The 72,089-nt window shown below is 47.8% G+C and overlaps 1 protein-coding gene across 1 annotated transcript; it reads right to left on the bottom strand.

Moving 5' to 3' along the window:
• Positions 1 to 19,056: 19,056 nt before the first annotated feature.
• LOC123764635 (neurogenin-1) lies at positions 19,057 to 63,324 on the bottom strand. The gene is made up of 3 exons (XM_045752608.2): positions 63,157 to 63,324; positions 52,485 to 52,734; positions 19,057 to 20,785 (listed from the first exon to the last, which is right to left on the bottom strand). The coding sequence occupies exons 1-3, from the start codon at positions 63,294 to 63,296 to the stop codon at positions 20,471 to 20,473; spliced, it is 705 nt and encodes a 234-aa protein (XP_045608564.2). The 5' UTR covers positions 63,297 to 63,324; the 3' UTR covers positions 19,057 to 20,470.
• Positions 63,325 to 72,089: the final 8,765 nt, after the last annotated feature.

Here is a 72,089-nt window from a genome sequence, read left to right as displayed (position 1 = left end):
ACAAGACCCGAAGGAGGGTAAGGGACTTGGAGCACTCAACACGGAGGTAAGAGATATGGGGAGACCAAGACAAACGAGTGTCAAGGAATAACCCCAAAAGCTTCGCGGAATCTTTGTATTCAAGGGGATGACCATAAAGTGACAAAGAGGGACGAAGAACAACCCGTTTCCGCGTAAAAGTCATGGCACAAGTCTTAGAAGTAGAGAACTTGAAGCCATGACCTGTGGCCCAAGACGACACGGCATCAATCTCAAGTTGAAGCCGGCGTTGAAGGAGAGGCGAATCATCACCCTGACAACAAAGGGTAAGATCATCGACATAGAGAGCGGAGAAGACACCAGAAGGAAGAGAGGAAAGAAGACCATTGAGGGCAACCAGAAAAAGAGTAGTGCTCAGAACACTACCCTGGGGCACACCTTCGTATTGCTGAAAAGAGGGAGAGAGAGCGGTACCAAGGCGCACCCGAAAGGAACGACGAGAGAGGAAGCTGCGGAGAAAGAGAGGGAGATGACCACGAAGGCCAAAAGAATGAAGTTGAGATAGGATATGATAACGCCAAGTGGTGTCGTAAGCCTTTTCTAGGTCAAAAAGGACGGCAACAACGGAGGTCTTCGCAGCAAAAGCAGTACGTATATAGACCTCCAAGTTCACCAGGACATCTGTCGTGCTGCGGCACTTGCGGAAACCAAATTGAGAAGGGGAGAGGTGGTGATGGTGTTCCAGGAACCACATCAGACGAACGTTAACCATACGTTCAAAGAGTTTGCAGACACAACTTGTGAGAGCAATAGGGCGAAAGTCCTTAGGGGAAGTACCCAGAGACCCCGGTTTGCGAACAGGGAGGACAACGGCATCGAGCCAGTCCTCAGGGACTGACGACGACTCCCAGATCCGATTATACAGACTCAGTAAATACTGAGACGTGCTCGGAGGGAGATGGCGAAGCATCTCATAATGAATACCATCGGAGCCCGCCGCCGTAGAACCGCAGAGGGCCAGGGCAGAACGAAGTTCAGAGAGAGAGAAGGGATCATTATAGGGAAGCTGAAGATGAGTGCAGAAATCTAAAGGACGAGACTCAAGGACAGGTTTACGAAGAAGGAAAGATTGGGGAAGATGAAGACCAGAGCTAACAGAAGAAAAGTGGGAACCCAGTTCGGAAGCGACCTGCAACGGGTCCGCCACAAGAGTATCATGGAGGTGAAGGACCGGTGAAACATCGGGAACGAACTTACCCGCTATCTCGCGGATACGCTTCCAGATCTGGGCCAGAGGGGTTTCGGACGTAATTGTCGAGACATAAGATGCCCAACATTCACGTTTAGCCGTACGGATGGCCCTACGGGCCACCGCACTCGCTTTCCGAAAGAAAAGAAAAGAATCGGTCGTCTGCCTACGGCGGTGCTTCTTCCAGGCTGCACGCTTACAGCGGACAGCCCGAGCACAGTCCGCATTCCACCAGGGAACGCACTTCCGTGGACCCCGAGAGGAAGAGCGAGGAATAGAGCGGAGGGCAGCGTCGAAGACAGTGTCATGAAAAAGGAGGAGAGCGCGAGAGAGGGGCAGAAGGGAGAGGTCAGAGAGAGTAGCACTGAGGGAAAATAGGGTCCAGTCCGCCTTAGCAAACTGCCACCTAGGGAAAGAGAGGGAAGGGCGAAAAGAGAAAAAGGAAACAAGGATGGGGAAATGATCACTTCCATGGAGGTCATCAAGAACCTGCCATGTGAAATCTAAGTAAAGAGAAGAAGAGCAGAGAGAAAGATCAAGACAAGAAAGGGTACGAGTTCTAGAGTCCAAATGAGTGGGCTCACCAGAATTCAGAAGAGACAGGGAAGAAGAGAGGAGAAACGGCTCAAGGAGGCGACCCCGGGTATTCGTCAGAACGTCACCCCAAAGAGAATGACGACAATTGAAGTCACCCAGCAGGAGCACAGGCTCCGGCAAGGAGTCTAGGAGGTGTTTCAAATCAGGAAGAGAGAGCGGGACACTCGGGGGGAGATAAATGGAACAAACTGTGCACCATTTCCCCACAAAGATACGAGCAGCAGAACAATGGAGAGGCGAAGGAAAAAGTAAAGGAACAAAGGGAACATCAGCCCGAATCAAGAGAGCAGAAGAATTAGAAGCCCCAGCAATGGCTGGGGGGGGGGGAGAGAAAGGAATAGCCACGAAAACGACCAGGACGAGCACCAAGCATCGGCTCCTGGAGACAGACACAAAGGGGCGAAAACCGCGAAACCAGAAGTTGGAGTTCAAGGAAATTGGCGTAATAACCTCGAACGTTCCATTGAAGAATGGACAACGACGAGAAGAGAAAGGACAAAAACAGAGAACAAGGAAGAAACAAAGGCGAAAGACCAACAGAGCACGTTAAAGAATATCAGGGTCGGGATCAGGGTCAGCAAAGTCAGGGTTAGGGGGCATGGGTAAACTGAGCAAAGACGGAGGGAAGGAAACGGGAGAACAGATCAGAGGTGGGCGGGCAGGGTCCGGAGGAGGAGGAGGAGGAGGAGGAGGAGGAGGAGGAGGAGGAGGAGGAGACAACGGAGAGGAGCAGTCAAGGACAGCAGCAGGAAGAGGGGGAGTAGAAAGAGAGGAGCGCACCCCAGCAAGAGCAGCAACCGAAAGGGAAGCAGGGGCCAAAGAAACCTCCATAGCGGGAACAGGGGGCGCAAGCACTGAAACGGGAGTGGAAGGAGCAACAGAGCCAGAAGGAGGAGCTGAGGAAGAAAGCGAAGCCTTCTTACCCGCCGGGGAAGAGGAAGGAGAGGAGCCAGGCTTACGCTTCTGACTTAAAGAGACCGGTGTCCCAGCAACTACGTACCGGGCAACGGATTCCAGTGTCTCAACAGGAGAAGCCGAACGAGAGCACACACGACGGCCGTTAGGAGAGCGATGGACATCCGCCCGCACCGACAGGCGGCGGGGAGAGCCGATAGATGGAGGAAGAGGATGGGAAGGAGGATCGGAGGGGGACGAGGAAGGAGACACAGAAGACACGACAGACCGGGTAGAAGGAAGGGGAACCCCAGACAGAGGACCAGGAGGAGGATCCTTCGGGAGAGAACCCAAAGGGACAGAGGAGGGGGCAGTGGGCGCATCAGGGTCCAAGGCCTGGAAACGGTTGTGAGTCTGAGGAAGGCGGGAAGGACGAGGAGAGGAAGAGCGCAACACGCGAGCATAAGAGATATTAGCATAAGGCAGGAGCCGGCGAACCTGGCGCCTCGCCTCAGGAAAAGATAAACGCTCCCGGTGCTTCAAGTTGAGGACGGCTGCCTCAAGCTTGTAATGGACACACGCACGGGAGAAGGTAGGAAGGGCCTCACCGCAGTTGAGGCAACGAGCCTGGGGAGAAGCGCACTCCGACTTAGAGTGACCTTCGCCACCACACAAAGGACAGAGAGAGACAGTCCCGGAGCAGCGGAGGGCACCATGCCCAAACCTCCAGCACTTGTTGCAGAGCCGAGGAGAAGGAATGTACTCCTGGACAGAGCACCTGGCACCAGCAAGAATGACAGAGGGTGGAAGGGTCCTACCATCAAAGGTAATCTTCACAACCCGGAGGGGTTGACGGCGACTACCACGAGGGGGACGAGTAAACGTGTCCACCTGGAGAATAGAATGGCCCTGGGCAGCGAGGATATGTCGAATATCGTCGTGGCAGTCGCGTAGGTCCCGAACACCGGTCGCAACATGGGGCGGGAGCAAAATAGTGCCAACACTGGCATTCAACTGAACGTTCTTCGAGACCCGAACGGGGGTCTCGCCAAGGCAGGATAAGGCAGCCAAGCGGGAAGCAGCATCCTGAGAAGGAGCAGCAACGACACGCGTACCGAGACGAGTGGGGTTAAAAGTAATGGAGGCATCCACGGAATCAATGAGATGTCGATGAAGGGAGAAATCGTCAGGAGGCGCAGAATCAAGAGGGAGGAGATCAAAATATTTGGCCCACGAAGCGGGACCAAACAAGGCTTGATAGGTAGCAGAACTGGAAGGAATCGAGCGAGGGCGGCCGTGACGAGAACGGCGGTGAGAACCCCCAGAGAGAGAGGGGTTAAAAGGCGCAGTAGTTACAACTAGAGAAGGAGCCGCGCCAGGGGACGAGGTAGTCACCACTGGGGGCTTGGGGCTCGACCCAACCACAGAGGAGGGAGGGGAGCCAGGGGAAGGAGTCAGAGAGGCCAAAGGAGGAGCAAGGTCGGGGCCCAATGCAGCGGAGGCTACAGAGCCCGGTCTCCCAATACGGACCGACTCAGGGGGCTTGGTCGCCCACCCCACGAGCCTGAAAAGGTAAGCCAGAAGCAGCCGAAACAGGGGTTATCATCTTGACGAAATTACGAATTCACTCACGAATGTGCCCCCACACCCACCATGGAGCCACAATTAGAGGCAGGACACCCAACAAGAAGCTATCGCCGATCTTGTCGGGGCCTCCTAGGGGTGCGTCGTGAGTATACGCCCCACAAACGCCACCTTAAGAAACCGACAGTCCGTCGAGATCGGGTTCAGTGACGAAGTGGGGATTGACAATAAAAGGTTCCCCTCGCTCTCGACGTCGGGTACTGCAGTTCTACGGGTGCAAGAGTATGCCTCCTCAAGCACCCGGGCGTCAAAGTAGAAGAAGTCCAAGGGAAGAACCAGAACGAGCAAAAGGTCGGCAGGAAACGGCAAGCAGATAGGAGAAGAGGGGGGAGAAAAACGAAACAGAAGGAAAAGGAAAAGATGCCCAGCAGAATTGGAGAGGACGGCAGCAGGAGCACAAGGCTAGAAAAGGACAGAGGACTGTCCCAAGGAGCATCACACTCCGGCAGCCGCCCACTAAGCCCCCAGACGGCGACAACGAGCTGAGCGGGGAGGGGGTATAGACCAGCAAACGAGCCTTTTTTAAATGACGACATTGGGAAGTAGATAACGGTCGTTTCATTTTGACCAATCAGGGAGCGTATCTAAAATGACGTCATAAATGAGGTGTCGCGAATCAGAAAGGTTTGAATTCTGTGAGTTTTTGGCTCCTCATATATATTATTTATATATATATATATATATATATATATATATATATATATATATATATATATATATATATATATATATATATATATATATATATATATATATATGAGTAAATACAGTTACATAAGAACAGCTGACGAGATTAGTCAGTGTTCGAGCCTCTTTGAAAGGATTTCATTGGTAACGGCTGACTGATGAAATTAATGTTGACCAATCAGGGAGGCTCTCATGGAGGAGCTACTTCCGGGCAAGTAATGGTAACCAATCAACGGGCCTCTCTGCAATGACCTCATGTAAGGCAAGTGGTGACGCAAGTGGCGCATGGAAGAGCGAGTGACAGGCGACTGATAACATAATGAGAAGCGAGTGACAAGTGAATGATGGGGTGAGTGACAGGTGAGTAAGTAATTATCAAAAGAAGGCACCAAACCGGGAAGGCTATGTAGCACCATCAAATGCTCAGAATAATCAGAGGGCGCTAAATATCACCAAGGATGCCAATACGAGAACAAAAACGCATAAGGCGAACGATATCAAAAGTATCCGAGTCACCAAGAATTCTATCGAGGGACAGGTGACCGCGAGGGGCGGTCGGAAAGCAAGACACACGCTCGTCCTGGAAGTCAGGACATTCAAGAAGGACATGCACGACCGTAAGGGGGACAATGCAACTAGGACAATAAGGAGCAGGGCGGCGCTCCATCAAGTGACCATGGGTTAAGTGAGTATGGCCAATACGCAACCTCGCCAGAGCTGTTTCCCACCGCCGGTTACGGTGGAAGGAGCACGGCCACGAGGAAACACAACATTTAAGAGTACGTAGCTTGTTACCAGTAACAGACAACCAAGAAGCCTGCCAACGGGTAAGGACTGAGGAATGGATAATCGGGTAAAAGTCAGAATACGGAATGCCTTTACGAGAGATGGGACAAGAGCGGACAGCTTCCTTAGCGGCAGCATCCGCACGCTCATTTAAAGACACACCAATATGGCTGGGAACCCAACAAAACTCAACCGACTTAAATTTACTGTGAACGAGAAACAGCCAATGCTGGATCTCGACAACTACTGGATGAACCAGATTAAAGGACCCGAGAGCCATGAGGGCACTACGAGAGTCAACAACAACCACAAAGGAAGACTGACAACGAGAAAGCAGGAGACGAAGAGCATAGAGAATAGCATAAAGTTCCGCTGTAAAGATGCTAGTCTCCGGAGGCAAGCGACACACATAAGTGCAATCAGGAAAAACAACAGAGTAGCCAACACCGTCCGCTGACTTAGACCCATCGGTGAAGACAGAAACGGAGCGGGAGTGAGAAGAAAAGTGCTCGAGGAAAAGGCGTTTTAGAACCGTAGGAGGGGTAAAACCTTTAGTGATACGGGTCAAGGAAGTACAAAACCGCGGAAGAGGGACCCTCCACGGCGGCAAAGAAGGAACAACATGAGGAGAAACATCAGAAATACGAACGGAGAAAGAATCCTGTAGGCGAGATAACCGGACAGAAAGAGGGAGGTGGTGAAGAGGAACAGGAACCGCAGGAGGGGTAAAAGTTAAAGCACGACAGAGGCGAGAGGAAGGATGTTGCAAGGACCGCGCAAGATAGCGAAGACAGTAGCGATCACGGCGGTCCTGGAGAGACAGGAAGCCAGTGTCAACATACAAGCTAAGGATGGGAGTCGAACGAAAGGCACCAGAACTGAGGTGCAACCCAGTATGGTGCAAAGCATCAAGACGGCGAAGAGTAGAAGGAGAAGCAGACGAGTAAGCAGGGCAACCATAATCGAGCTTAGACAGGACGAGAGAGGAATGTAAAGCAAGGAGAGTGCGCCTATCTGCCCCCCAAGAAGTATGGGACAAGACCCGAAGGAGGGTAAGGGCCTTAGAGCACCCAACACGGAGGTAAGAGATATGGGGAGACCAAGACAAACGAGTGTCAAGGAATAACCCCAAAAGCTTTGCGGAATCTTTGTACTCAAGGGGATGACCATAAAGTGAGAAGGAGGGACGAAGAACGACCCGTTTCCGAGTGAAAGACATGGCACAAGACTTAGAAGTAGAGAACTTGAAGCCATGATCGGTGGCCTAAGACGACACGGCATCAATCGCCGTGAAGGAAAAGAGGAAAGAAGACCATTGAGGGCAACCAGAAAATGAGTAGTGCTCAGAACACTACCCTGGGGCACACCTTCGTATTGCTGAAAATAGGCAGAGAGAGCGGTACCAAGGCGCACCCGAAAGGAACGACGAGAGAGGAAGCTGCAGAGAAAGAGAGGGAGATTACCACGAAGGCCAAAAGAATGAAGCTGGAATAGAATATGATATCGTCAAGTGGTGTCGTAAGCCTTTTCCAGGTCAAAAAGGACGGCAACAATGGAGGTCCTCACAGCGAAAGCAGTACGAATATAGACCTCCAAGTTCACCAGGACATCTGTCGTGCTGCGGCACTTGCGGAAACCAAATTGAGAAGGAGAGAGGTGGTGATGGTGTTCCAGGAACCACATCAGACGAACGTTAACCATACGTTCAAAGAATTTGCAGACAAGACTCGTGAAGGCAATAGGGTGAAAGTCCTTAGGAAAAGTTCCCAGAGACCCTGGTTTGCGAACAGGGAGAACAACCGCATCGAGCCAGTCCTCAGGGACTGACGACGACTCCCAGATCCGATTATACAGACTCAATAAATACCGAGATGTGCACGGAGGGATATGGCGAAGCATCTCATAATGAACGCCATCGGAGCCCGCCGCCGTAGAACCGCAGAGGGCCAGGGCAGAACGAAGTTCAGAGAGAGAGAAGGGATCATTATAGGAAAGTCGAAGACGAGTGCAGAAATCTAAAGGATGAGACTCAAAGACAGGTTTACGAAGAAGGAAAGATTGGGGATGATAAAGACCAGAGATAACAGAAGAAAAGTGGGAACCCAGTTCAGTAGCGACCTGCAACGGTTCCGCCACAAAAGTACCACGGAGGTGAAGGACCGGTGAAACATTGGGAATGAACTTACCCGCTATCTTGCAAATACGCTTCCAGATCTGTGGCAGGGGAGTTTCGGACGTAATTGTGGAGACATAAGATGCCCAACATTCACGTTTAACCGTACGGATGGCCCTATGGGCCACCGCACTCGCTTTCCGAAAGAAAAGAAAAGAATCGGCCGTCTGCCGACGTCGGTGCCTCTTCCAGGCTGCACGCTTACAGCGGACAGCCCGAGCACAGTCTGCAGTCCACCAGGGAACGCACTTCCGTGGACCCCGAGAGGAAGAGCGAGGAATAGAGCAGAGGGCAGCGTTGAAGACAGTGTCATGAAAAAGGAGGAGAGCGCGATGGAGAGGTTGAAGGGAGAGGTCAGAGAGAGCAGCACTGAGGGTAAATAGGTTCCAGTCCGCTTTAGCAAACTGCCACCTAGGGAAGGAGAGGGAAGGGCGAAAAGAGAAAAAGGAAACAAGGATGGGGAAATGGTCACTGCCATGGAGGTCATCAAGAACCTGCCACGTGAAATCTAAGTAAAAAGAAAAAGAGCAAAGAGAAAGATCAAGAGAGGAAAGGGTGCGAGTCCGAGAGTCCAAATGAGTGGGCTCACCAGAATTCAGAAGAGACAGGGAAGAAGAGAGGATAAACGGCTCAAGAAGGCGACCTCGGGTATTCGTCAGAACATCACCCCAAAGAGAATGACGACAATTGAAATCACCCAACAGGAGCACAGGCTCCGGGCAAGGAGTTCAGGAGGCGTTTTAGATCAGGAAAAGAAAGCAGGACACTCGGGGGGAAATAAATGGAACAAACTGTGTACCATTTCCCCACAAAGATACGAACAGCAGAACAATGGAGAGGCGAAGGAAAAAGTAAAGGGACAAAGGGAACATCGGAGCGAATCAAGAGAGCAGAAGAATTAGGAGCCCCAGCAATTAGGAGCCCCTTTGTCTCCCCCCCCCCTAGGGGGGGGGGGAGAGAAAGGAATAGCCACGAAAACGACAAGGACGAGCACCAAGTATCGACTCCTGGAGACAGACAGAAAGGGGCAAAAACCGCGAAATCAGAAGTTGGAGTTCGAGGAAATTGGCGTAATAAGCTCGAACGTTCCATTGAAGAATAGACATCGACGAGAAGAGAAAGGACAACAACAGAGAACAAGGAAGAAACAACGGCGAAAGAGCAACATAGCACGTTAAAGCATATCAGGGTCGGGATCAGGGTCAGCAAAGTCAGGGTTAGGCGGCATGGGTAAACTGAGCACAGACGTAGGGAAGGAAGCGGGAGAACAGACCAGAGGTGGGCGGGTGGGGTCCGGAGGAGGAAGAGGGAGAGGAGGAGACAACGGAGAGGAGCAGTCAAGAACAGCAGCAGGAAGAGGGGGGAGGGGAAAGAGGGGAGCGCACCTCAGCAAGGGCAGTGACCGAGAGGGAAGCAGGGGCCAAAGAAACCTCCATAGCAGGAACACAAAGCCGAGGAGAAGGAATATACTCCCGGACAGAGCACCTGGCACCAGCAAGAATGACAGAGAATGGAAGGGTCCTACCATCAAAGGTGATCTTCACAACCCGAAGGGGTTGACAGCGACGACCACGAGGGGGACGAGCAAACGAGTCTACCTGGAGGACAGAATGGCCTTGAGCATCAAGGATATGCCGAATGTCATCGTGGTAGTCCTGCAGATTCCGAACACCGGTCTCAACATGGGGCGGGAAGAGAATAGTGCCAACACTGGCATTCAAACGAGTATTCTTTGAGACCCAAACAGGGATCTCGCCAAAGCAGGATAAGGCAGCCAAGCGGGAAGCTGCATCCTGAGAAGGAGCAGCAACGACACGTGTACCGAGACGAGTGGGGTTAAAGGTAACAGACGCATCCATGGAATCAACAAGATGCCGATGGAGGGAGAAATCGTTAGGAAATGCAGAATCAAGAGGAAGGAAATCAAAGTATTTGGCCCATGAAGCAGGACCAAACAAGGCCTGATACGCATCAGTACGGGAAGGGTATCGAGCGAGTGCGGCCGTGGCGCAGACGGCGTTGAGAACCCCCAGAGAGAGGGGAGACAAAAGGCGCAGTAGTCACAATGAGAGACTTAGCCGCACCAGGGGACGAAGTGGTCACCACTGGGGGTTTGAGGCTCGACCCAACCACAGAGGAGGGAGGGGAGCTGGGGGAAGAAGTCAGGAGAGTCAAAGGAGGAGCTTGGTCGGAGCCCAACACAGCGGAGGCTACAGAGCCCGGTCTTCCAAGACAGGCCGACTCAGGGGCTTGGTTGCCCACCTTACGAGCCCACGAGGGTACAACAGAAACATTCAATGACATACAGACGAAGAGTGATAAATTCATCCACGAATGTGCCCCCATACCCACCATGGAGCTACAATTAGAGGCAGGACACCCAACAAGAAGCTATCGCCGATCATGCCGGGGCCCCCTAGGGGTGCGTCGTGAGTATATGCCCCACAAACGCCACCTTAAGAACCGTCAGTCCGTCGAGATCAGGTTCAGCGACGAAAGGGGGATTGACAATAAAAGGTTCCCCTCGCTCGAGACATTAGGTACTACAGTTCTATGGGTGCAAGAGTATGCCTCCTCAAGCACCCGGGCGTCAAAATAGAAGAAGTCCAAAGGAATAACCAAAACAAGCAAAAGGTCGGCAGGAAACGACAAGCAGATACGAGAAGTGGGGGAGAAAAACGAAACATAAGGAAAAGGAAAAGCGATCTGGCACAATTAGAGAAGACAGCAGCAGGAGTGCAAGGCCACAAAAGGACAGAGGACTGTCCCACGGAGAATCACACTCCGGCAGTCGTCCACTAAGCCCCCCTCACGATGCCAATGGGCCGGATGGGGAGGGGGGAGTGACAGTTGAATGATGGAGTGAGTGACATTGCGCCCTTAACAGTCTAACAGGACGTAACGAGAACATCCAGGAACTCACTAACTGGCGAGTGACAGGCACTCAGTAACTAACTCAGTAACGTAACATAACTAACTCAGTAACAGGCAGCACGCTGTAAGTGGCAAGCGCAGGTTTCAGCTCCCAAGCCCAAGAGTCGTGAAGCCTTTACGAAACCTGTACATCTTTCAGTAATCATGATGGCTTTGTTTACATTTGTAATAGTTTTTTATCGGCCCCAAACGTAAGTGGTTCTGCAGATACCTGTCGTTCCGCAGATACCTGTCGTTCCGCAGATACCTGTCGTTCCGCAGATACCTGTCGTTCCGCAGATACCTGTCGTTCCGCAGATACCTGTCGTTCCGCAGATACCTGTCGTTCCGCAGATACCTGTCGTTCCGCAGATACCTGTCGTTCCGCAGATACCTGTCGTTCCGCAGATACCTGTCGTTCCGCAGATACCTGTCGTTCCGCAGATACCTGTCGTTCCGCAGATACCTGTCGTTCCACAGATACCTATGGTTCCGCAGATACTTCTAGTTCCGCGGATACTTGTAGTTTCGCAGATACTTGCAGTTCCGCAGATACTTGCAGTTCCGCAGATACTTGTGGTTCCGCAGATACTTGTAGTTCCGCAGATACTTGTAGTTCCGCAGATACTTATAGTTCCGCAGATACTTGTGGTTCCGCAGATACTTGTAGTTCCGCAGATACTTGTAGTTTCGCAGATACTTGTGGTTCCGCAGATACTTGTCTCCAAACCTCATAAACAACAACTAATATTTGTTCAGACGGAACACAAGGAAGGTTTTTACCAGGGTTTCGGAGCGTTGTGTGTGTGTTTTTGTTTGTTTGGGTTTGATTTGCTATTAAATGTATCTAGATGTTTGTTTGTTTGGAGGATAGGTGGGGCATCTGTAGTTAAGCCCATTGCCGCAGCTGGACTGTGGTTGAGCCCACAACCGCAGCTGGACTGTGGTTGAGCCCACAGCCGCAGCTGGACTGTGGTTGAGCCCACGGCCGCAGCTGGACTGTGGTTGAGCCCACGGCCGCAGCTGGACTGTGGTTGAGCCCACGGCCGCAGCTGGACTGTGGTTGAGCCCACAGCCGCAGCTGGGCTGTGGTTGAGCCCACAGCCGCAGCTGGGCTGTGGTTGAGCCCACAGCCGCAGCTGGGCTGTGGTTGAGCCCACAGCCGCAGCTGGGCTGTGGTTGAGCCCACAGCCGCAGCTGGGCTGTGGTTGAGCCCACAGCCGCAGCTGGACTGTGGTTGAGCCCACAGCCGCAGCTGGGCTATTTGAGTGACGTCTGAGGCTGAACTCTCAACCACTTACAATCTATCTCAACTACTCACAGTCTATCATCAGTGAGAGGTTTAGATATTCAACAAAGTCTAGCCGGGTGGGAATTAACAATAACATATTCTGAACAACACCTATTGACTAGGGTTCATCTCCCAATCACGTCTACGGAACAAGCGAATGACTAAAAAACCAGGTACACACTTCGTTTTGATTGTATATATATTTCTATATATATATATATATATCTATATTTATAAACTATATATATTTGCTGTATATAACAATCTTATGCATAAAGCACAAATCGTTCACAATTCCACAATCAGAGCATGGGCTGCTGATTGTGCATATAGAGACTGTGGTAGTATATAGAAAATATAGACTCCGGCATCCCCAAAAATACTTAAAAAGTTCCTGTTTTGTACAACTAGTATACTTAAAGTCAGTACACAAAAACCGGCAACAGCCTATAATCTCTCCTAGGTCTAACTAAGTAATCACAGGCCTAATTTAGTACACGTGTGTACTATACAAGGCCTAGGAGATGTACTAACTGCTTGTTACTTACCATCTTTCAAGGGCCCTTATATAAAATTAATAGCACAGGACCTATACATTGTTTCTATGGTCATATAGTACATTGGTTACGCAGCCTTCACAGTCGCTATATGCACTATCTATCATTAATGGGGAGAATAGGTTGTAATAGTCCACGTCAACTCGAATTGAAGATTGAGTGATGTGTTCTATCAATTAGGGGGACATTTATAACCATCTAATTTGGGTTGGTTAATTCCTTGTATTATTCTGCTGCTGCTTCTAGTCATAAAGTTCAAAATATCTTGTGAACTTTAAAACACCAAGTTCAAAATATCTTTTGAACAACATGGAGATTAATCAGTGAGACTTTTCAAGTGTTTCAACCATGGATATTTTATCCTAGCTGGAATAAGTAAAAATAAATATTAGAAATTGGAGATTTTCCGTTAGATGAAAAATATGGTTTAGATTTACTTAAATTTACTGGGCTTAGTAGAGGTTACAATTTGATTTAGGCTTGGATAAGATTACAAGTTTAGGGTTAATTATTTGTGGCTGAATTCATACTCGAGTGGTTTAAGCTTAATGAACCATAATGAAGGTTAGTTGAAGGCCAGAAACGATAGGCTGTGTTAATTAAGTCATTCTCAGTTTGGTTAAAGAGTGCTAGGCTGTGTTAAGTCATTGGGCTGTGAATTAAATCAATTAAGGCTGTGTTATATAAGGTTGGACTCCGTTTGGAAAAGCTAAGCTCTATTAAAGAGGAATTCAAAGCTTCAGTAAAGAACTTTGAAAATTTTTAAACTTCGGTTCAAACGGAAAAAAAAACTAATTTTGTACATATCGCTTCACTGGGCAAAACATTCAAGGCCTAAAACATCTGAGACTAAAGAAAAGTCTCTTACTCTTACTCTAATGTAAGAGTTACTCTAGTAACTCTTACATTAGAGTTACTACATACAGCTGGACACAATGTACTCACATGCAGTGCTATGGAGCTACAAGTCTTACGCTAACATCCACGTGGCTTGCGGTTTAGAGACTTGAAAGTTTTTAAACCGCAAGATACTAATACGTGAATCTTACGGAATGAGAGAACTTGGATCGTACACAAACCCTATACCTGAAATATACACAAACCCAATACCTGAAATATACACAAACTCTATACCTGAAATATACAAGAATGCCTATTGTTAAGACTGCAAATAAAGTCTGACATCACACACACACACCTCAAAGATTGTACAGTGTGTTGAAACTTATATTAGTTTATATTTATATATATAAACTAATATAAGTTTCAACACACTGTACAATCTTTGAGGTGTGTGTGTGTTTGTGATGTCATTATATATACATATTATATATATATATATATATATATATATATATATATATATATATATATATATATATATATATATATATATATATATATATATATATATATATATAATATATATACACACGCGTGTCTCTCGCGAATGCTACGTGTGTGTCACACAGGAATGAGATGTGTGCCATACATATGTACAACACAAAGCACATGTGTGTGTCACTTAAAGACGGTTCTCTGACCTTGTCCGAGTACATAATCAAACAATGATTAATCCCAACAGACACGCTCTTGTAATTAATCAGACACGACCTTGTAATTAATCAAAGCAACTTGGCTTTGGTGAGGATCGATTCAATAATGGTTTACAGTTTGTTTGTGTAAACAGCTTCGATTGAGTTTACAGCACGATAGTGGAGACTCAGGAGAATGAGTTTAACCAAACCACCATCTAGGAGGCCTAGTCAAACACCATATAGGCCTCCTGGACGTCGGTCCTGGGAACTATCAGTAGGTAAGGTCAGGGGTCAAAAGGCGTATAATTAGGGAAGGAGAAGGAAGAAAGGGTAAAGAGGTCAGGATAAGGAAGGTTAGACTTAAGGTCAATAAAGGTCACGATTGGCGTAAGATAATGGCATTGCGTAAGATAAGGCTAATATGAAGTAACAGAGAATGTTCCCAGACGAATAATCCAAAGGGGGAAAAAAAACATTTAAGGGTGAAACACCTTTTCTTAAGTCATAGTTTTTTTTTTTTACTCGTGCAAATGAAAGCGATTTATTTTCCAACTCCTACTCCTCTCCTTCTGGAATTCGTCTTGAGGTGCTAGGTGTGAGGTTGCTAGGTACGAGCGTGCTAGGCCATGAGGTTGCAATGTATAATGTCGCCCTATAAGATGTTGCAAAGTGAAAGGGCCTTGCAACATGCCGCGCCCGTTTGACTAGACGTAAAACTCTACTTGCTACCTTAAGCTACTTTTTTTTATACACATCAATGGACAAAGTAGAGTTTTTGTAATCAACGAGATCAGCACAGAATATATAGCGAGTCGTCAAGACGTGAGCCAAGACGCCTCTTAATGTCTTTGTTAAGCTGCTAAGACGTATTTACATTGTCCTGTCACTTGTGCCTATTTTGGCGGAGAAAACGTAAACAACGACAAAATAAAGAAAACAAGAAAAGTAATTCGTTTGAGTCACCGGGAATAAATAAATAAATAAATAAATAAATAAATAAATAAATAAATAAACATATGAGGTCAGGGGACGCAAATGCGCATAACTTGAAGGTGTTAAACATCTTAAAGAATTTAATCCTATTAATCATATATACTCGTGATTCTTAAAGCAATTTATGGCCTCTTGACAAACATTCTGACTCTTGCTTCATGGTCCTCCACTACGCTAAACATTCTGACACTTGCTTCATGGTCCTCCACTACGCTAAACATTCTGACTCTTGCTTCATGGTCCTCCACTACGCTAAACATTCTGACACTTGCTTCATGGTCCTCCACTACGCTAAACATTCTGACACTTGCTTCATGGTCCTCCACTACGCTAAACATTCTGACTCTTGCTTCATGGTCCTCCACTACGCTAAACATTCTGACTCTTGCTTCATGGTCCTCCACTACGCTAAACATTCTGACACTTGCTTCATGGTCCTCCACTACGCTAAACATTCTGACACTTGCTTCATGGTCCTCCACTACGCTAAACATTCTGACTCTTGCTTCATGGTCCTCCACTACGCTAAACATTCTGACTCTTGCTTCAACATTCTCCACTTGTGTTTATGTCTAAGAAACTTAAACTCATAAAAAAATAATTATATTCTCTTTATGTCAATATCATCCTTTCATGCCTACTCTTAAATATTTGCAAAACCCTCCAAAACATCATTCGCATTATATATATTTATGTATATAAATATTTATAATGTGAAGCATTATAAAGTAAATTATATATATTTATGTATAATGTATTATATACAATATTTACAGTAAATAAATATTACATATACATTATATATATATATATATATATATATATATATATATATATATATATATATATATATATATATATATATATATATATATATAATAAAAAGAGGTGGTCGGAGAAGGCACCCATGGGTGCCGAATATTTTCTTCACGCTGTATAGGGGTCCATTATTCAATGATAGCCAACGTGAATAATTTTCTATCTTTTTTCCTAGGATTTCTTTTCTTAGGGGGATAAAGAGCAAATACGCTCCAATTTCCATAGGAAGCACTCCTCAACACCACACCTGACCTGGCCACCTAGTACTAGCAGTACACGTTCTAAGGACATCGGTCGGTCATGTGAGCATTTTTTTTATCGGTTTTCTTCCACCGAGATCTTCCCAAGAAGTGTCTTCCATCCCCTGGAGCGTTGGCTGACGCGAGCGTCATTCTGACTTCGTTGTGTCTAAACACAGCTTATATCTCAAGTTTCAGTACAAGACTGATTCTGTGTTGCTCTAAACCCACAAGGGTCAACAGACTTCGACTCGGTATTTAGTGGACAATGATCCGTCACTCAATCTCCTGCACGGGTGGGTTTAGTGACGACCTCTCTACTGGCGTGGTCCGCGTTCAGTCCTCGATCGTCCGGATGAGTGGACACCGTTCCAGCCCCTCTTCCTCACAACTCAGCTCCTTGTCCTCTCATATCCCTTCCAGGTGCTATAGGCTCATACTGGCTGTATAGTGCTTTCTAGTCTTTCTCCTTATTGTATTACCTTCCGCACGTTCTTGCCCTAGTTGGCCAGTGCTCTTTGAAACACTGCATGAACCAGGTTTCTGCCTCCTGCAGCGGGGAAGCTTTTCTCTTCAGAAGTAAAACTGTTGTGTTTATACACAAGTACCCTGGGAACCCTGGCTCCACACTGGACCACAGGTCGGCGACGACGCCAGAGGAGTGGGGAGTGTGTGTCAACACGTGGGGGGGGGGGAGTGTGTGTCAACACGTGGGGGGGGAGTGTGTGTCAACACGTGGGGGGGGGGGAGTGTGTGTCAACACGTGGGGGGAAAGTGTGTGTGTCAACACGTGGGGGGAAAGTGTGTGTGTCAACACGTGGGGAAAGTGTGTGTCAACACGTGGGGGGGGGGGGGGGAGAGTGTGTGTCAACACGTGGGGGGGGGAGAGTGTGTGTCAACACGTGGGGGGGGGGAGTGTGTGTCAACACGTGGGGGGGGGAGTGTGTGTCAACACGTGGGGGGGGGGGGAGTGTGTGTCAACACGTGGGGGGGGGGAGTGTGTGTCAACACGTGGGGGGGGGGAGTGTGTGTCAACACGTGGGGGGGGAGTGTGTGTCAACACGTGGGGGGGAGTGTGTGTCAACACGTGGGGGTGGAGTGTGTGTCAACACGTGGGGGGGGGGAGTGTGTGTCAACACGTGGGGGGGGGGAGTGTGTGTCAACACGTGGGGGGGGGAGTGTGTGTCAACACGTGGGGGGGGGAGTGTGTGTCAACACGTGGGGGGGGGGGGAGTGTGTGTCAACACGTGGGGGGGGGGGGGAGTGTGTGTCAACACGTGGGGGGGGGGAGTGTGTGTCAACACGTGGGGGGGGGAGTGTGTGTCAACACGTGGGGGGGGGAGTAGTGTGTCAACACGTGGGGGGGGGGAGTGTGTCAACACGTGGGGGGGGGGAGTGTGTGTCAACACGTGGGGGGGGGGGAGTGTGTGTCAACACGTGGGGGAGGGGAGTGTGTGTCAACACGTGGGGGGTGAGTGTGTGTCAACACGTGGGGGGGGGAGTGTGTCAACACGTGGGGGGGGGGGAGTGTGTGTCAACACGTGGGGGGGGGAGTGTGTGTCAACACGTGGGGGGGGGAGTGTGTGTCAACACGTGGGGGGTGAGTGTGTGTCAACACGTGGGGGGGGGAGTGTGTGTCAACACGTGGGGGGGGAGTGTGTGTCAACACGTGGGGGGGGGGGAGTGTGTGTCAACACGTGGGGGGGGGGGAGTGTGTGTCAACACGTGGGGGGGGAGTGTGTGTCAACACGTGGGGGGGGGGGGAGTGTGTGTCAACACGTGGGGGTGGGAGTGTGTGTCAACACGTGGGGGTGGGAGTGTGTGTCAACACGTGGGGGGGGAGTGTGTGTCAACACGTGGGGGGGAGTGTGTGTCAACACGTGGGGGGAGTGTGTGTCAACACGTGGGGGGGAGTGTGTGTCAACACGTGGGGGGGGGGGGAGTGTGTGTCAACACGTGGGGGGGGGGGAGTGTGTGTCAACACGTGGGGGTGGAGAGTGTGTCAACACGTGGGGGGGAGAGTGTGTCAACACGTGGGGGGGAGAGTGTGCCAACACGTGGGGGGGAGAGTGTGCCAACACGTGGGGGGAGAGTGTGCCAACACGTGGGGGGAGAGTGTGCCAACACGTGGGGGAGAGTGTGCCAACACGTGGGGGGAGAGTGTGCCAACACGTGGGGGGAGAGTGTGCCAACACGTGGGGGGAGAGTGTGCCATCACGTGGGGGGAGAGTGTGCCAACACGTGGGGGGAGAGTGTGCCAACACGTGGGGGGAGAGTGTGCCAACACGTGGGGGGAGAGTGTGCCAACACGTGGGGGGAGAGTGTGCCAACACGTGGGGGGAGAGTGTGTCAACACGTGGGGGGAGAGTGTGTCAACACGTGGGGGGGAGAGTGTGTCAACACGTGGGGGGGAGAGTGTGTCAACACGTGGGGGGGAGAGTGTGTCAACACGTGGGGGGGAGAGTGTGTCAACACGTGGGGGGGAGAGTGTGTCAACACGTGGGGGGGAGAGTGTGTCAACACGTGGGGGGGAGAGTGTGTCAACACGTGGGGGGGAGAGTGTGTCAACACGTGGGGGGGAGAGTGTGTCAACACGTGGGGGGGAGAGTGTGCCAACACGTGGGGGGAGAGTGTGCCAACACGTGGGGGGGAGAGTGTGCCAACACGTGGGGGGAGAGTGTGCCAACACGTGGGGGGAGAGTGTGCCAACACGTGGGGGGAGAGTGTGCCAACACGTGGGGGGAGAGTGTGCCAACACGTGGGGGGAGAGTGTGCCAACACGTGGGGGGAGAGTGTGCCATCACGTGGGGGGAGAGTGTGCCATCACGTGGGGGGAGAGTGTGTCAACACGTGGGGAGTGTGTGTGTCAACACGTGGGGAGTGTGTGTGTCAACACGTGGGGAGAGTGTGTGTCAACACGTGGGGAGAGTGTGTCAACACGTGGGGGGAGAGTGTGTGTCAACACGTGGGGAGTGTGTGTGTCAACACGTGGTGAGTGTGTGTGTCAACACGTGGGGAGTGTGTGTGTCAACACGTGGGGAGTGTGTGTGTCAACACGTGGGGAGTGTGTGTCAACACGTTTAATGTAGTCAAATCTATCCAATGTGGAGTTCACCAGCTTCCAGTTCCACTGCCTCTTAGAGTTCCTGTCATTTTAACAGAGAAGCCAAGCATGACTGGGAACGTGTATTGTGAGCACCGTGAAGTACTATTGTCATGGTAGCTCAGGGAGATGGTACATGACTCTGGGACCATTAAGGTGGACGAAGGATGGGGGGGGGCAATGGTTGAGGTTAATGAAACCTTCTTAATGGTATTCGGAGGGATATCTTGAGGGAACCTCACTGGTGGAGGGCTGGTGGAGGGCTGGTGGAGGGATAATTGTATAGGTAAGCTTTACTAGACGGAGGGAAGACTCCATTATAAGCTTGTCTTGATGGAGGGACCCTCTTCCGTGGAGGGACTCCTCCTCCGTTTAGGGACTCCTCCTTCGTGGAGGGAGAGACTGGAGGGGCAACGCTTAAGGGGCCTCTCAGTCCTTCAGGGCAGCTGTATGCACTCCAATGGTCTAGGATGGTTAATGGTGACAAGCAGACAATTAGCCTGTGATTGTTCACGTGTTCTAAGTTCTTATCTTGGAGACGATGCTAGTTATGGTGACTGTAATGGCCAGTTTGATAGATGATTGTGATGTGGAGGTAATGTAAATGTTGCGTGGTTATAATATCATTATGATTTACGAGAAATATTTGGCTAAAATAAAGTTACGATGGCCTGTTTACATAATGATGATGGTGAAGATGATGGTGAAGATGATGGTGAAAGTGATGGTTTGTAACCCTAATGATGATCACGACGGTAATTAGTGTTCGTCAAAATGACAGTGACTACTGGATGGTAACAAGAACGGTGATGACTCAGTCACGAGTGACAGTGAAGCCTCCTCTTTGAGCGGCTGCGGCTGCGGCTGCTGCTGCTGCTGCTGCTGCTGCTGCTTCTGCTGCTTCAATTGCCTGCGTTACCAGCATCAGTGGACCCCTAGTGTGGCACCCCTCAATAGGGGCCCCATTTACCCACATCTTCACCTAAACAACCTACCCTCACCAGCCTCTCACAACAGCTCCGTCTCTCTGAGGATATTCTCACAACCGCTGTTGTGGTTGTCAGGGCCAGGAGAATTGTTGTGGAGGGTGGTTGTGGTGGTGGTGGTGGTGGTCGGGGTGCTGGAGCCGGAGAGGCAGCTGCTGGGGGAAGCTGCCTCGCTGGACGAAGACTTGTTCGGGAAGAGCTGGTAGGGCTTGTCCTCGCCCCGCATCTCGCACACCACGTTGGTCAGCGCCATGATGTAGTTCTTGGCCAGGGTCAACGTCTCGATCTTGGAGAGCTTTCTCTCGCGCTTCACGTGTGGGATCACCTCCCTCAGGGCCTGGGGCAGGGAAGAATAGTTGTATGTTAGGTACATAGTGCTTCAGGATGACCTTCATGAATGTCCACACACACACACACACACGCGCACACACACACGCACACACAAACACGCGCACACACACACGCACACACAAACACGCACACACACACACGCACACACACACACGCACACACAAACACGCACACACAAACACGCACACACAAACACGCACACACAAACACGCACACACAAACACGCACACACAAACACGCACACACAAACACGCACACACAAACACGCACACACAAACACGCACACACAAACACGCACACAATCTCCGATCTTCCAGAGGGTATAGACTCATTCCTCTCAATGTTTGCTGATGATGCAAAAATTATGAGAAGAATCGAGTCGGATGAAGATAGACAGAGACTATAGGATGACCTGGACAAACTGGAGGAATGGTCTAGAAAATGGCTGCTAAAGTTCAACTCAGGAAAGTATAAGGTGATGAAATTAGGCGAAGGGAGCAGGAGGCTGAACACAAGGTATCATCTGGGAGGTGAAATCCTGCAAGAGTCAAATAGAGACAAAGATCTGGGGGTTGATATCACACCGAACCTGTCCCCAGAGGCCCACATCAAAAGAATATCATCAGCGGCATATGCTAGACTGGCCAACATAAGAACTGCCTTTAGAAACTTGTGTAAGGAATCGTTCAGTCCTGTATACCACTTATATCAGACCAATCCTGGAATATGCAGCTCCAGCCTGGAGTCTATACCTAGTTAAACACAAGACGAAGTTAGAGAAGATTCAGAGGTATGCCACCAGACTCGTCCCGGAACTGAGAGGTATGAGCTACGAGGAAAGACTAAAGGAGCTGAACCTCACGTCCCTGGAAAACAGAAGAGAAACGGGAGACATGATAACCACCTACAAAATTCTCAGGAGAATTGACAGGGTGGACAAAGACAAACTCAACAAGGGGACACAGGTGGAAACTTAATACGCAAATGAGCCACAAAGACATTAGAAATAATTTTTTCAGTGTCAGTGTAGTTAATAAATGGAATGCACTAGGAAGTGATGTGGTGGAGGCTGACTCCATACACAGTTTCAAATATGGGTATGATACAGTCCAGTAGGCTCAGGAATCTGTACACCAGTTGATTGACGGTTGAGAGGCAGCACCAAAGAGACAAAGCTCAACCCTCGCAAGAACAACTAGATGAGTACAACTAGGTGAGTACAACTAGTAAGCACGCACACACACACACACACACACACACACATTGTTAGAAGAGATTACCCTAGATGAAAGACTATCAGATATAGAGGTGACAGCAGAGGAGGTAATAAAACTGTTGACAACACTGGATGCAACTAAAGCAGTTGGACCAGACAAAGTATCACCGTGGATACTAGAAGAAGCAGCGCAGGCCCTCAGCGAGCCTCTGGCAATGATCTTTAATGAGTCACTTATGTCGGGAGAATTGCCCACTTGCTGGAAGAAGGCAAATGTCGTACCGATTTTCAAGAAAGGTGATAGGAAGGAGACACTTAACTACAGACCCGTATCCCTGACAAACATCCCCTGCAAAATACTTGAAAGAATAATTAGGCTAAGACTTGTTGCACACCTGGAGAACATTGGGTTTGTAAACAAACATCAACATGGGTTCTGGACAGGGAAATCTTGCTTAACAAACCTTTTGGAATTCTATGATATAATAACAAGGATAAGGTAGGACAGAGGGTTGGGCAGACTGCATATGTCTAGACTGCCAAAATGGCGTTTGATACAGTACCGCACATGAGATTGCTATTCAAACTTGAGAGGCAGGCAGGCAGGAGTAAGCGGAAAGGCATGAGTAAGGAACTACCTAACAGGAAGGAGCCAGAGAGTAATGGTAAGGGGCGAGAAGTCTGATTGGCGAACAGTAACGAGTGCAGTACCTCAAAGATCGGCGTTGAGACGAATTTTATTTCTAATTTTCGTAAATGACATGTTTACAGGAGTGGAATCCTATATGTCAATGTTCGCGGATGACGCAAAATTAATGAGAAGAGTTGTGACAGATGAGGATTGTTAGATTCTTCAAGAGGACCTGGACAGGTTGCAGAAACGGTCAGAGAAATGGCTACTGGAGTTCAACACGACTAAATGTCAAGTTATGGAAATGGGATCAGGTGATAGGAGACCAAAGGGACAGTACACAATGAAGGGGAACTGCCTACCTGTAACGATTCGAGAGAGAGACCTGGGTGTGGACGTAACACTTAATCTAACTCCTGAGGCACATATAAATAGGATAACGACAGCAGCGTACTCTACACTGGCAAAAGTTAGAACATCATTCAGAAACCTAAGTGAGGAGGCTTTTAAGGCGCTTTACACTGCCTACGTGAGACCAGTCTTAGAGTATGCCATACCATCATGGAATCCCCACCTGAAGAAACACATACGGAACCTGGAAAAGGTTCAGAAGTTTGCAACGAGGCTTGCCCCAGAGTTACGAAGGATGGGATATGGAGGAACTGAACCTTACGACACTATTAAAAAGAAGGGAGAGGGGGGGGGGAATATGATAGGAACGTATAAAATACTCAGGGGAATTGACAAAGTGGAAAACAATTAAATGTTCACACGCAATAGTAACAGAACGAGGGGACATGGATGGAAGCTGGAAACTCAGATGAGTCAGAGATGTTAGGAAGTTTTCTTTTAGCGTGAGAGTAGTGGAAAAATGGAATGCACTTAAGGAACAGGTTGTGGAAGGAAATACTATTCATAAATTTAAAATTAGATATCATAGCGAAATGGGACAGGAATCGCTGCTGCAAACAACCAATGGCTAGAAAGGCGGGATCCAGGAGTCAATGTTCGATCCTGCAAGCCCAAACAGATGAGTACAAATAGGTGAGTACACACACAAAGGAACTAGGGCTGGAATCTGTGTGATATGCAGCAAGTGGCGACGAACTGACAATTAGAGATGGTCTTCCAGGAGCTGGGGTCATGGGTGATGGGTGGGTGTTCCAACAAGACCCAGTAGTGATGGTGTTCCAACAAGACCCAGTAGTGATGGGTGTTCCAACAAGACCCAGTAGTGATGGTGTTCCAACAAGACCCAGTAGTGATGGGTGTTCCAACAAGAGCCAGTAGTGATGGTGTTCCAACAAGAGCCAGAAATGATGGGGCTCCAACAAGAGCCAGTAGTGATGGTGTTCCAACAAGACCCAGTAGTGATGGGTGTTCCAACAAGACCCAGTAGTGATGGGTGTTCCAACAAGAGCCAGTAATGATGGTGTTCCAACAAGACCCAGTAGTGACGGTGTTCCAACAAGACCCAGTAGTGACGGTGTTCCAACAAGAGCCAGTAGTGACGGTGTTCCAACAAGACCCAGTAGTGATGGGTGTTCCAACAAGAGCCAGTAGTGACGGTGTTCCAACAAGACCCAGTAGTGATGGGTGTTCCAACAAGACCCAGTAGTGATGGTGTTCCAACAAGAGCCAGTAGTGATGGTGTTCCAACAAGACCCAGTAATGATGGTGTTCCAACAAGACCCAGTAGTGATGGTGTTCCAACAAGACCCAGTAGTGATGGTGTTCCAACAAGACCCAGTAGTGATGGGTGTTCCAACAAGACCCAGTAATGATGGTGTTCCAACAAGACCCAGTAGTGATGGTGTTCCAACAAGACCCAGTAGTGGTGGTGTTCCAACAAGACCCAGTAATGATGGTGTTCCAACAAGACCCAGTAGTGATGGTGTTCCAACAAGACCCAGTAATGATGGTGTTCCAACAAGACCCAGTAATGATGGTGTTCCAACAAGACCCAGTAATGATGGTGTTCCAACAAGACCCAGTAATGATGGTGTTCCAACAAGACCCAGTAGTGACGGTGTTCCAACAAGACCCAGTAATGATGGTGTTCCAACAAGACCCAGTAATGATGGTGTTCCAACAAGACCCAGTAGTGATGGGGTTCCAACCTTCAGACTTCAGCCTTTCTAAGCTCGGAGATTTTAGGCAAATGAGACATTCATGATTGTTTTTCCTAAGTCAATTTTGCTTCTAAATTTATTCATATATTCCTGGCGGCCGCTGGAGCCGGCCGCGACACACACACTGACGAAACCAGTACATCTGTCTGCAAAACATGGCGGCTTAGTTAGCATTTTGTAACAGTTTATGCTCTCCGAAGCACTATACGAGGTTGTTTATAACAATAACAACCTCGGGTTGGGAAGTTTGCAAGATCGTAAACGGTTTAATAAATGTAAACAAAGCCGCCATGATTAAGAAAAGATGGAGAGGTTTCGTAAAGGGTTGTGAATGAATCTTAATGAATGATTGACGAATCGTGGCCGTGGTCAGCATCACATCAGAGGTATACATGGGTGTAGGTGTTACTGTAGGTGCACATGTGTATGTAGACATGGGTGTAGATGAGGTTGTAGGTGCACACGTGTATGTAGACATGGGTGTAGATGAGGTTGTAGGTGCACATAAGTGTAGCTGGCGTCCGCGCCTACACATAACACAGTTCAATAAAGTATTGAACATAAAGTAGTAAAGGCTTGTATAAAGTAATGAAGGCACACGACAGTCTGAGGGAATGTACACTCAAGATACACCTTCACCAGCAGAACACTTAAGTAGGAGTGTTGAGGGTGAAGTATGTGTCCCCCTGAGTGTGAGGACGTTATACGGCCTCAAGTGTGAGCACTGAAGCCCAGATTCATAGTCTTGAGTATGAGTGTAAGATACTCCCTAGTGTGAGTGTAAGATACTCCCTAGTGTGAGTGTAAGATACTCCCTAGTGTGAGTGTAAGATACTCCCTAGTGTGAGTGTAAGATACTCCCTAGTGTGAGTGTAAGATACTCCCTAGTGTGAGTGTAAGACATATTCCCTAGTGTGAGTGTAAGACATATTCCCTAGTGAGAGTGTAAGATACTCCCTAGTGTGAGTGTAAGATACTCCCTAGTGTGAGTGTAAGATACTCCCTAGTGTGAGTGTAAGATACTCCCTAGTGTGAGTATAAGATACTCCCTAGTGTGAGTGTAAGATAATCCCTAGTGTAAGATATACTCCCTAGTGTGAGTGTAAGATACTCCCTAGTGTGAGTGTAAGATACTCCCTAGTGTGAGTGTAAGACATATTCCCTAGTGTGAGTGTAAGATACTCCCTAGTGTGAGTGTAAGATACTCCCTAGTGTGAGTGTAAGATACTCCCTAGTGTGAGTGTAAGATACTCCCTAGTGTGAGTGTAAGATACTCCCTAGTGTGAGTGTAAGATACTCCCTAGTGTGAGTGTAAGATACTCCCTAGTGTGAGTGTAAGATACTCCCTAGTGTGAGTGTAAGATACTCCCTAGTGTGAGTGTAAGATAATCCCTAGTGTGAGTAAGATATACTCCCTAGTGTGAGTGTAAGATAATCCCTAGTGTGAGTGTAAGATAATCCCTAGTGTGAGTGTAAGATATACTCCCTAGTGTGAGTGTACTAACATATCCCCCCCAAAAGCGACTGTGTGGTACTTTGTATTCTACAACAGTGAATGTTCAAAGCCCAATAACCTTCACCCAAAACATAATCCATCAGCAGTAAACTACCCCGTGGGATCTGATTCCCCCCCCCTGGCCATCCCCCCTCCCCCCCCCCCCCCTGGCCATCCCCCCTCCCCCCCTGGCCTTCCCCCCCTCCCCCCCCCTGGCCATCCCCCCTCCCCCCCCCTGGCCATCCCCCCTCCCCCCCCCTGGCCAGCCCCCTCTCCCCCTCACCCTGGCCTTCCCCCCCTCCCCCCCTGGCCATCCCCCCCCTCTCCCCCTCCCCCCGCCCGGGGACAAGAGAGAGAGAGAGAGATGCCAAGTCAAGAAACAGAGCAGTGACCTCGTGGCACTACGAGACCTTTGGCCCCCTGTCCCCCTTGAATATTTAAGACTTGCATCCAGAGACACACACAAATAAGAGAGTCGCGATGTTTTGAACTTTCTTGGATGAAATATAAAACATTGTTTGAAAGTCTTTGGTAGTTCTCTTGAGAGAGAGAGAGAGAGAGAGAGAGAGAGACAGACAGACAGAGAGTGATGAGATATATCGACAGAAATTAGCTGTACAGAAGAAGACTGTACTGCGCAGACCAAACAATACGAGCAGGAAAACTTGCTAAGTCTAAGAGAGGGGGGGGGGGGAGAGGGAGAAGCAGAGGGAGAGAGAGGGAGAGAGAGAGAGGAATGAGGTCCAGGTATAATGAGAGGGATAAGGTCACTACTGGCCACATCAAGATAATATTGATGTATACACACACACACATCAGCATCACCTGTGCCAGGTGTTTATGTATTATCCCAAGGTTGGGGGGGGGGGATGGGAGCGAGGTCACTTAACTGGTTCTATCTCAATATAATGTATCCGTTCCCGATTATAATGACCTGTGGATAGTGTATATGTGTGTATAATTACCTAAGTGTAATTACAGGATGAGAGCTGCGCTCGTGGTGTCCCGTCTTCCCAGCACTCTTTGTCATACAAGTTTACACGTTGGGCTTGACCTGGAGACCGTCAGGACTCCGGCGGTCGTCCCAACTACCTGGTCATGACTTTTTTTTCTAATAATTGATGAGTAAATCTAAAGGATGAACAAATCCACAAGGGCCGTGACGAGGATTCGAACCTGCGTCCGAGAGCCTCCCAGACGCTGCCTTAATGGACTGAACTACGACATGGTCAAAAGGAGTTGAAACCGAAGTTCTACTCAACTTACGGCCCTTGTGGATTTGTTCATTTGATGCATACGCAATTGTGATTTCTGTGTGTAAGTCGAAAGGATGTGTCTCGTTGGGGCGTGACCTGGAGATGCTGTGGACCACAAATATGGCTCCCATCGGCCAGTCATGACTTCCTAAATATGACGTATTAGGCTCGATCACCTGACCGGTCGTCCTCTGTCCTCCTGCCATTGCACAGGAAATATTTACCCCTGCAATGTGTGTGTGTGTGTGTGTGTGTGTGGTTTTGAAGGGGCGTGTGTGTATGTGCCTGTTCTTCCCGGGTTCATGAGCCACTTGGTCGTGTACAAATGGCAGTCAAGACAGAGATGAGATGGACCACGTAAACATATCTGCCCATCTGAGGGACGTCTGCCTTTTCCCGGATCTAAATGAATCGTGTCACATTTTCATCGCGTTTTCTTATTATTTTTGAGGGGAGATTTTTTTTTTATAGAGGTGGGAACAGGACTTGTGATGCCGAGCAAAAACTGGACGCAACGTCTGCTTAATTAGGTTTAAGTCCAAAAAAGGCCAGTTTCTCTAGAGCTCATTTCTTTTCAAGGCAGGATTTTACAATTTCCATTACAATTTCTTTTCTCATGGAAAGATGGAAAGCCCCGGAGAGCCGCAGATGAACAAGAGAGAGAGAGAGAGAGAGAGAGAGAGAGAGAGAGAGAGAGAGAGAGAGAGAGAGAGAGAGAGAGAGAGAGAGACAGAGACAGAGACAGAGACAGAGACAGAGACAGAGACAGAGACAGAGACAGAGACAGAGAGACAGAGAGAGAGAGAGAGAGAGAGAGAGAGAGAGACAGAGAGAGAGAGAGAGAGGAGAGAGAGAGAGGAGAGACAGAGAGAGAGAGACAGAGAGAGAGAGAGACAGAGAGAGAGAGAGACAGAGAGAGAGAGAGACAGAGAGAGAGAGAGACAGAGAGAGAGAGAGACAGAGAGAGAGAGAGACAGAGAGAGAGAGAGACAGAGAGAGAGAGAGACAGAGAGAGAGAGAGACAGAGAGAGAGAGAGACAGAGAGAGAGAGAGACAGAGAGAGAGAGAGACAGAGAGAGAGAGAGACAGAGAGAGAGAGAGAGGAGACAGAGACAGAGACAGAGGAGACAGAGACAGAGACAGAGAGAGAGAGAGAGAGACAGAGAGAGAGAGAGAGAGAAGGGTGCCCCATCTGTGTGTAATTCAGTTGGGTCAGGTCATTTGCCAGCGTGCTGATCAACTAGCGTCAGAGGAAACGGACAGAGATGAGATTCACAGACGAGAGAAGACATTTCTCCCCCCACACCCTCGGGAGGAAATCCAATGTCTCGACAGGAAGGATCGGATTGCTTTACCAACACGCTGCGTAAGCGGGGATTGTTTTATGTGATCGTCTTTCATTCCCGGTGCTTCAAAGAGGAGGAGAATATTTTAGTTCATTTCCGCTCGGCAGCGACGATGGGATATTTACACATGACTCGTCTTGTGCGACCTTGAAGGAATGGGCTGCGAAATAGGGAGACTTCTGATACTGCCTGGAGTGCCAGTTAATAAATAGGGTGAGAAATGGTCCATCAGTGTCAAAGAGGTGTCAGAGACGTATCAGAAAGTGCCAGTGAGGCAATTTAATGCCAGTGTGATATACTGGAAAAATATGATTGTGAATATATTATGATAAGAGCCCAGTAATACTTCTTTCGATTGTCTTGATAAGAGACTATGGATACTTCCTTCATACGCCCGGCAGCACTGTACGAAGCGTCACTATCACTCATACGCCCGGCAGCACTGTACGAAGCGTCACTATCACTCATACGCCCGGCAGCACTGTACGAAGCGTCACTATCACTCATACGCCCGGCAGCACTGTACGAAGCGTCACTATCACTCATACGCCCGGCAGCACTGTACGAAGCGTCACTATCACTCATACGCCCGGCAGCACTGTACGAAGCGTCACTATCACTCATACGCCCGGCAGCACTGTACGAAGCGTCACTATCACTCATACACCCGGCAGCACTGTACGAAGCGTCACTATCATTCATACACCCGGCAGCACTGTACGAAGCGTCACTATCATTCATACACCCGGCAGCACTGTACGAAGCGTCACTATCATTCATACACCCGGCAGCACTGTACGAAGCGTCACTATCATTCATACACCCGGCAGCACTGTACGAAGCGTCACTATCATTCATACACCCGGCAGCACTGTACGAAGCGTCACTATCATTCACACACCCGGCAGCACTGTACGAAAAGTAATTTTCAGTCATACGTCCGGCAGCGCTACGCAAAGCTTCACTCTCAAACATACGGCTGGCACCATTGCGCGAAACGGTACTATCATACGGCTGGCAGCACTGATCGAAGTAGGGCTCTCACACACACACACACACACACACACACACACACACACACACACACACACACACACACACACACACACACACACACACACACACACACACACAGAAGGTGAATGGAGCAGGAGCCCAGATACAAGGTATCATTTGGGAGACGAAATACTTCAAGAGTCTGAGAGAAAGATCTGGGGGGGTTGATATCACGCCAGACCTGTCCCCTGAAGCCCATATCAAGAGGATAATATCAGCGGCATATGCCAGGTTGGCTAACATAAGAACGGCCTTATGAAACTTGTGTAAGGAATCTTTCAGAACTTTGTATACAACATATGTCAGACCAATCCCGGAGTATGCGGCTCCAGCATGGAGTCCATATCTAGTCAAGCATAAGACTAAACTGGAAAAGGTTCAGAGGTTTGCCACCAGATTAGTACCCGAACGGAGGGGTATGAGCTACCTTGAGGTGCTTCCTTGAGGTGCTTCCGGGGCTTAGTGTCCCCGCGGCCCGGTCGTCGACCAGGCCTCCTAAAGGAGAGGAGACGAGGAGACGAGGCTACGAGGAGAAACTATGGGAATTAAACCTCACGTCACTGGGAGACAGAAGAGTTAGGGTGGGGGGAGACATGATCACCACATACAAGATTCTCACAGGAATTGATAGGGTAGATAAAAACAGGCTATTTAATACAAGGAGCACACGCACTTGGGAACACAGTTGGAAATTGAGTGCCCAAATGAGCCATAGAGATATTTGTTTTTTTTTCTGTGTCAGAATAGTAGACAAACGGAATGCATTAGGAAAAGATGTGGTGGAGGCTGACTCCATACATAGCTTCATGTGTAGATATGATAGAGCCCAGTAGGCTCAGGAACCAGTACACCAGTTAATTGACAGTTGAGAGGCGGGACCAAAGAGCGAGAGCTCAGCCTCTGCAAACACAACCAGGTGAGTACACAAGACTAGGGCCGCAAGGGAGTAAATTGTCTCCGGACAGCGTGTCTGATTTTCTGAAAGATGTCGCAACCTTCCCCATCCCAGAGTCTCGTTCACATTTTGTGTGGGTGTGGGAGAGATCCCAAGGAAGGGGTGGGGGTTATGGGGGGGGGGCTGAGGGTGATGGGGGGCTGGGGGTGATGGGGGGGGGGGAGGGGGATCTAGATGTGTCCTGTTGACGACTCAGACCGTTAAAGAGAGCACTACGAGGCGCTGCCTCTATGAGGAGAGAAGGGAGCCTGAATCTAAGGCCTCTTAAAACAGCCAAACGAGAACAAATAATCAACAGACGAGTTGTGTAGGGGGGGGGGAGAATATAAGAGGGGGGGGAAGGGAGGTAAGGGAGGAGGAGGAATGGGAAAGTCGGGAAAGGAGGAAGAGGGTGGTGGGGGAGAGTTGAGGGAGGAATAGGGGGGAGGAGGGAAAGGGTAGTGGTGGGTCAAAAAGTCAGGGAAGAGGGTGAGAAAGGGAAGGGAGTCAAGGGAGGGGGGGAGGGGGGTAGGGGGGTAGGTAGGTGGCGTTGTGGAAGGACAGTCCCACTCCCACAGCTGGTGGCCCAATACGAGACGTCCCACTCTCACAGACATCCACAGATGCTGAAATACACGAAGAACCTCACACACACTCACAGCTCACTGACAAGAGAGAGCAAGCTTAGTTTAGCTTGTTGTAATCCACAAGTTAGTAGGGATTATTAGCTAGAGGATCATTACTACAACACTTAACGAATGAGGATTGGAAGTACATGTTATGTATACAGACTATCCAGGGAAGTCACATATCCAGGGAAGGTCAAGGGGTTAAGACCGCAGCTGCTTAGCCAAACTAATAATTCCTGGAAAGAGGATTCAGGCACTAGGAACAAGGTTACCGCTTCTAGGGATAAGGTTTATCAGATTATACCTTCCTTGAGAGGCGTGGTGAAATGGTTGAGGCCATGGCTGACTGAAGACAGTCTGATTGTGGGAGTGGAACTGGGAAGTTCTCCGAGGTCTCCGTTTGTGGCAGCAGCGAAGTGTAGCAGACAGCTATGCGGGAGCCTGATGTGATCTTAGTGACCAAGTTAAGTCTGCAGTATGTGAGTATTGAATGTAAGACTAACCGGGTGTGAAGCGTTGTAGTAATCATTCAGTATTAAGGACTTAGGCGGAAGTTACGAGTGCAAGTGGTGACCGCGGAGGTCAAGTGGTTTATGGGTATTGGAAGTGTATTTACCTAATAGAGTATGTTAATATGTTATTATTTGTCAGAGTCTATTCTTTGTAATTAAATGACAAAACCCGACGGCCTTTAAATACCTTCCATTGTGTTCTTTCCATTTAAATATCCCCTCATTGTGTTCCAGTACAAACCTAGTGGTACGCCTCAAGGATCTGGTGTGTGTAGAAGTACACGGCGGTAGAAACGGTTGCTGAGGCAACTGAGGCGATTAGCTATGTTATGTGTTGTGTAATCGCTGTGTTTGGAATGAACTGGGGTTCAGCGTCACGACAAGCTGCCAATACACACACACACACATCGTGCCAGCAAGGTGGACAGCCCGCCTGGTGTCAGCAAGGCGGACAGTCCACCTGCTATCATAACTCACACTATATTTCCAATTTGCAAACTGTTCTTTTCGCCTGTGCCTCTCCATCTTCTGTACTCCCCAGAACCCTAAAAAAATAATTAAAATGCATCAACACCATCCACCCCCCCAATAGAAACCCCTCCTGACCCCTAACCTTCCGAGCCCCCTATCCAATGACCATCCGTCCCCCCCCCCCCTCACACTAAGCCTTCCCTTGCCTCCCTCTCTCACCTTGGCAGGCCCCCTCTCCCTAGGTAACTAAGTAAGTAATTATCAAAAGAAGGCACCAAACCGGGAAGGTTATGTAGCACCATCAAATGCGCAAAATAATCAGAGGGCGCTAAATATCACCAAGGATGCCAATACGAGAACAAAAACGCATAAGGCGAACAATATCAAAAGTATTCGAGTCACCAAGAATTCTATTGAGGGACAGGTGACCGCGAGGAGCGGTCGGAAAGCAAGACACACGCTCGTCCTGGAAGTCAGGACATTCAAGAAGGACATGCACGACCGAAAGAGGGACAATGCAACTAGGACAATAAGGAGCAGGGCGGCGCTCCATCAAGTGACCATGGGTTAAGCAAGTATGGCCAATACGCAACCTCGCCAGAGCTGTTTCCCACCGCCGGTTACGGTGGAAGGAGCACGGCCACATTTAAGAGTACGTAGTTTGTTACCAGTAACAGACAACCAAGAAGCCTGCCAACGGGTAAGGACGGAGGAATGGATAACCGGGTAAAAGTCGGAATACGGAATACCTTTACGAGAGATGGGACAAGAGCGGACAGCTTCCTTGGCGGCAGCATCCGCACGCTCATTTAAAGACACCAATATGGCTGGGAACCCAACAAAACTCAACCTACTTAAATTTACTGTGAACAAGAAACAGCCAATGCTGGATCTCGACAACTACTGGATGAACCGGATTAAAGGACCCGAGAGCCATGAGGGCACTACGAGAGTCAACAACAACTACAAAGGAAGACTGACAACGAGAAAGCAGGAGACGAAGAGCATAGAGAATAGCATAAAGCTCCACTGTAAAGATGCTAGCCTCCGGAGGTAAGCGACACATATAAGCGTGATCAGGAAAAACAACAGAGTAGCCAACACCGTCTGCAGACTTAGACCTATCAGTGAAGACAGAAACGGAGCGGGAGTGAGAAGAAAAGTGCTCAAGGAAAAGGCGTTGTAGAACCGTAGGAGAGTTCGAGAGGAAGAGGGACTCTCCACGGGGGCAAAGAAGGAACAACACGAGGAGAAACATTAGAAATACGAACGGAAAGAGTCCTGTAGGCGAGATAACAGGACAGAAAGAGGGAGGTGGTGAAGAGGAACAGGAACCGCAGGAGGGGTAAAAGTTAAAGCACGACAGAGGCGAGAGGAAGGATGTTGTAAGGACCGCACAAGATAGCGAAGACAGTAGCGATCACGGCGGTCTTGGAGAGACAGGAAGCCAGTGTCAACATACAAGCTAAGGACGGGAGTCGAACGAAAGGCACCAGAACTGAGGCGCAACCCAGTATGGTGCAAAGCATCAAGACGGCGAAGAGTAGAAGGAGAAGCAGACGAGTAAGCAGGGCAACCATAATCGAGCTTAGACAGGACGAGAGAAGAATGTAAAGCAAGGAGAGTGCGCCTATCTGCCCCCCAAGAAATACGGGACAAGACCCGAAGGAGGGTAAGGGCCTTAGAACACTCAACACGGAGGTAAGAGATATGGGGAGACCAAGACAAACGAGTGTCAAGGAATAACCCCAAAAGCTTTGCGGAATCTTTGTACTCAAGGGGATGACCATAAAGTGACAAAGAGGGACGAAGAACGACCCGTTTCCGCGTAAAAGTCATGGCACAAGTCTTAGAAGTAGAGAACTTGAAGCCATGATCGGTGGCCCAAGACGACATGGCATCAATTGCAAGTTGAAGCCGGCGCTGAAGGAGAGGCAAATCATCACCCTGACAGCAAAGGGTAAGATCATCGACATAGAGAGCGGAGAAGACGCCTGAAGGAAGAGAGGAAAGAAGACCATTGAGGGCAACCAGAAAAAGAGTAGTGCTCAGAACACTACCCTGGGGCACACCTTCGTATTGCTGAAAAGAGGCAGAGAGAGCGGTACCAAGGCACACCCGAAAGGAACGACGAGAGAGGAAGCTGCGGAGAAAGAGAGGGAGACGACCACGGAGGCCAAAAGAATGAAGTTGAGATAGAATATGATACTGCCAAGTGGTGTCGTAAGCCTTTTCCAGGTCAAAAAGGACGGCAACAACGGAGGTCTTCGCAGCAAAAGCAGTACGAATATAGACCTCCAAGTTCACCAGGACATCTGTCGTGCTGCAGCACTTGTGGAAACCAAATTGAGAAGGGGAGAGGAGGTGATGGTGTTCCATGAACCACATCAGACGAACGTTAACCATACGTTCAAAGAGTTTGCAGACAACTTGTGAGGGCAATAGGGCGAAAGTCCTTAGGGGAACTACCCAGAGATCCCGGTTTGCGAACAGGGAGGACAACGGCATCGAGCCAGACCTCAGGGACTGACGACGACTCCCAGATCCGATTATACAGACTCAGTAAATACTGAGACGTGCACGGAGGGAGATGGCGAAGTATCTCATAATGAATACCATCGGAGCCCGCCGCCGTAGAACCGCAGGGGGCCAGGGCAGAACGAAGTTCAGAGAGAGAGAAGGGATCATTATAGGGAAGCTGAAGACGAGTGCAGAAATCTAAAGGACGAGACTCAAGGACAGGTTTACGAAGAAGGAAAGATTGGGGAAGATGAAGACCAGAGCTAACAGAAGAAAAGTGGGAACCCAGTACGGAAGCGACCTGCAACGTGTCCGCCACAAGAGTATCATGGAGGTGAAGGACCGGTGAAACATCGGGAACGAACTTACCCGCTATCTTGCGGATACGCTTCCAGATCTGGGCCAGAGGAGTTTCGGACTTAATTGTTGAGACATAAGATGCCCAACATTCACGTTTAGCCGTATGGATGGCCCTACGGGCCACCGCACTCGCTTTCCGAAAGAAAAGAAAAGAATCGGTCGTCTGCCTACGGCGGTGCCTCTTCCAGGCTGCACGCTTACAGCGGACAGCCCGAGCACAGTCCGCATTCCACCAGGGAACGCACTTCTGTGGACCCCGAGAGGAAGAGCAAGGAATAGAGCAGAGGGCAGCGTTGAAGACAGTGTCATGAAAAAAGGAGGAGAGTGCGAGAGAGAGGCAGAAGGGAGAGGTCAGAGAGAGCAGCACTGAGGGTAAATAGGGTCCAGTCCGCCTTAGCAAACTGCCACCTAGGCAAAGAGAGGGAAGGGCGAAAAGAGAAAAAGGAAACAAGGATAAGGAAATGATCATTTCCATGGAGGTCATCAAGAACCTGCCATGTGAAATCTAAATAAAGAGAAGAAGAGCAGAGAGAAAGATCAAGACAAGAAAGGATGCGAGTCCGAGAGTCCAAATGAGTTGGCTCACCAGAATTCAGAAGAGACAGGGAAGAAGAGAGGAGAAACGGCTCAAGAAGGCGACCCTGGGTATTCGTCAGAACGTCACCCCAAAGAGAATGACGACAATTGAAGTCACCCAGCAGGAGCACAGGCTCCGGCAAGGAGTCTAGGAGGTGTTTCCAATCAGGAAGAGAAAGCGGGACAATCGGGGGGAGATAAATGGAACAAACTGTGTACCATTTCCCCACAAAGATACGAGCAGCAGAACAATGGAGAGGCGAAGGAAAAAGTAAAGGAACAAAGGGAACATCAGCACGAATCAAGAGAGCAGAAGAATTAGAAGCCCCAGCAACGGCTAGGGGGGGGGGGAGAGAAAGGAATAGCCACGAAAACGACCAGGACGAGCACAAAGCATCGGCTCCAGGAGACAGACACACAGGGGCGAAAACCGCGAAATCAGAAGTTGGAGTTCAAGGAAATTGGCGTAATAACCTCGAACGTTCCATTGAAGAATGGACAACGACGAGAAGAGAAATGACAAAAACAGAGAACAAGGAAGAAACAAAGGCGAAAGAGCAACAGAGCACGTTAAAGAATATCAGGGTCGGGATCAGGGTCAGCAAAGTCAGGGTTAGGGGGCATGGGTAAACTGAGCAAAGACGGAGGGAAGGAAACGGGAGAACAGATCAGAGGTGGGCGGGCGGGGTCCGGAGGAGGAAGAGGAGGAGACAACAGAGAGGAGCAGTCAAGGACAGCAGCAGGAAGAGCGGGAGTAGAAAGAGGGGAGCACACCTCAGCAAGAGCAGCAACCGAAAGGGAAGCAGGGGCCAAAGAAACCTCCATAGCAGGAACAGGGGGCGCAATCACTGAAATGGGAGGGGAAGGAGCAACAGAGCCAGAAGTAGGAGCTGAGGATGGAAGCAAAGCCTTCTTACCCGCCGGGAAGGAGGAAGGAGAGGAGCCAGACTTACGCTTCTGACTTAAAGAGACAGGTGTCCCAGCAACTACGTACCGGGCAACGGATTCCAGTGTCTCAACAGGAGAAGCTGAACGAGAGCACACACGACGGCCGTTAGGGGAGCGATGGACATCCGCCTGCACCGATAGGCGGCAGGGAGAGTCGATAGATGGAGGAAGAGGATGGGAAGGAGGATCGGAGGGAGACGAGGAAGAAGACACAGGAGACATGACAGACCGGGTAGAAAGAAGGGGAACCCCAGTCAGAGGACCAGGAGGGGGACCCCTCGGGACAGAATGCAAAGGAACAGAGGAGGAGGCAGTGGGTGTATCAGGGTCCAAGGCCCGGAAACGGTTGTGAGTCTGAGGAAGGTGGGAAGGACGAGGAGAGGAAGAGCGCAACACGCGAGCATAAGAGACGTTAGTATAAGGCGGGAGCCGGCGAACCTGGCGCCTCGCCTCAGGAAAAGATAAACGCTCCCGGTGCTTCAGGTTGAGGACGGCTGCCTCAAGCTTGTAATGGACACAGGCACGGGAGAAGGTAGGATGGGTCTCACTCAGTTGAGGCAGCGAGCCTGGGGAGAAGTGCACTCCAACTTAGAGTGACCTTCACCCCCACACAAAGGACAGAGAGAGACAGTCCCAGAGCAGCGGAGGGCACCATGGTCAAACCTCCAGCACTTGTTACAAAGTCGAGGAGAAGGAATATACTCCTGGACAGAGCACCTAGCACCAGCAAGAATGACAGAGGATGGAAGAGTCCTACCATCAAAGGTGATCTTCACAACGCGAAGGGGTTGACAGGGACGAGTAAACGAGTCAACCTGGAAGACAGAATGGCCTTGGGCATCAAGGATATGCCGAATATCATCATGGCAATCCTGCAGATTCCGAACACCAGTTGCAACATGGGGTGAGAGGAGAATACTGCCAACACTGGCATTCATCCGAACGTTCTTGGAGACCTGAACAGGGATCTCGCCAAGGCAAGATAAGGCAGCCAAGCGGGAAGCTGCATTCTGAGAAGGAGCAGCAACGACACGTGTACCGAGACGAGTGGGGTTGAAAGTAAGAGACGCATCCACGGAATCTAGAAGATGCCGATGGAGGGAGAAATCGTCAGGAGGCGCAGAATCAAGAGGGAGGAGATCAAAGTATTTGGCCCATGAAGCAGGACCAAACAAGGCACGGGAAGCACGGGAAGGAATCGAGCGAGTGCGGCTGGGGCGCGAACGGCGTTGAGAACCCCCAGAGAGAGAGGGGTCAAAAGGCGCAGTAGTCACAACGAGAGACTTAGCCGCACCAGGGGACGAAGTGGTCACCACTGGGGGCTGGAGGCTCGACCCAACCACAGAGGAGGGAGGGGAGCTGGGGGAAGAAGTCAGGACCGTCAAAGGAGGAGCAAGGTCGGGGCCCAACGCAGCGGGAGCTACAGAGCCTGGTCTTCCAATACAGGCCGACTCGGGGGGTTGGTCGCCCACCCCACGAGCCTGAGAGGGTACAACGGAAACATTCATCGACAGAGACGAAGAGAAAGCAATTCATCCACGAATGTGCCCCCATACCCACCATGGAGCCACAATTAGATGCAGGACACCCAACAGGAAGCTATCGCCGATCATGCCGGGGCCCCCTAGGGGTGCGTCGTGAGTATACGCCCCACAAACGCCACCTTAAGAACCGTCAGTCCGTCGAGATCGGGTTCAGCGACGAAAGGGGGATTGACAATAAAAGGTTCCCCTCGCTCGAGACGTCGGGTACAACAGTTCTACGGGTGCAAGAGTATGCCTCCCCAAGCACCCGGGCGTCAAAATAGAAGAAGTCCAAAGAAATAATCCAAAACAAGCAAAAGGTCGGCAGGAAACGACAAGCAAATAGGAGAAGAGGGGGGAGAAAAACGAAACATAATGAAAAGGAAAAGCGATCCGGCATAATTAGAGAAGACAGCAGCAGGAGTGCAAGGCCATAAAAGGACAGAGGACTGTCCCATGGAGCATCACACTCCGGCAGCCGACCACGAAGCCCCCTCACGACGCCAACGGGCCGGATGGGGAGGGGGCTCTCCCTAGGTAGATCGACCTCTCACACACTCACAGCTCCCTGACAAGAGGGAGCAAGCTTAGCTTAGCTGCCAACACCCACACATTGTGTCAGCAAGGCAGACAGCCCGCCAGCTTTCATACCTCTCACTGTATTTCCCACTTCTATATTTCCCTTCACCTATGCCTCTTCTTCCTCTTTACTCCCCCCCCCCTCAAAAAAAGGTAGATCGATCACCGGTCCACAGGACTACGAATCCCGAGTGTTGTCCACTCAGCCACCAGGCGCCCCTCTGAGTACTCTCCTACAGGATGCACGAAGATGATTCTGGATGACGAACTCAAGTAGTTTATGTTCATGGGGGGTTCTCGGGGGGGGGGAGTGGGGAGGGAGGGATTAAATATCGTTATAGTCAGATTTGGGAATATTGAAATTAGGGGAGTCATTATAGACAATATTGACTTTCCAGCTCTTGGGATTCGGGGCCCGGTACTGGAATGCAATTCGCTAATCTATTCACATTCAGGTCCCCAACCTGACAGTACTTAGTCAGTACTTAGGGGACGAATGAAGGGGTAAATAAAGTGACCTCAATCGTCCTACCCAGGATTCGAACCCTGGTCCTTTCGTTTATGAGCTAAAATCTATGCTATCAAGCATAACTAAATTACAATGACGTGATAGATCTATGAGAATATATTGGAGTTATGCAGTGGATTCGAATTCATGTTTCTAGGCACCACATCTCTCCAATTATCGTGCATCACATCTAATGATTATATGGAGGAGATTAATCCAGCTCACTCAAGAGATTCTAATAGTAGTTATGATTCTCTTCACACGGAGAGATAATCCTTTATTTGAAAATATTTGCCTCAATGATGTTTAAAGGAGATTTCCTATTGGCTGTTACTAATTCTTCCATGGGATCTCCCACCATGGGATGGGCGCCTGACAGCTGGGTGGACAGCGCTTCGGATTCGTAGTCCTGAGGTTCAGGGTTCGATCCCCGGTGGAGGCGGAGACAAATGGACAAAATGTTTCTTTTACCCTGATGCCCCTGTTACTTAGCGGTAAATAGGTACCTGGGAGTTAGACAGCTGCTACGGGCTGCTTCCTGGGGGTGGAGGCCTGGTCGAGGACCGGGCCCCGGGGACACTAAAGCCCCGAAATCCTTTCCAGATAACCCGCTGCATTACACTTCCAGCATCTCCTACCACCCCCTCCCCCCCTACAATGACCATTCAAAGCTGTCTCCTTACACACTTTCCTGCTACTCACAATCTCCCTCCACTTTCATTTCCCTCCACCAGCACCTCCCTCCACCAGCACCTCCCTCCACTAGCACCTCCCTCCACCAGCACCTCCCTCCACCAGCACCTCCCTCCACTAGCACCTCCCTCCACCAGCACCTCCCTCCACCAGCACCTCCCTCCACTAGCACCTCCCTCCACCAGCACCTCCCTCCACCAGCACCTCCCTCCCCACTATCTCCCCCCACCAGCAGCCCTTCCCTCCTTCCCTCCGCCCCCCCCCATTCTCCCTTCGCGCAATCTTCCTCCCCCGCCATCTCCCGGCCTGGAGGGGACACTGATGCATTTTGCCCTATCAGCAGGGAATATTTCCCTGCCGGCCTGCCGATAACTATGCATGGGTCTCTTAGCAATAATGGCACTGATCTAAATGTATTATAAATTAAAATATTCCGTGTGTGTATATAACTATTTTACCAACATATATTTGCGAGTTTCTGTACACTCATAAAAATAATAATAATAGCAATGAAAATGATAATGTATTAGCTTTGTGCTTCTTCTAGAGTACTCATAATGACAATTAGATGTTGGTAACTAGAACTCAAGGCGCTCAGCCATCATCAGCCTCATGTTGGCTGTGCTGCTCTCAAGACCATCCCTCCACCAGCGACTATTTATTCCTAGGCCGAGTCGCATTTGGAACATATTCGCTCGACACGTAAATAAGTGTCAAAACTAATCAACTAACCATATGAAGGCTGTAGGACACAGTTGGCTTCATACTTCATGCAGTTTGCACACGATTGTAACTAAGTCTCTTAGCAAGAATCAAAGTTCATTCGCAATGTAGACAAATAATGTCATTTAATCAATATTTCTAGGGTCAGGCTTCAGATGAGTTGATGCAGGATAACAGTTCTAGTGTACAGTTTCATTAGGACATCAATGACTTTTCTAAAGAAACCTATCTAAGTAAAATATATGAGAGAACTAGAGAAGAGAAATGATGAAAAGAAGGGAAGAAAATGGGGAGAAGAGGGGGTGCGAAGTATGCAATTATCAAAAGAAGGCATGTAATCGAGGAGACTGTAACACCATGTGTGTCGCTAGATATTCAAAAGGTGTTATATAGCACTGAGGCTGCCAATACAAGAAGAAAAACACATATGGAAAGTTATATCAAATGTATCATTCACCAAAGATTCTGTCAAGGGACAAATGATCATGAGAGACAGAAGGAAAGCAAGACACACGAACATCCTGAAAATCGGGACAATCAAAAAGAACATGCACGACCGTAAGAGGGACAACGCAGTTCAGACAAAAAGGAGCAGGGCGACACTTCATTGAGTGCCGATGAATTAAACGCGTATGGCCAATATGAAACCTAACTAAAGCCGTTTCCCACCGCCCATTATGGTGGAAGGAAGAAGGCAAAGGGAACTCCCTACCTTTAAGAACACACAGTTTGTTACCAGGAGCAGAAGACCAACGACTCTGCCAACGGGCATAGACCGAGGAATGAATGCCTGGGGTAGAAGTCGGAACAAGGAATGCCTTTTAGAGAAATAGAAAAAGTGCAGACAGCCTCCTTCCAGCAGTGTTTGCATGCTCGTTTAAAGGCATATCAATGTGTCTAGGAATCCGGAAAACTCAACCGATTTAAATCTGCTAGTGATTAGAAACAACCAATATTGAATTTCGACTAACACAAGATGTATAGGATTAAAAAACTCCAGAGCCATAACAGCACTGCGAGAGTCAACCACAATGGCAAAGGAGCATTGCCAACGGAAAAGCTGTTGACAAAGAGCATATAAAATCGCAAACAGTTCAGCCATGAAGATGCTAGCCTCCGGAGGTAGTCAGCCCATAGGTTTGTTCAGGAAAGAATAAAAAGAGCAACTGAATTTGAGTGTGAAGAAAAATGTTAAGGAAAACATGCTTCGAAACATTACGAGGAGTAGAAGCCTTTACCCTGTGGGTCAGTCTTGCAAAACTTCGCAAGAGGGACCCTCCATGGGGGGCAAGGACAGAATGACATGAGAAGACGCTATGCAAACACACACCAAAAGAGAAGCTTGTAAGTGAGACACCTGTATAGAAAGAGGAAGGTGGTGAAAGGGAACAGGACCCACTGGAGGGACAACAGTCTAAAGCCCATCAAAAGCGAGAATGAGGATGTTGCAGAGACCTCGCAAGGTAGCGAAGTCCATAAAGATCCCGACGATCCTGTAGCGACAAAACGCCGGCTTCAACATACAAGCTCTGGTTAGGGGATGAACAAAAGGCACCAGTTCTGAGGTGCAACTCAGCATGGTGCAGAGCATCAAGACGACGAAGGCTCAAAGGAGAGGCAAAGTTGTAGGCAAGGCAGCCATAATCCAGTTTAGACAGAGGAGTGCAGATGGAGGAAAGTGCATCGACAAGGAAGCACAGGACAAGTCTCGAAGTAATGTAAGAGCCTTAAAGCATTAGACCTGGAGGTAAGAGACACGAGGTGTTCAAGACAAACAAGTGTCAGAGATCAACCCAAAAAATTTAGCAGAATTTTTATAGAAATGGGACTACTGTAGAGTGACAATTGGGACGAAGAACGACCTGCCTCTGAGTAAAAGTCATTCATCTTCCAATTGGCGGGAACCCATTAGATGGCCAAACTCCAAGTACCTCCAGAAAACTCAACAGCTCTGCTCGGATTGACCTGACCAGTAATTGGAAGATTAAGAGGCATCTGGAAGCCAGGAGATGGAGTGCCGAATTGCAGTCTACATATAACACTACTGCACAGGGAAGGGATACCAGACGAAGCAGATGGAGAGCTTTCAGAAGAGCAAATAGCTCTTATTGATAATACCAGGACAGAGACCGGTGCAGAGGTTTAGGAGGGATCTTCGGAATTGGAGCTGTCTGTGTAAATCGGTAGATTGCTTCCTGTAACGAGTATTAGCTCCAAGAAGAGGGAGGGAGCCAGACCCTCCTATGCCGACCTGTAGAGTAGGCTCGGGTAAGAAAACTTGAAGCAAACCACAAACCGCCCAGTCATACCATGGGGGAAGAGGAGATACCGACAGAGATGGTACCAGTTCCATAGGTGGGAGTTTGATAGATTTGAAAGGCCTTAGAAAAGAATGGTACCCAGGTATGGGGCGCTCACAATCTCTAAGGCTGACATCAACCTTAAAGGCTGAGAAAGCACCAGAGGGCATGGAGGAAGGTCATTATTCTCATTGACCATTAAGGTCAACGAGAAAAAGAGAGGTGCTCATAACATTACCCCTGGGAAACACCTAATTGGGGAAAGTTGGTAGAGAAGGAAGCACCAAGTCTCACTTTTTGAAGGAACGACATGAGAGAAAGCTAGATAGAAAGAGCAGGAGGGTGCCACGTAGGCCAAAACAATGAAGCTAGGACAAAATATTGTACCTCTAGCTGGTGTCAGAAGCCTTTTCCAAGTCGACACAAAAATGACAAATATAGAGGTGTTCGCGGTAAAGGCAGAACGAATGAAGACCTCGAGGTTCACCTAAATGTCAGTCGTGCTACGAAACTTGTGAAAGTCAAATAGAGAGGGGGGGGGGGGGAGAGGAAGTGAGTGTTCTGAGAACCACATAAAATGGACATTTACTGCATTCAAAAGCTTGCAGACACAACTTATTAAGGCAATGGGATGAAAATCCTTAAGGGAGGACCCAAGAGTGCAGGTTTCCAAATAGGAAGAACAACTGGCTCAAGCTAGACATCAGGGCCTGACGACATCTCCCAAATTCGATTATAAATATTCAGTAAATGTCGAAAGCCAACTTGAGGGATATGGCGAAGCATTACATATTGAATGCCATCTGAGTCCATGGCTGTAGAAACCCAGAGGGACAGGGTAGACTGGAGTTCCGAGAGAGCGAAGAGATCATTATAAGGGAGCTAGCTGGAGGTGAATGTGAAAGACCTATGCAAAAGTAAGAAGAAGGGGAGTATTGGAGCTAATGGCTGAAAAGTGCGAACCCAGTTTTTTCGTGACCACCACTTGATCAACTCCGACAGAACCATGAAGATGAAGGACAGGTGATATGTCTGGAACAAATTTAACAGCAATTTTACGGATCTTCTTCCAGACCTGAAGAAGAGGGTGTCAACTATAATGATGGAGATATAGATTCTCCAGCTCACTTGTTTATCTATATGGATTTTTTTCAGGCTGCACACTTAGTACAGCCCAAGCACAGTCCGAATTCCACCAGTGAACACACTTCCACACTCTGCAGGAGGCCTAGTGAGGGATAAAGAGGAAGGCAGCATCCATTATAGTGTCGTGAAAAAGAAGAACGGCTCAAGAGAGAGGAAGATCAGATAAATTGGGAATTGTAGGGGGAGAAGATATTCAAGTCTGCCTTATCAAACTGCCACCGAGGGAACAGGAGAGAAGGGCGGAAAGAATATTGGTTTATGAGGATGGGGAAATTGTCCTGGTTAAGGAGGCCATCGAGGACATGCCACGACAGAGTGATATAAATGGAGGACGGGCAGAGGGAAACATCAATACAGGAAAGGGTGCAAGTGCACGAGTCAACATGAATCAGCTGGACAGAATTCAGGAGAGACAATGGAGAAGAGAGGATGAAAGGTACCAGAAAATGGTCTCGAGTATTCGTCAGAGCATCAACCCAGAAAGCATGCCACCGTCAGTTACAATCACCCACAAGGACCACAAGCTCCAATAAGCGGCTAAGATCGGGAAGAGAAAGCAGAAGATGCAGGGGCAGATAACTGGAACAAACATTGTAACATTTAACAAAGTTATGAGCAGCATAGGAAAGAATGTTCGACAGAAAAAGGAGAGGGACAAAGAGAACATTATTCCGGACTCAAAGAGCAGTAGAGTTGGGTGCGCCTGGGAAAGCTGGAGGGGAGGAAAGAAAGACATAACCCCACAAATTACCAGGACAAGCGCCATGCATCTACTCCTGGAGATAGACACAAAATGGTGAAAATTGAGAAATCAAAAGTTGAAGTTCAAGAAAATTCGCAAAGAAACACCGAATATTCCAATACGACCGCGATGCTTCAAGGCGAGGATGGCCTGTTCGACCTTATAATGGAGACATGCACGAGAACAGGCAGGGTGGTCCTCACCGCAGTTGAGGCAGTGAGCTTGGGAAGAAGAGTAATCAGTGTGGCAATGTCCAGGTCACCACAAAACAGGCGAAATGGACACCTCACTGCTGCATCCTGAAGAACCATGAGCAAATTTCCAATACCTATTGCAGAGATGTGGAGAGGGGATGTACTTCTCCAGAACAGAGCATTGGGCACCGGCAAGAATGATGGAAGATGGAAGGGTCCTACCATCAAAAGTGATGTTAACAATACAAAGGGGCTGATGATGACGACCACGAGGGGGACGAGTGATACTCGAGTCATTCTAGAGGATAGAAAAGACCTGGGCCTCGAGAAAATATTTAATGTCCTATTGCATCCAACCCCATCTTAGGTTTTCCTATCTCCAAATGCAGCATGGTGCAAGAGAATAACGGTGCCAATACTTGCAGACAACAGTGTATCCTTAGACACTCGGCCCAGGGTCTTTCCCTGCTGGACAACAAAGGTAGGCGAGCGGCCGCCTCCTGAGAAGCTGCAGCTGCGACACGTGTGCCAGATTGGGTGGGATTATAAGTAACCTGGGAACCCACATAGTTAACTGTCATGGATGTGCACATCACCAGGGGTAACGTCGGGACAAAGATAATAATACTTAGGCCACAAAGCAACGCCAAACAAAGTCTGGATAGGTAGCAGTGGCAGTACGAAGGGCTCACTACACTAGCCGGTTGGTTCAGGTTGGCTGCATTGAACATACCTGTTTCACCACCGTCCCCCATCTATATAGTCATAATGGCTTGGCCCTTTCCCCTGATAGTTCAATTCAAAAATTCACCGTCACCCATCCAAAGAAGCATGTTGTTCCAAGGGGTGGCATCCCCTGGGTCGGCTCAACTTCCAGATGAAGGGACATAAGGGCGTGCACAGGTCTCCCATGTATGGCCAGCATATGGAAGCGTATTTAGCCTGTGGACCCCCACGGCAGCCGGGAGAGGGAGACTGGGACGTCCCCCTCCTACCTGTGGTCGGCCAACAGGAACCCACCTCACCACGCCTCCCCTCCTCCAAGGGGGACTGACTGGGAAGTAACATATTAATTTAAGACCCCAATCTTAGAAGGCTGAGCAGCTAGCATGATATACTTTTCTTAGATAGCACTCTTTACTTACTTTGAGATATTTCCGGGGCTTAGCGATCCCGCTGCCCGGTCGTCGAAAAGGTCTCATTGCTGGACTGATCACCCAGACTGTTGGACGCTGTTGGACGCAGCTGTTTGCAGCCTGACGTATGAATCACAGCCTGGATGATCATGGATCCTTTGGGGGTGCTTATCGAGTTCTCTCTTGAACACTGTGAGGGGTCGGCCAGTTACACCCCTTATGTGTAGTGGAAGCGTGTTGAACAGTCTCGGGCCTCTGATGTTGATAGAGTTCTCTCTCAGAGTACCTGTTGCACCTCTGCTCTTCAACTGGGGTATTCTGCTCATCCTGCCATGCCTTCTGGTCTCATGTGATGTTATTTCTGTGTGCAGGTTTGGGATCAGCCCCTCTACTATTTTCCACGTGTAAATTATTATGTATCTCTCCCACCTGCGCTCAAGAGAATACAGATTTAGGCTCTTTAGTCGGTCCCAATAGTTTAGATGTTTTACTGAGTGAATTTAGCAGTAATGGATTTCTGCACGCTCTCCAGGTTAGCAATTTCTCCAGCTTTGAAAGAGCTGTCATTATGCAGCAGTATTCTACTCTAGAGAGCATTAGCATCTAGAAAAGTGTCATCATCGGTGTAGCATCTCTAGTGTGAAATGTTCTTGTTATCCAACCTGTCATTTTTCTCTCAGTTATGACGGCTACTTTACTGTGTTCTTTAAAGTTAAGGTGTTCTGACATGAGTACACCCAAATCCTTTACATTGCCTTTTCTTTCTATGTTATGACTTGACTACATTCTGTACGTGGTTTCCGTTTTTACATTTTCATTTTCTCCGAAGCGCATGAGCTGGAACTTATCTTCATTAAACACCATATTATTTTCTGTAGCCCATAGAATGACCTGATCTACATCTGATTGAAGGTTTGCCGTGTTCTCTATGTTGTCTACTCTCATAAAAATCCTAGTGTCATCTGCAAAAAATGATACAGTACAATAGAATGTGTCCTTGTCCGATATGAGGATGAGAAAAAGTACTGGAGCAAGCAGTCCCAACCCTGGGGAACTGAGCTCTTCACGGTTGATGGACCGGATTTTATTTTGTCGACACTTACACATTTGGTTCTGTTAGTCAGGAACTTGTAGATCCATCTGCCTATTTTTCCGGTAATTCCTTTTGAACGCATTTTATGTGCAATAACACCATGGTCACATCTGTCAAAGGCTTTTGCAAAATCTGTGTAAATTACATCGGCGTTTTGTTTGTCCTCCATGGCATCTAATGCCATGTCATAGTGGTCCAGCAACTGTGACAGGCAAGAGCGCCCTGTTCTGAAATAATTTTGTCCGGGGTTATGGAGATGCTGTGATTCCATGTATTTTGTGATCTTACTTCTTAGCACTCTCTCAAGGATTTTATGATGTGTGATGTTAGTGCTACCGGTCTGTAATTTTTTGCCTCTGCCTTATTTCCTCCTTTATGGAGTGGTGCTATCTCTGCTGTTTTTAGTATGTCAGGGATAACGCCAGTATCTAGGCTTTGTCTCCAAAGAATGTGAAGAGCCTGTGATAGTGGTTTTTTACCGTTCTTGATGAATATAGAGTTCTAAGAATCAGGGCCTGGTGCAGAGTGCATAGGCATACTGTCTATGGCTTCTTCAAAATCCAGTGGGGACAGGGTGACGTTTGATATATGATTTGATGTTGGTATCATATCCATGAAAAATTCATTTGGGTTATCAATCTTTAGCGTGTTTAGTGGCTCGCTGAAAACAGAGTCGTACTGCTTCCTCAGTAACTCGCTCATTTCTTTGTTGTCATCGGTGAAAGTTCCATCTCCCTTTCGCAGGGGCCCGATACTAGATGTGGATTTTGATCTTGATTTTGCATAGGAGAAAAAATATTTCGGATTTCTCTCTATTTCACTGATGGCCTTTTGCTCTCTTTGTCAGCCTTGCTCCAAGAAGCGAGGCTTCTCCCCTGCAAGAAGCGAGGCTTCTCCCCTGCAACAGACGAGGCCACCACTATACCGACCAGTCTAAGTGTATGAACCATCCACAACAACATTCCAGGTGTATATGAAAGAACTGCACTTAAGGATACTGTTGCATTTTTTTTTTTTTTAGATATATTCAAGAGTTGTTACATTCTTGTACAGCCACTAGTACGCGTAGCGTTTCGGGCAGGTCCTTGGAATACGATCCCCGCCGCGAAGAATCGTTGTTACAACCAAGTACTCATTTTACTGTTGAGTTAAACAGAGGTTACAGTTAAGGATTTGCGCCCAGTAAATCCTTCCCGGCCAGGATACGAACCCATGACAGAGCGCTTGCGGAACGCCAGGCGAGTGTCTTACCACTGCACCACAGAGACTTTCAGAGTATAAGTAAGTAATTATCAAAAGAAGGCACCAAACCGTTTCAGAGTATAAGATGGCCCAGATACAACCAGATGAGGAATTATAATTCTGTGTTTAGTTTTACTTGTGTGTACAGTTGGGCCTAAGATGGGTTAGGCCCCCAGGCCATAGATCTGGAGGTTATCTTGAGGTTATCTTGAGATGATTTCGGGGCTTTTTAGTGTCCCCGCGGCCCAGTCCTCGACCAGGCCTCCACCCCCAGGAAGCAGCCCGTGACAGCTGACTAACACCCAGGTACCTATTTTACTGCTAGGTAACAGGGGGCATAGGGTGAAAGAAACTCTGCCCATTGTTTCTCGCCGGCGCCTGGGATCGAACCGAGGACCACAGGATCACAAGTCCAGCGTGCTGTCCGCTCGGCCTACCGGCTCCCCAGAGCCGGTCGGCCGGAGGTGAAAGAAGTGACAACGTTTCGGCTCGTTCTGGACCATTATCAAATGGAATCTAGTTTCAGGCCACATTTTTGTTGCTCGCTGTTTGTTCCAGGATAAGTCAGTTTGGCTATTTGAGTTCAGTTGGTAATTATTTGGATTTATAATCATTTTAATAATAATAATAATAATTTGTTGTTGATTGTTAAGGCAGCAACCTAGGCCTACACACGGAGAGCTTACTCTTCTCCTCGACTATATTCAGAATGAATTTATACTTGCAAATTGGTAAATAAGATTTTGTTGTGGCCATAATAACCTTGCAAAATTCAGTAGGCCCTAAGGTAGGCCCTAAGGTAGACCCTAAGGTAGACCCTAAGGTAGACCCTAAGGTAGGCCCTAAGCTAGACCCTTGGGTATAGGCCCTAAGATGATGATGTTTAAGATTCGCTACCCGGAACAAAAAGTTCCGAGTAGCACGGGCTATGGCGAGTCCGTAGGATAGCAGATGACGTCCGTAATTAACTCTGCGGATTTTCGGGGAGGGACGTCTTCAACATTCGATTTTAACATATTTTCTGAGTGAAAATATGTTAAAATCAGTCAGTCCATCCCACTTACATTTGCTTGACAGTTACTGACTGACAGACTAGCATAACTTCTGACTTCCTATCACAATGATTGCTATTTTGCATTGCAAGGCGATCACCATAACATGGAATACACATACACATATATACACACACACACACACACACACACACACACACACACACACACACACACACACACACACACACACACACACACACCACACACACACACCCACACACACACACACACACACACACACGATAGGCCTCCTGCAGCCTCGGGAAACTATGGAGTTGTGCTCGGGTTGTGCAGGCGGAGGTGTCCTCTCCCGGGCGCCTATAATCTGCAATATGTTAGAGCCGCGGAGGCGAGGTACCTTCTGTGAGAGAATATCAGTTCTTTGGGAGCTGCGAGGCGGATATATACGGCTGACACCAGGAGATATCGCAAGAGGAAAGTGGTCCAGTGGTGCCAGGTAAGAGATATATATTCTCAAAGAGACGTCGATCGTGGTAGATACTTTATGAGTGTGACGTCGATTGCGTGTTGGTGATAGCGCTGCGTCTAGCTACAGAGACGTAAAATGATTGTACAATGAAACCACACACACACACCCACACACACACACACACACACACACACACACACACACACACACACACACACACACACACACACAAATGTAATGTATCCATGAGAAAATGTATTGCGGGTAATGTAACGGGATCGAGCTGGCGTCCCTGGTCTTGAGGGGTTCTGGTGTCTGGGGAGACCAACGACGGAAGTGTTCTCCCATAACACAACATCTGGATTTTCTCACATACTAATGTTGTTTACTTCTGTCTGAACCAACACTATTACACTTTAGGCGGGAAGGAAGCACCCTTGGACACGATACAAGTACTAACATTTCGATCAAGAGGGCATGAGGTAGGAAGTATGAGGAAGGAGGCATGAGGTAGGAAGTATGAGGAAGGAGGCATGAGGTAGGAAGTATGAGGAAAGAGGCATGAGGGGAAGGTTATGAGGCAGAGAGAGTGAGGGGAAACGGAGCATGAGGGTGTGAACACCAGACATGCTTAAATCGGGTGTTATATAAATAAAAGGGACATGATCTCCATCGTCTTTGTTCCTCCTACTATCATCACGCCCAGCTACTTGGGGCTGGACGGTAGAGTGATAGTTTCAGAGCTTCGTGCAGGTCGGGGTTCAATCCTTCGACCGTTCAAGTAGTTGGGCGCCATTACTTCTTCCTGTCCCATCCCATATCCTTATCCTAATACCATCGAAGTGCAATATAGCCGTAATGACTTTGTGCTTTCTCCAGATAGTTGTCGTCTTCTTCCCACTAATATCACTTCCTCTTTCCAATCCTTCACCTCCTAAACCCTAAGCCCATAACTCATATCCACTTCCACTCTAAATCTCTTCTACCTCTATTTCTGTTCCTCCTCTTCATTTTTTTCATTAAAGCTCAATTCCACCTCTTACTTCCCCCAATGAACAAGAGTTCAAGAGGGAACTCAACAAAGAAAACGACAAAGAGCAGTCGCAAGATCTGGTACACGATATTAATGTGGATGATGTTTCCAACAAAGTGAATGAACTGAAAGAAATGGCCAGTACACAAATACTAAGACAATTTAGTAGGCATCCGTCAGTCTCAGGAGACTATGGAGATGCGCTCTGGTTGTCGGTCTGGAGTGGCCTCACCAGGGCGCAAAGCCAGGGTAGGTTGATACGGTGGAGAAGCTGCCACCCATGCAGCAGGTCTCTTCTCTCCACGGTGCCGAAAGTCTCCAACGGAAAGGCAAACGCTAATACGATTGGTTCCAGCGCCGTCGCAGTAACTGTCAGAACGAGGTTGAAGGCAACAACGAGCTGCCCAAGGGGCTCCGGCTCCGGGGTTGACCTCGGAGTTGGTGAAAGAAGACACAGGGACTCCAAACCCGGAGACCGCCGTGGTCGGGGCCGGAGAAGAACCACCCCAGCAAGGGCAAGAACGACCCCAGCCTCCTGAAGCAGAGCCTGGGGGACCGCACGAGCCCCAGGAGGTGGACGACCCGCTCCCGCACCTACGGGTTCCAGAGATCATCACAGCCCCAGGAAAGATGTACAGGTCTCGTAAATGATTAATTAAAGGCTTGATGATTCCTGGTCCAGAACAACAGGTACTGAGCAGCTTAAAGGTCAAAATATATCAAAGGTGAGGCTCTGAGTAACCCTCCTATGACAACCTACTTTGCTTAACCTTAGAGAGAACTACCAGACAGGTGGAAGCAACATAATACCATACCTACATATTAGAAAGAAGCTATACGGACTACACTACAATATACGCCTGTATAATTATGTAATACTGTCTATCGCACTGAAGAGGCTTCAAGAGAATTATGTGTCAGAGTGATGGTCTATCAACACATTGATGAGGGCATCAATTCACTATGTAGTCAACCTTCAAATATAAGCTGTATCCCAAACGTGTCAAACAGCAGCTCACAGCAAACAGAATAGTGGCTTAAAAGGTAAGGTAATTACGAAGGGAAAGCGCTAAGCTGGGATATGAGGACAGGGCGAAGTAACGGTGCTAACCCACTCGGGCCACCGGGGATCGAACGCCGATCCTGCAGGACTCAAGGTCGTCGTTCTACCAACCAGTTCAGGTGGTTCTCACTGCATCTACCTACCTGGAAGGCGTCATTGAGGGAATGCATCCTCATCCTCTCCCTCTCGTTACTCTCCAGACGTCGCAAATTTCTCTCCCTTGCCGACGAGGAAGGTCTCTTGCGCCGCCCCGAGCTTCTCCTGTCACCACGGCCGCTTCCCGCACCCCCACTGACGTCATCACTTACGGAGGAGGAGTCTGTGACGTCACCACTCCCGGCCCCGCCCACTTCTAACAGTCGTTGCCGCCTCCGCTTCCCCCCTCGCTCGTACCTGAGAGAAGAGGGGGATGTGAAGTCAGAGGGATTAGGAGGAAAATAGACACAAGTGGTTGTTCTTAAATTAATGTCAACATTGAGGATAGTAAATGTGAATAACTGCAGCACGAGAGTAATAACTAGCCGCCTCATCTTCCCCCGTTGTCCATACCAACGGGTGAAATGGATTCAGGTGAGAAGTCACCTCCAAAAAATAGGAGTTGAAAAACAAAATACCCGAAGTTAAGGCTAATCTCCAAGGTCTCCTCTGCGTGTCTTTTATTCTCTTCCCCGAGGCTATGGGTCCCTACAGTTGCATCAGAGGTGGTACTCCTATATATTATACCAGGAGGGGTACCCGGCCTCACAGTCACAGTACCCGCTCCTGTGGCAGGCAAGTCCACTACGGGCTCACCATAGCCCGTGCTACTTGCAACTTTTGGTTCCCAGCAGCTGAATCTTCAACAACAACAACAACAATGGTACCCGGCTGCGCCCGGGTCTCTCTCCCGCCTCCCCCCCCCCACTTCTCTCCCCATCTTCCCAGTCCCGTCAGGATGGAGGGGGGGGGGGGGGGGGTTGACCAGTGGTCCTCGGGTGATAGAGACTAACCATCTTCACTACCCTATCTTCCTCCTCACTGTAACCATCTTCACTAACACTATCTTCCTCACTGTAACCATCTTCACTATACACTATCTTCCTCACTGTAACCATCTTCACTATACACTATCTTCCTCACTGTAACCATCTTCACTGTACACTATCTTCCTCACTGTAACCATCTTCACTGTACACTATCTTCCTCACTGTAACCATCTTCACTACACACTATCTTCCTCACTGTAACCATCTTCACTAACACTATCTTCCTCCTCACTGTAACCATCTTCACTACACACACACTATCGTCGTCATCATCTCCGTAACCTTCAACACTTCCTCGGGCACCGCTGGCTTCCCTCTCGTCCTCCCCGCCCCTCACTCCCCCCCCCTTCAACACCTTCGTCACCTCTGGTAAGGGGAAAGGTGATGAAGGGGTGAAGGGGCGCCTCCACCCCCCCCCCCTTTCACTAGTTTTCCCTCTCTTTGTTCACTCTTAGTGAAGCTTAGTTTTTTAGTTTAGTGTATTTGAAATTTAGTGTAATTTTCACATGCAACATCCTAGCTGACACCAGCAACATCCTAGCTGACACCAGCAACACCCTAGCTGACACTTGCAACATCCTAGCTGACACCAGCAACATCCTAGCTGACACCAGCATCACCCCAGCTGACACCAGCATCACCCCAGCTGACACCAGCATCACCCCAGCTGACACCAGCAACACCCCAGCTGACACCTGCAACACCCCAGCTGACACCTGCAACGCACTAGCTGACACCTGCAACGCACTAGCTGACACCAGCAACGCACTAGCTGACACCAGCAACGCACTAGCTGACACCAGCAACGCACTAGCTGACACCAGCAACGCACTAGCTGACACCAGCAACGCACTAGCTGACACCAGCAACGCACTAGCTGACACCAGCAACGCACTAGCTGACACCAGCAACGCACTAGCTGACACCAGCAACGCACTAGCTGACACCAGCAACGCACTAGCTGACACCAGCAACGCACTAGCTGACACCAGCAACGCACTAGCTGACACCAGCAACGCACTAGCTGACACCAGCAACACCCTAGCTGACACCAGCAACACCCTAGCTGACACCAGCAACACCCTAGCTGACACCAGCAACACCCTAGCTGACACTTGCAACACCCTAGCTGACACTTGCAACACCCTAGCTGACACTTGCAACACCATAGCTGACACTTGCAACACCATAGCTGACACTTGCAACACCCTAGCTGACACTTGCAACACCATAGCTGACACTTGCAACACCATAGCTGACACTTGCAACACCATAGCTGACACTTGCAACACCATAGCTGACACTTGCAACACCATAGCTGACACTTGCAACACCATAGCTGACACTTGCAACACCATAGCTGACACTTGCAACACCATAGCTGACACTTGCAACACCATAGCTGACACTTGCAACACCATAGCTGACACTTGCAACACCATAGCTGACACTTGCAACACCATAGCTGACACTTGCAACACCATAGCTGACACTTGCAACACCATAGCTGACACTTGCAACACCATAGCTGACACTTGCAACACCATAGCTGACACTTGCAACACCATAGCTGACACTTGCAACACCATAGCTGACACTTGCAACACCATAGCTGACACTTGCAACACCATAGCTGACACTTGCAACACCATAGCTGACACTTGCAACACCATAGCTGACACTTGCAACACCATAGCTGACACTTGCAACACCATAACTGACACTTGCAACACCATAACTGACACTTGCAACACCATAACTGACACTTGCAACACCATAACTGACACTTGCAACACCATAACTGACACTTGCAACACCATAACTGACACTTGCAACACCATAACTGACACTTGCAACACCATAACTGACACTTGCAACACCATAACTGACACTTGCAACACCTTAGCTGACACTTGCAACACCTTAGCTGACACTTGCAACACCTTAGCTGACACTTGCAACACCTTAGCTGACACTTGCAACACCATAACTGACACTTGCAACACCATAACTGACACTTGCAACACCATAACTGACACTTGCAACACCTTAGCTGACACTTGCAACAGCTTAGCTGAGACAAGCAACACCCTAGCTGAGACTTGCAACACTATAGCTGACACTTGCAACACTATAGCTGACACTTGCAACACCCTAGCTGACACTTGCAACACCATAGCTGACACTTGCAACACCCTAGCTGACACTTGCAACACCATAGCTGACACTTGCAACACCCTAGCTGACACTTGCAACACCATAGCTGACACTTGCAACACCATAGCTGACACTTGCAACACCATAGCTGACACTTGCAACACCATAGCTGACACTTGCAACACCATAGCTGACACTTGCAACACCATAGCTGACACTTGCAACACCATAGCTGACACTTGCAACACCATAGCTGACACTTGCAACACCATAACTGACACTTGCAACACCTTAGCTGACACTTGCAACACCATAAGTGACACTTGCAACACCTTAGCTGACACTTGCAACAGCTTAGCTGAGACAAGCAACACCCTAGCTGACGCTTGCAACACTATAGCTGACACTTGCAACACCCTAGCTGACACTTGCAACACCATAGCTGACACTTGCAACACCATAGCTGACACCAGCCACACCCTAGCTGACACCAACACCGGGTTGCAAGTTTAATTGCAATTTATTTTGATACCTAATTTATTGGTGTTACTTCTGATTTTGTTATCTATTAATTTATCTTTCAATTATCTGTATTTCAATATTCTGAACACAACAAGTGATAACGAGCCAGGAGAACACCCCCCACAGATAACGAGCCAGGAGAACACTTACGAATCCGTTATTCCCAGTTGTAAGAATAACGGACTCGTATCTTTAATTAGAAGCAGAAGTAGGAATTAAGAGGAAATAAATTGTTAGGCGTTGCCTTATTGTTGTATCTTATCTTATATTCCATGTGGGTAGGAAGAACCTAAATGCATTAATGTATTAGAATAAGTGTAGTGTAGTTATATGTATTGTAGCGGCTTAAGCGGCATGACCTGAGGTCGGAGTCGGGATTACGAAGTCAAAGAAAATGGGAAGCACTAATTATTAGTAATATTGAATTACTGGAACCTGAGAGATGTTACCAGGAATCCAGTTGGATTATTAATACTTAATGGCGGATTAAGGTCAACTAGGTTGAGCTTCCCAGTGTTAGTTTGACTCTTATGATGTAATACAAATAATGTAGATAACTTAGTTTCTAACATCGCGGCTGTGTCATGCTGTTTCCCTTCGGGTTAATTGTAAGGTTTATGATTTACCTATTAGTGTCAGTAAAGATAACCATTGTATGTAATTAGGAATTCATTTTGTTAACCATTGTGAGAGTTGGGTTTTACTTTCTAACAGAGAATTGAATGTTTTATCATGCATCTGGCAACCCTCGAGTGAGCCAGGCCACCACGGTTCCTGTGTAATGTTCTGCGTGTTAAATTATATGTGTTAATAGGCTATTGTTAATAGTTAGCTCCATTGTGTTAAATGATTGTTACTAAAATTACTAGCTTAGATCTGCTTAACAGTTCTAAGAAAAAGATTAGGAATAGGGACTAGTATTTTAATTACTAACTAGGACCGCGTCCGAACGCATTGTAGCTCGAACACGCTCCCGTGCCCATATAAGCAAGACCCCCCCATGCTTCCCCTCCCCTCCACAGATCTCCAGTATCAGCTCTTGATACTGGTAATGGCTCAAAAGGGCCACCACTTACGGGCTATTCATGCCCGTGCCACCTTTTGGGTGGCTTAATCTTCATCAATCAATCAATCAATGCTTCCCCTTTACGGGCTCACCATAGCCCGTGCTACATGGACACTTCGTTCCGAGTAGCTAAACCTAAAACAACAAACAATGCTTCCCCTTCATTCGTCCCCCAGGGCACGGAGGAGATGCTAGTCCAATCTCCAGTGAGCTATGTAGATACTAGCTTTAAGTATAGTGTTTGTTTGTGCAAGTAGGATAAGTTTCAAGTGCTTTATTTTAATGTGTGTGTGTAAGCCTACTTCATTGTCCGTTCCAGGGTGTGGAGGAGTTATCAAGGAAAAGCACTAAGCCATTACGACTATATTGCACTGGGAAGGGGTCAGGATAAGGATTTGGGATGGGATGGGGGAAGGAATGGTGCCCCAACCACTTGGACGGTCGGGGTCCAGTGTGTGGAAGTCGTATTTGTAATTCCCAGTTAATTCTTACCCCGTTTCTGTGTTCCTTCAGAGCGAGTCACGTGGTGTACTAACTTGTCTGTTGATAACTTATTTTTACTGTGCGCGGGATCTGTAAATGTACTGGAGATAGGCGGTCCCATCTTTCATTAACCATCACTATCTAGGCCTCCTGCCTGGAGTGGGGGGAACTGATGGATTCTGAGCTATTCTCGAGCATTAATTAGGCTCGTGAAAACACCCCCACAGATAACGAGCCAGGAGATCACCCCACAGATAACGAGCCAAAAAAACGCCCCCACAGATAACGAGTCAGAAGAACACCCCACAGATAACGAGCCAGAAGAAAACCCCCCACAGCTATTGAGTCAGAAGTACACTCCCACAGATAACGAGCCAAGAGAACTCCTCCACAGATAACGAGCCAGGAGACCACCCCACAGATAACGAGCAAAGAGAACTCCCTCACAGATAACGAGCCAAAAAAACGCCCCCACAGATAACGAGTCAGAAGAACACCCCACAGATAACGAGCCAGAAGAAAACCCCCCACAGCTATTGAGTCAGAAGTACACTCCCACAGATAACGAGCCAAGAGAACTCCTCCACAGATAACGAGCCAGGAGACCACCCCACAGATAACGAGCAAAGAGAACTCCCTCACAGATAACGAGCCAGAAGATCACCCCACAGATAACGAGCCAGGACGATACCCCAACAGATAACGAGCCAAAAAAACGCCCCCACAGATAACGAGTCAGAAGAACACCCCACAGATAACGAGCCAGAAGAACACCCCCCACAGATAACGAGCCAGGAGGACACCCTCACAGATAACGAGCCATAAGAACACCCCCCCACAGATAACGAGCCAGGAGGACACTCTCACAGATAACGAGCCATAAGAACACCCCCCACAGATAACGAGCCAGGAGGACACTCTCACAGATAACGAGCCATAAGAACACACCCCACAGATAACGAGCCATAAGAACACACCCCACAGATAACGAGCCAGGAGGACACCCTCACAGATAACGAGCCAGGAGGACACCCCCAGAGATAACGAGCCAGGAGGACACCCCCACAGATAACGAGCCAGGAGAACACCCCCAGAGATAACGAGCCAGGAGGACACCCCCAGAGATAACGAGCCAGGAGGACACCCCCAGAGATAACGAGCCATAAGAACACCCCCACAGATAACGAGCCAGGAGGACACCCCCAGAGATAACGAGCCAGGAGGACACCCCCACAGATAACGAGCCATAAGAACACCCCCACAGATAACGAGCCAGGAGCCACAGGTCACTACCATAGTCGTGGCCCCGTGGAGGTGGTCGTGTGTGGTCAATACGACACCTAGCCAGAGACGCTGTTCACTTCCCGTTAACATGAGAACGGAGGAAAGAAACAGTGCCCAACCGGTTTGTTAATTATCCAGAACGAATATATAACACTTGGAAGGGATGTGAGGACAAGGATCTGGGATAGGACGGAGGGAAGGAATGGTGTGCAACCACTTGAATGGTCGGGGATCGAACGCCGACTTGCTCTTACCAATATGGTAATTAACAAGAGAAAGCGCTCTGCCAGTATGACTATACAGCACAGCAGCTGCGGTACGCGGCGTGGCTAGGGTGAAAACAATGGCCAAATGTACACTACTAACATCCTTTCATCACTGTAACCATCTACACTACACACACAGCCATCATCACTGTAAAGATGTAACTATCTTTACCACTAACACTTTTCATTATACAACCATCTTGATTATCACGTCGGAGATATGAAGGATGAAGTTTGGACGTCCATTATTCCAGAGAGTCTGGTATTTAGCGAGATAAGAATGTATCAAATCTTTCAAACACACACACACACACACACACACACACACACACACACACACACTTCGCCTTGACCTCACCTTTCCTGTGATAGTCTCCCACTACCCACCAGTCACCCTAAAAGGCTTGGTGAAGCTAGTCTTCTATCTTGTACAAACAGACATCCAATTTGATATAGATCAAGGATGTGTGGACAGGATAGAAGCTGGGATATGAGGAGGGAGTGAAGGAACTGTGCCCAATCATATTGGACCATTGGGAATCGAACGATATCCTGCAAGAGGCAAGGCCGTTGGTGTGCGAAGCAGACCAAGTGGATGGGTGATCATTCGCTGATCAATTTACGCTTCAATTTTGTCTTGTAGTAGCGAGAGCCAACCTGGAGGTAGATGTTTTAATGAAAGTAATCGATAAAGGCACAATATTTTTGGAGGAAACTTCGGCCTATCACACCGTCATACTTTGTGTTGCTCCACTGTTACAGTGAAGAGACTACGATGTCCTTCTCTCCATGGACGAAGCATGAGAAACTTTCCGGTCTGTATCCTTTGTTATCCAAGAACTTCTGCGTGTAGAAGACGCCAAAAGCGCCGGTATCTAGAAGGAAAACCATCGGTGTGTCCGACTTATTCATGCAAGAGAAAGCATTTAAGACGTATTAAAAGCAAAAACTCTACTGAACTTCCATCTAGTTCAGTGGGCGTCGTCTGAAATGCAGAGTCTGCTGCTGATTGGAGAACCTCTGAACGATCCCACCGTTTCGCAGCATCGAGTTGTCGAGATAGTCACAGGTCAGGACGCAATCTTCGCAAACGTAGAGACTAGAGAGGATGCGCACATCATCCCCGAAGTCAACTGGGACCTATGGAACTACGCCGACTTGAATTTCTTCCGACTTTCGCCACGAAGAGATGGACAGATTGATGTACACCTTGATCAAATGACAGATTTGCAAGTCCTCGGCCGTTTTGCGTTTCATTAACGGCAAACTTGTACCAGAATCAACGAGCAGTTCGACCCTGCGGCCATGGATGGTGGCGGAGACTCGTTGGAGTTCGTCTACCTTAACGGAGGGCAACTGCGACAAGCACGGAGGTCTCCCTGGAGTCAAGGGCGGGTCGAAGTACAAGCGCGTGACTCCATCACGGGGTCGACGAGGCCTCAAGTTATACTCGAAGCTGGGGACGCGTGACTTGCTTCGAGTGACAGGAGCCATATTGGTTCATACCCTTGGAATAATTTATATACTATGAACTTTCCTGCATATGTAAGCTACATCAACCTATAGCTAGGGCAGAGCAACAGTATGCAGCTATGTGGTGAATAATGAAGTGTATTATGTAGCGTGGTGTATAATGTGGTATAATGTAGTGTGGTGTATGTAGTGTGTAGTATAATGTGGTGTATAATGTAGCGTGATGTATAATGTGTATAATGTAGTGTGGTGTATAATGAAGTGTGATGTATAATGAAATGTGGTATATAATGAAATGTGGTATATAATGAAGTGTGGACTACAATGTAGTGTGGGGTATAATGTAGTGTGGCGTATAATGTAGTGAGGCGTATAATGAAGTGTGGTGTATAATGAAGTGTGGCCTATAATGTAGTGTGGCGTATAATGAAGTGTGGTGTATAATGAAGTGTGGCCTATAATGTGGTGTATAATGAAGTGTGGCCTATAATGAGGTGTGGTGTATAATGAAGTGTGGCCTATAATGTGGTGTGGTGTATAATGAAGTGTAGCCTATAATGAGGTGTGGTGTATAATGAAGTGTAGCCTATAATGTGGTGTGGTGTATAATGGGAGGTCAGTATTTCCACCTATATTGGGGGAGAGGGGGGGGGGGAATTCGATATAAACCAACAGTATACATATACACAGGCTTCCTGTCCCTGAGGAAGCAAATTACTTTGCGAATTCATTAATGGCTCCTACCATTGCTTAATGTGATATTATGAACAGTGAAGACATATACGGTGTACAGTGAGGTACGGTGTGAAGTGAGGTACGGTGTATAGTGAGATACGATGGGTAGTGAGATACGGTGTATAGTGAGATACGGTGTATAGTGAGATACGGTGTATAGTGAGATACGATGGGTAGTGAAATACAGTGTGTAGTGAGATACGGTGTGCAGTGAGATACGGTGTGCAGTGAGATACGGTGTGCAGTGAGATACGGTGTGCAGTGAGATACGGTGTGCAGTGAGATACGGTGTGTAGTGAGATACGGTGTGTAGTGAGATACGGTGTGTAGTGAGATACGGTGTGTAGTGAGATACGGTGTGTAGTGAGATACGGTGTGTAGTGAGATACGGTGTGTAGTGAGATACGGTGTGTAGTGAGATACGGTGTGTAGTGAGATACGGTGTGTAGCGAGATACGGTGTGTAGCGAGATACGGTGTATAGCGAGATACGGTGTATAGCGAGATACGGTGTATAGCGAGATACGGTGTATAGCGAGATACGGTGTATAGCGAGATACGGTGTATAGCGAGATACGGTGTATAGCGAGATACGGTGTATAGCGAGATACGGTGTATAGCGAGATACGGTGTATAGCGAGATACGGTGTATAGCGAGATACGGTGTATAGCGAGATACGGTGTATAGCGAGATACGGTGTATAGCGAGATACGGTGTATAGCGAGATACGGTGTATAGCGAGATACGGTGTATAGCGAGATACGGTGTATAGCGAGATACGGTGTATAGCGAGATACAGTGTATAGCGAGATACAGTGTATAGCGAGATACAGTGTATAGCGAGATACAGTGTATAGCGAGATACAGTGTATAGCGAGATACAGTGTATAGCGAGATACAGTGTATAGTGAGATACAGTGTATAGTGAGATACAGTGTATAGTGAGATACAGTGTATAGTGAGATACAGTGTATAGTGAGATACAGTGTATAGTGAGATACAGTGTATAGTGAGATACAGTGTATAGTGAGATACAGTGTATAGTGAGATACAGTGTATAGTGAGATACAGTGTATAGTGAGATACAGTGTATAGTGAGATACAGTGTATAGTGAGATACAGTGTATAGTGAGATACAGTGTATAGTGAGATACAGTGTGTAGTGAGATACAGTGTGTAGTGAGATACAGTGTGTAGTGAGATACAGTGTGTAGTGAGATACAGTGTATAGTGAGATACAGTGTATAGTGAGATACAGTGTATCGAGAGATACAGTGTATAGTGAGATACGGTGTATAGTGAGATACGGTGTATAGTGAGATACGGTGTATAGTGAGATACGGTGTACATTATAGTGCAGAGTGTATCTGGGTCTGGACCCAACATGCTGGGTCACAAGGCCGCGTCGCAGGTCTATAACAAATACATTAATTTAAATTAAACCACCTCCCCTCCCCTCTCACCTTCCCCCCCCCCTCCCACCTCTCCCTCTGTCTCTCCCTTTCTCTCTCATATTTACCATCCCTTTACATCCCTCCTTCCTCTCCCCTCCCTACCCACCTCCCCTTTCCTATTCCCCCCCACCCCCAACCACTTGGGCTGGACGGTAGAGCGACGGTCTCGCTTCATGCAGGTCGGCGTTCAATCCCCGACCGTCCAAGTGCTTGGGCACCATTCCTTTCCCACCGTCCCATCCCCAAACCCTTATCCTGACCCCTTCCCAGTGCTATATAGTCGCAATGGGTTAGTGCGTTCTTCCTGATAGTTCCCTTCCTCCCAACAGAGAACGACGCGGACGACTTACATGTAGTCGTCATCGTCGTCGTCCTCGTTCCAGTCGTAGACGGCAGCGTGGAGGGGGGTGGGGGTGGCTGGGGGGTCGAGGTGCGGGGGGGCGGTCTCCTGCTCGAGGCCGTCCACACTGATCCCTGCCACCTGACGCATCCTGCAAGCACATGTAGACAGGTGTTAGACGGCACTCCGGCCCTCATGAACACAGTCCGGGCCTCAAACACAGTCCGGGCCTCATAAACACAGTCCGGGCCTCATAAACACAGTCCGGCCCTCATAAACACAGTCCGGCCCTCATAAACACAGTCCGGCCCTCATAAACACAGTCCGGCCCTCATAAACACAGTCCGGCCCTCATGAACACAGTCCGGCCCTCATGAACACAGTCCGGCCCTCATGAACACAGTCCGGCCCTCATGAACACAGTCCGGCCCTCATGAACACAGTCCGGCCCTCATGAACACAGTCCGGCCCTCATGAACACAGTCCGGCCCTCATGAACGCAGTCCGGCCCTCATGAACGCAGTCCGGCCCTCATGAACGCAGTCCGGCCCTCATGAACGCAGTCCGGCCCTCATGAACGCAGTCCGGCCCTCATGAACGCAGTCCGGCCCTCATGAACGCAGTCCGGCCCTCATAAACGCAGTCCGGCCCTCATAAACGCAGTCCGGCCCTCATAAACACAGTCCGGCCCTCATAAACACACAGTCCGGCCCTCAAACACACAGTCCGGCCCTCATAAACACACAGTCCGGCCCTCATAAACACACAGTCCGGCCCTCATAAACGCAGTCCGGCCCTCATAAACGCAGTCCGGCCCTCATGAACACAGTCCGGCCCTCATGAACACAGTCCGGCCCTCATGAACACAGTCCGGCCCTCATGAACACAGTCCGGCCCTCATGAACACAGTCCGGCCCTCATAAACACACAGTCCGGCCCTCATAAACACACAGTCCGGCCCTCATAAACACACAGTCCGGCCCTCATAAACACACAGTCCGGCCCTCATAAACACACAGTCCGGCCCTCATAAACACACAGTCCGGCCCTCATAAACACACAGTCCGGCCCTCATAAACACACAGTCCGGCCCTCATAAACACACAGTCCGGCCCTCATAAACACACAGTCCGGCCCTCATAAACACACAGTCCGGCCCTCATAAACACACAGTCCGGCCCTCATAAACACACAGTCCGGCCCTCATAAACACACAGTCCGGCCCTCATAAACACACAGTCCGGCCCTCATAAACACACAGTCCGGCCCTCATAAACACAGTCCAGGCCTCATAAACACAGTCCGGCCCTCATAAACACAGTCCGGCCCTCATAAACACAGTCCGGCCCTCATAAACACAGTCCGGCCCTCATAAACACAGTCCAGGCCTCATAAACACAGTCCGGGCCTCATAAACACAGTCCGGCCCTCATAAACACAGTCCAGGCCTCATAAACACAGTCCGGCCCTCATAAACACAGTCAGGGCCTCATAAACACAGTCCGGCCCTCATAAACACAGTCCGGCCCTCATAAACACAGTCCGGCCCTCATAAACACAGTCCGGCCCTCATAAACACAGTCCGGCCCTCATAAACACAGTCCGGGCCTCATAAACACAGTCCGGCCATCAGAAACAATGGACAAATGCGCGGTAATCCAGCCACCAAACTCTACCACTCCTCCTCCCCTTCCTTGTCTATACACACTGGCCTCAGGTCAGGACCATTAAAGCTGCCGCCGCCTCCCAGAACGCATTCATCAATATTAATGTTTTGTGTTTACAAAATAGGTTTCTTTTCATTTATATTTTAATATTTTTATATATTAAAATTCTATATAAAATCAGGCATAGGTTATGTTGTGTTTAGGTTCTGTTGACGATTTTTTGTATTTGAAATACGTGGGTGAAGCATTTACAGCGTTGTGGTTCGAACACAGATCGTCAGCGACCGACTATTTAAGAAACGTTCGTACGTCATCAGTTGTGAGTCAGTCCGCTGTCGGATTCAACGATCCAAGCTCGTTAATCCAGTCGCCAAACCCCCTGTTTATGAATTAAAAACGGTTTACACATAACACAACTGATGACGTCCGAACACTTCCGGAACAAGTGCTTCGCTCACGTCCTCTATTCGAACCGCAATTCCATAAATGCTTCACCCCACGTACTTCAAATACAAATAATCGCCAACAGAACCTAAACACCTAACCTAACCTAACCTAACCTAACCTTAAATATGCATAGAACATTTATGTTTATTAATATTCATATATATATATATATGACAACAACCCAATTTTTAATACACAATATGTTAAAATTGATGACTGCGTCTGGGGAGGACGGCCGCTGCTTTAAACAGCCTAGTGTGAGGACGGGTTGTGTGAGTCGTGTATAAACCATTGTTCGTTCATTAATAGGGGAGTTTGGCGGCTGGATTAGCGAGCCTATGGGGTTGATACGGATAGATTTAATAGCCCCCTCCTGTCTATAGGACGAGAAGATATGCAGAGCATGACTGCGAGTTAACTACCATTTTAGTCTCTTGTTTACATGAGCGAGTATCCGAGGGATGTGATAGTCTTCAGAACTGTCTAAGACTCTAGCTGGGCCCACTGGTCCCCAAACTGGGGGGCCATGGCCCTTTTTTCTAGTATATAGGGGGGGCCATGGCCCTTTTTTCCAGTATATAAGGAGGCCATGGCCCTTTTTTCCAGTATATACGGGGGGGGGCCATGGCCCTTTCTTCCAGTATATATGGGGGGGCATGGCCCTTTTTTCCAGTATATAGGGGAGGCCATGGCCCTTTTTTCTAGTATATAGGGGGGCCATAGCCCTTTTTTCCAGTATATAAGGGGGGGGGCCATGGCCCTTTTTTCCAGTATATAGGGAAGGCCATGGCCCTTTTTTCCAGTATATAAGGGGGGGCCATGGCCCTTTTTTCCAATATACAGGGGTCATAAGTTGAAGCTCAGTACTGGTTGTGATACCAGAGGGTCAAACTGTCTTAAGGCTGCGTGTAATCTGGCCAGTAATATGAACGATATATGAAAAAAAGGGGCAATGGCCGTAGTTTGGGAACCACTTGCCAGTCACCACAGTTCAGTTGCCAGGCCGGGCTCAGGATCTGCCACGCCATTAACAAAACAACTGTGTTGTTTTTGCCAGTAACGTACGAACCCCATCAACCCTCTTAACATATCGAGGACTAGGCATCGGAAGTCTCCATATTGTGGTGGTTGAAGTTTTCACTCCAGTCGGCACATTATCCAAGAGTGACGTCAACTCGACGTAATGAACGTTATCAGCGTTGATTCAACGCTACCAAATGTTAAATTCAACGTTTATCAACGTTGATTCAGATGTTCATTTAATTTTACTCTCGATTGCGTGGAAAATGTGACCTATTTGGGGGGAGGACGGGTTTGAGGTCGTAAGATCAGAGAGAACGGGATTCAGGTCGTAAGATCAGAGAGAATGGGATTCAGGTCGTAAGATCAGAGAGAACGGGATTCAGGTCGTAAGATCAGAGAGAATGGGATTCAGGTCGTAAGATCAGAGAGAACGGGATTCAGGTCATAAGATCAAAGAGAACGGGATTCAGGTCGTAAGATCAGAGAGAACGGGATTCAGGTCGTAAGATCAAAGAGAACGGGATTCAGGTCGTACGAGCAAGAACGTAAATAAATTGACAAAATTTCTTACTTAATTTATACACAGCAAAAAAGGATAACCAAATATTAAACTTGATTTCCACTTGATTACTTAATTATCTCTTATCAGATAATAGACAATTATCATCACAAACTTATAATTATCATCATAAACAGATAATCACAATTATCACAAACAGAAGTATGTTAAAAAGGAATGAAGAATAGTGGAATTAATAGACTCAAGGAATTAAATACAATAGATTCAAGGAATTAAATACAATAGACTCAAGGAATTAAATACAATAGACTCAAGGAATTAAATACAATAGACTCAAGGAATTAAATACAACTTCTTGCTTGTGAGATCTTAACAAGAACAAATAATAATTAGATCAAATTCAAAGTGTTGCTTAAATTAGAATTTGAAGCACAATTGGGCGAGCAATAGAGGGAATTAAGCGGGTACTAATCACTCATACTCTAAGAGCTTCTCTTGTATCTCTCTTAGATCATAATCTACGATCTTAATCCAAGAGCATCTTAGTCAAAGAGCGTTTTACTCTAAGAGCTTCTTAATCTAAGATCGTCTTAATCTAAGAGAATCTTAATCAGAAAGCGTCCCTAATCTAAGAGCTTCTTAATCTAAAAGCGTCTTAATCTAAGAGAATCTTAATCAAAGAGTGTCTTAATCTAAGAGCTTCTTAATCTATGAGCGTCTTAATCTAAGAGCGGCTTAATTAAAAAACGTCTTAATCTAAGAGAGTCTTAACCTAAGACCATCTTAATCTAAGAGCTTCTTAATCTAAGAGGGTCGTAATCTAAGAGCGGCTTAATCAAAAAACGTCTTATTCTAAGAGAGTCTTAATCTAAGAGCTTCCTAATATAAGAGCTTCTTAATCTAAGAGCTTCTTAATCTAAGAGCGTCTTAATCTAAGAGCATCTTTATCTAGGAGCGTCTTAATCTAGGAGCGTCTTAATCTAAGAGCATCTTTATCTAGGAGCGTCTTAATCTAGGAGCGTCTTAATCTAAGAGCATCTTAATCTAAGAGCGTCTTAATCTAAGAGCATCTTCATCTAAGAGCGTCTTAATCTAAGACGCTCTTGAGATCTTATTAACCGAGCAATACAGTGTCTATAACTGGACATGACTCAGTACACCGATCACTTACTGGAATGACCAATTATACAAGGTCGCTCGTTCGTCACCCGGGAAGGAAGGAAGGGTCCTTCACCCTCTGGTCTTTGGACCTTAACTACCCTCTCGGGGAACTGCCAATTCTCGAGAATGCTGACGATACGCACTCAATCACTTGTAGTTTGGTGTTGGACTTTGGGCATATCTGGACGGGTTATTTAAGGTAAACTGATCAACTATTATCTCTAGTTTAGTCCTCCGAATATGCTGCAGGACTAAAGTATGCTCTTAGTGTATATAACCGAGAAATGGGGTATACTTCTGGGTGTATATGGTTCATGATTCAATCATTCAACACTAAAAAAAATCACCCACTATACTCGGCCGTTCTCGCGAGTGTTCACCCCAACGTCAGGAAACGGTCGTACTAATGTGCTCTCTCCTGACCAATCAGAGGACCAACGAACAGAAAACGGGATTTTATGTCAATTTTTCTATCATTTCCTTGAAGGACAGTTTTTTAGCTCTAGGTAAACTATACTTATACTTTAAAATCTAACGCGGTGCCAAGAGAACAGGTTGTGCATACTGGTTTAAGAACAGTCTCTGTGCCACATTACAGTTCCTAAGAGGAACACGTCTATGTTATATAGTTACTACAATAGAAATTAGACAGCCAGACTGATGATCCAAGTAGGTTGGGCACCGTCCCTCGAAACCCAGTTGTTAGTCTGTCTGATATCCCTTCCAAGTATGTATGTAGTCATGAGAGAGAGAGAGAGAGAGAGAGAGAGAGAGAGAGAGAGAGAGAGAGAGAGAGAGAGAGAGAGAGAGAGAGAGAGAGAGAGAGAGACACACACAATGACACAGACAAGAAAGAGAGAGGCTGAGAATAATAACCACATAAGTACGCTAGTAACGGGCAGGTAAACACTAAACAAACAACTATTATGAGTTACCAAACAAACACGAAACAAAACAAATAATAACGGTGGGAGGCAACAACAATGTGAGGGGGGGGGGAGGGGGGGGGGGGTAGACAGGGGAGCTTCAAGACATAATTGTGTGAGTCGTGTCCATTAGATGCTTCGACAAACACGTTTTCACATCAATACCAATCACCCAATTACAACACTTAACGGCCTGCCCAACACCCCTTTCCACCCCATTACCTCCCCTCCATCCCATTATACTTCATTCCTCTCCCTCTTTTATTCTTTTATCCTTTTCACTCTTCTCTACATCCGCCTTGCAACTTCCATTCAGAAAATTCCTCAGTGTTTCACTCATTCATCAATTTACATTATTTAGTTCGTTACCGTCGTGATAATCCGGTTTGAAAAAAAAAAAAAAGGTGAGGTGAACGAAGGCTGTGAGAAACGAGCGATGTCTTACGGTTTATGGAATCGAAAGGGCTTTTAATCAGTTGAGATATTGAAACTGAATTAAAGGCAGTTTATTTTAAGGCAAAAGTCTTGTAAAATCAAATGACACATTGAGTTAAGAGTTGAGTTAGTGCTCGAAGTGGATGTGGGAAGAACAGGGTCTAGACTCCAAGGGAGAATGTGGGGGGAGGGCTATGTATATGTATACGTATATGTATACGTATATATATGTCGTACCTAGTAGCCAGAACGCACTTCTCAGCCGACTATGCAAGGCCCGATTTGCCTAATAAGCCAAGTTTTCATGAATTAATTGTTTTTCGACTACCTAACCTACCTAACCTAACCTAACCTAACTTTTTCGGCTACCTAACCTAACCTAACCTATAAAGATAGGTTAGGTTAGGTTAGGTAGGGTTGGTTAGGTTCGGTCACATATCTACGTTAATTTTAACTCCAATAAAAAAAATTGACCTCATACATAATGAAATGGGTAGCTTTATCATTTCATAAGAAAAAAATTAGAGAAAATATATTAATTCATGAAAAATTGGCTTATTAGGCAAATCGGGCCTTGCATAGTAGGCTGAGAAGTGCGTTCTGGCAACTAGGTACGACATATATATATATATATATATATATATATATATATATATATATAAATATCAATATATATATATATATATATATATATATATATATATATATATATATATATATATATATATATATATATATATATATATATATATATTTATTTATGTTGTTGAATATGACCGAAAAAGTAAGATTAATAATTCTAACACGAATTTTTCAATATTTCTTATGTTTTTCTTCACTGTCGGTGGTAATGAAAATATCAATTCTGCAAAATTAATTTTTTCATTAATGGTCTGACGCCTAGAAGCGTTTCGTAAGGGCTTCTTACATTCTCAAAAACTTCTTTACACTTAACACTACACTTATGAACTACACTTTATGATACACTTGATACACTGTGTATGAAGCATTTGACATAACCCTCGCTTTTTATTGGTTTGGGTGAGGAGGATACATACCTGTTGAATACCTGGTTGATGGGGTTCTGGGATTTCTTCTACTCCCCAAGCCCGGCCCGAGGCCAGGCTTGAATTGCGAGAGTTTGGTCCACCAGGCTGTTGCTTGGAGCGGCCCACAAGCCCACCCTTGCAACTCTTTAATTATAATAAGATAGCCAGAGATCAATGTTTGCAACATAAAGCCATCAAATTTCCTGCCAAGCTGAGAGATGTTTTATAAGTTATGTCTTAAAACGAAGATGCAGAATCAGCTAGATCTTGCTACAAAAAAAAGTAATTACTGTGGTGCCTTGATTAAGGAATTTAATCAGTTCCGGCACCAAGCTCGTCATGTGAAACGCTCGTCTTCCGAAACAAAAACAACACTGTTGTCGGAGGTGTCCGAGAACAAGCGGGAATGCTAGGAAGCACCATGTGGTTTACTCGTTAATCAAGCAAAAGCTCGTCAATTGAGACAAATTTTCTGCTAGTGGCTCACTTGTCACTCGAGATGCTCGTAATTTGAGTCGCTCGTCACTCAATGTTCACCGGTACTTAAAATTGTCAATGATGTCTCCTGTCTTTAAGAATGTATTCATGAATACATTTGACTATACTGTATCGTCCATGTATTGAGCATCATGTCATAAATGGCTTTGCCCTTTTGTATTGTATAGTATGAGACAGTTAAGCAAGTCCCAGCTGTGTTTGGGTACAAGTGACAGGATGAACAACCCAGCGGGTTTTCTTCCTATTGGGGAGTGTTGTACATGCTGCTATGACGGTATATCCACTCCCAGGATGAGTGGCACTGCCCGACAAACTCACCGCTCAAGGCAAAATTAATAACAAAAAAATTAAATTGCAATGATTAGACATACTGTACTGTATGCTATTATTATGACTTTCTTGTGCAAATGAAAAGTGCAATTAACCTTTGTTTAAACTAAATAAATTGTACATGTACAATCATTGCTGAATAATTTTGATTTAATTTGATGTGATTGAATGAGTCATTTTGTTAAAGTTGCCCAACTCTAGAGAGTGGGTGTGAGAAGGCTCATATGGGAGTTGGCTCATATGTAAAAAATCCATAAATTTTATTAAATCTTAAAACCTTCCTTAAAATCTAAAAACTTTCGATTTTAAGGAAACAGAAGTTATGAGGAGATAGCGCTAAGCCAGTATGACTATATAGCACATGGAAGGGATATGAGATAGACTAAGAGATGCAAGATGAGGAGAAAGTTAACCAAAGTTAACCTTGCCTAGCCTAATTTTACCCAACTTAACCTAACCTAACCTAACTTTACATAACCTAACCTGATCTTACCTACCTATACCAACGAAACCTTACCTTACAGACATGGCAGGATGACATGGCAGGATGTGCAGAATACCTCCGTTGAAGAGCAGAGGTGCAACAGGTACTCTGAGAGAGAACTCTATCAACATCAGAGGCCCGAGACTGTTCAACACGCTTCCACTACACATAAGGGGCATAACTGGCCGACCCCTCACAGTGTTCAAGAGAGAACTGGATAAGCACCTCCAAAGGATACCTGATCAACCAGGCTGTGACTCATACGTCAGGCTGCGAGCAGCCGCGTCTAACAGCCTGGTTGATCAGTCCAGCAACCAGGAGGCCTGGTCGACGACCGGGCCGCGGGGACACTAAGCCCCGGAAGCACCTCAAGGTTTGTTATGTACCTTACCTCAAGGTAAGG

Source organism: Procambarus clarkii, chromosome 48 (genome assembly GCF_040958095.1).
Source record: "Procambarus clarkii isolate CNS0578487 chromosome 48, FALCON_Pclarkii_2.0, whole genome shotgun sequence".
Lineage (NCBI taxonomy): Eukaryota > Metazoa > Arthropoda > Malacostraca > Decapoda > Cambaridae > Procambarus > Procambarus clarkii.
This window is presented reverse-complemented; position numbering and strand designations above follow the sequence as displayed.

Coding starts and splice junctions, on each gene's coding strand:
- LOC123764635 (XM_045752608.2), bottom strand. CDS start 63,296: ATGCGTCAGGTGGCAGGGATCAGTGTGGACGGCCTCGAGCAGGAGACC. Junction 52,735..63,156: donor GACGACGATGACGACTACAT/GTAAGTCGTCCG, acceptor CTCTTCTCTCAG/GTACGAGCGAGGGGGGAAGC. Junction 20,786..52,484: donor CCCTCAATGACGCCTTCCAG/GTAGGTAGATGC, acceptor TCCCTGCCCCAG/GCCCTGAGGGAGGTGATCCC.